Source organism: Dipteris shenzhenensis, chromosome 12 (genome assembly GCF_047967505.1).
Source record: "Dipteris shenzhenensis isolate YYH24624 ecotype China chromosome 12, Dip_SZ_1.0, whole genome shotgun sequence".
Lineage (NCBI taxonomy): Eukaryota > Viridiplantae > Streptophyta > Polypodiopsida > Gleicheniales > Dipteridaceae > Dipteris > Dipteris shenzhenensis.
The window spans coordinates 5,301,488-5,373,576 of record NC_141607.1 but is presented as its reverse complement, the minus strand read 5'-3'; the positions used below and the strand labels follow the sequence as shown (position 1 = coordinate 5,373,576).

General features: G+C 42.2%; 1 protein-coding gene across 1 annotated transcript; it reads left to right on the top strand.

Moving 5' to 3' along the window:
* The first annotated feature begins 32,314 nt into the window (after nucleotides 1–32,314).
* Nucleotides 32,315–67,970, top strand: AGD5 (ARF-GAP domain 5). The gene is made up of 11 exons (XM_087383108.1): nucleotides 32,315–32,454; nucleotides 32,827–32,885; nucleotides 48,520–48,610; nucleotides 49,693–49,747; nucleotides 49,942–50,050; nucleotides 50,993–51,308; nucleotides 51,433–51,643; nucleotides 52,348–52,589; nucleotides 52,744–53,025; nucleotides 57,073–57,131; nucleotides 66,758–67,970. The coding sequence occupies exons 1-11, from the start codon at nucleotides 32,398–32,400 to the stop codon at nucleotides 66,948–66,950; spliced, it is 1,674 nt and encodes a 557-aa protein (XP_087239234.1). The 5' UTR covers nucleotides 32,315–32,397; the 3' UTR covers nucleotides 66,951–67,970.
* Nucleotides 67,971–72,089: the final 4,119 nt, after the last annotated feature.

Sequence of the window (72,089 nt, the reverse complement as noted above, 5' to 3'; positions counted from 1 at the left end):
GGCCACAAGTACCTGGGTTTATTTGATAGAATACCGAAGCTACACTGTCTGGAGTCTCCCAACTTCCAATGTATCCTGCACCCGCACCCTCAAGGCTCAGGCCCTTGTTTGGTACCTTCAAACCATAGTGCGCACTAGGCATCGCCGCTTTTGGGTTCCTTTGGATTCGACTAGAGTTATGTGCACCCCAGCTCCCACATAAGGACCTGTTTCCATGAAGTGTGAAATGGTCCATTTCAAAGCTAGAAGGAGCAAATGGTGAGTTCTCACATGAGAAAGGGAGTGGGCAGGAAATGGCTTATGGGATCAGACAGTGGCAAAATGGATCCATAGTTTTTTTATGGATCCTTTGGGTCTCGGGTGCTGCTTGCATCGTAAGCTGGACCTCTAGCCTCGGGCAAAGCATCCATCCAATCTTCTCTCTCTTGCAGGTTCCACAGGCTTCAAGGGCAGCAAAAACAGGGTCAGGCGTAGGAGAAATAGGACAATGGCCTTTTGCATGTGAACTGGAAAGGGGGTGTCGATTTGGCAACCTCATAGCCTTTGATGGTGCTGAGGGGCACCTAGGTGTGGCTTTCACCCCTGCATGAAAACAAGTCGTAAGTTTCGAAAGACAACGACGTTCAGCACCATCGAGATTGGTCTATCGACGTGTTGACTCTCAACTGACTCCCATAGCCAAGCTAGGCTGTCCACACATGTGCATCCTGTAAAACTTCCCCTGCCAACCAAAATCTAGTGTGAGCTCCCACCGTCCCCAAAGTCCAAATCAAAATTTGGACGCTCCCTCGCAGCATCTTCTCGCGCTTCCAACCGCCCATGGAGGCACCTGCCACCTTGCTTCTCCACTGGAACAGATAGTCACCACCCGAGATGTTATCATGTGATGTACGAGTGGAGATTTAAGTTCAAACTGTGGGCATCCATAGTTAACCTACACTGAACACTCTCAAACACCGTCGGCCTGATTGGTCCATACATGAAAGCTTAATGGGTTTCTCTTTCGACATCTTTGATTGGATCCATGCAAAAGCCTAATGGGGGCATAACTTTAGAAGTTGATGAGAGGTGGGCATTATTATTGTCAATCGCCATTGCTTCCTTGTGAAGAAGCAGGCAAGTTGCTACTAGTAGCCTGTGGGAAGCATAAAAAGAAGGTACAGCCACGCATGTGTGGCTATGCAGAATGGGAGAGATATTCCATCCTTTGAAGATTTTCGAGCTCTAGAGTCCATAGTTGCTCATTCCCATTTCTAGTTAGATCTCCAAAGGAGTATTATAAGAGCACCTCCTCGTGCCAGCAAGTGGGACTGGGAGAGCCCCACTAGCAAAATGCTTTCACAGCCCCATGGCTAGAAAATGCCAAGTCTTACATTTTTCCTAGCAGTGGATTGCTTGTATGGCTGCCTAGAATTTCCAAATTCTAGCCCAGCATTCCACTGCCGAACTGGCTAAACTTGCTAGACCAGCATTTATCTCTGCAACTATTTAAGCTACAGCCTCCATGGCAGCTGAAAATGACTGGTTGAGCAGGTTGCAGATGGTGGAATAGGTTGCAGACGGTGGAAAACTTAGCAGGACTACACGAGGGGACACGATTCATTCCAACCAGCAGCCTCCCCAGTGCCTAATTCCAACCAGCAGCCTCCCCAACGCCAGCCTTGACCCGAGGAGCTGCTCTAATTCATATACCACAATCAAAGCTAGATGCTATTCTTGTCACTACTCACGAGGCAAATGTGAAAACACCAAACCCGTAGGGCCATAGCAGTCATAATGAAAACTCAATGTTCTTCACTATTCTATCTCAACGGGGTCGGGGCTCTAGGCCTTGGTCCCGTTTGCATATGGTCGCCCTGACTTTTTTCAACCTAGCTTCATCTCAGTTGTATGTAGCTGACATCCCGTTTCCACGCAAGGGCAAATGGCCCATTTGAAAGCTGGAAGGCCTGTTTGGATAGTTCCCATGGGAGAGGAGGAGTGGGGCATCTCTTTTTGTTGGATTGTTTGGGTCTCCTATGTGCAGCTTGCATCAAAAGTTGTACCTCCAGCCTCAGGCAGAGAATCCATCCAATCTGCTGCCTCTTGCAGGTTCCACAGGCTCCACCCTCTCATTGAGCCACGTGGCACACTATAAAAAGCAACCCCAAACCCACATGAGCGAATCCTATATTTGATGTTGCTAGATACTCCCTCCTCGGCTCTACCTCCTTTCTTGTTAGGCAAGCAGCAGAGTGGCTTGGAGCAAGATTCTACTTGCCCAGCCTGACACCGTGTTGAGATATGGTGCCATGAACACATAGATTAAAGGTTAAGGTATGTGCTAAGGAAAGAATTAAAGTAGCCACCCTAGGATGTGGACTACATGATGTGGAGATGTGGATTGAGGATATCCACAAGAAGAGAAGTGGACCAGAGGATCCCACAAGTGTTGACTATTCAAAGGGCACTCTCTATAAGAGGCCTATCATGTATTGTTGATATAGCACATTTGGAATAGATTGAGTGTTTCATACTTCCTATCTCTCTCCCCATGGCTTTTCATATTTGGTTTGATCCTCCGTGATCTTTATGCTCATTAAGTGATAGATTAGGCTAGTACGATCCACACTTTGTCATGGTATCAGAGCATAGGTTTAGCTCTCCTAGTTTAGCTCATTAGTAGTTCACTAGGATTGCTGCCACTAGAATAGTTTTAGAATGTAAGATTAGTTTTAGATTTCGAGAGTTCTTCATTTAGAGAGTTCAGTTCATTGTGAGCTTGAGTGTTCTTGTTGAGAGAGAGAGAGAGAGAGAGAGAGAGATAGAGATTTTCCATCCGCATTGTTCTTGTGAGAAAAAGATAGGGAGAGAGGATCAGAAATCTGATTTTGAGAGAAAGGTAGGCTTTAGACCTTATTTGTGTGATTGTAGATTACTTCTTGGATTACTTCTTGGGCCTTCATAGCTCTACTCCTAAATCCGCGCCTTAAAGCTCAAGGACAACGACCTCCAAAGTGCATGTAGCTTAAGCCACATCCAAGGCTTCGCTGCAGCACCCAAGGACTCTGCAGCTCACACTGCGTTCTGGCATCTTGTTTCATGAAGGCTTTAGAGGATTCTATCGAGGGGAGCAGCGCCTCTGACAAAACAGTCTTCTAAGCTAACTCTACAACCAAGGCTCCAAGACTCCAGCTATGCCTACAACCATATACAACACCATGGATGCCTCAACTGGGATGCATCTACCTGCAATAGGCTGGACCGACCATCCTTGACTGAATGACAGTCTTCACCGCAAGACAACTCTCAAACTCTCGGCGAAAGTTGAAGGCGAAAGTTGATTTACAGCAACTCTCAAACTCTGAGAGAACAGACAATAGATGAAAATTCGTCACAAAACTAAGCAAATGGGGTTGGACCATTTGTGGTATGTCTATCTGAGATCCAACCAGGTCCTATGATGGAGCAAATGGAGAAGGATATGGATGGGCTGATCCGATGTATCTGAGTGAGCTTCAGCGATGCGCCCTGCTCCACATCTCAATCATCATCGCCCTCCTTTGAAAGCCTCTGCATAATTGATTGACATGTGGCAGGGTAAGACATAACCATGCTTTAGTTTCTAAACCTTGGTTGAGTAAGTGTGGTTAAGATAACTCACTGGTCAAAGTTTTGCCATATGGAAGATAAGGCTTAACTCTGGTCAAGTTAACCACAGTAGCCATGGTTACTTAACTATGCCACCTCAGCCAACTAAGCACATAGCCCCTTCACAAGCACACTTTGCATGCAGCATATGAACAGCCTCTTCCACATCATCAAAGGCCCTCTTCTTCACAAAATCTTCGACAAGCCGTAACTTCCAATCCAGGAAGAATTTGGACACGCTCTAAAAAGGAAAAGTGATCCTCTTTTCAATCTCTACGCGCTTGTCAAGTCAAAATCATTGTACGCAATTAGACATTGCCAATATTGAAAGAAATCAATTGGTAAGACCTTTGCAACAAATGAAAAAGCGACGCATGAATGCAAAACGCATGCCAAAAGCACAAGTGCATGAGATGACCATAGCACATAACATGGCATCCACACATAAAGCATTAAGGCACATGGAAGAACAAAGCATCATGCATCAAGCTATGTCAAGCGAAGAAGCAAACGCCATTAACATGAAGCATTGAGAAGCCTATCCTAACCACCTTCAGCCCATATGTTTCTAAATCAAACCTGACCACCTGAGAGTAGCTATGAAAGCACCCAGGGGAGGTATTGACATGTAAAAGCCACACTTTACCACCTTAACTAGCAATGTATACACTAAGGGGAGGTGATGGATTTGTAACTCACATCTGACCACCTTGTAGTAGCCAATGGATCATGGCACCAAGGGGAGGTGTTGAGATATGGTGCCATGAGCACATAGATTAAAGGCTAAGGTATGTGCTAAGGAAAGAATTAAAGTAGCCACCTTAGGATGTGGACTACATGATGTGGAGATGTGGATTGAGGATATTCACAAGGAGAGAAGTGGACCAGAGGATCCCACAAGTGTTGACTATTCAAAGGGCACTCTCTATAAGAGGCCTATCATGTATTGTTGATATAGCACATTTGGAATAGATTGAGTATTTCATACTTCCTATCTCTCTCCCCATGGCTTTTCGTATTTGGTTTGATCCTCCATGATCTTTATGCTCATTAAGTGATAGATTAGGCTAGTACAATCCACACTTTGTCACACCGTTCACTGCTTCCTACTCGGTTCTAGTTGCGCGTGAGCTAGAAAGAGGGTGGTGGTTTGGCAACCTCACAACCATCGATGGCCCTAAGGAGCACCTTGGTGTGACTTTCACCCATACATGGAAATAGCTCCTGAGTTGCCTCGTCGTCAGTTGTTGTTAGCTGAGGGAGCTGTGCTAGTTTATGGTGCAACTTTGCACCGCTTGTTGGACAAAGGAGCAGTTTCCATGAGAAGCAGTGTGGTGGCCTTTCGAGCGCCTAGTGTGGCAATGAGACCATCCAAAATTGGTGGACTCATTCCGCCACCCAAGAGAAACCTGCATAAATGCCTATACCCGCACCCAGATGCGTCTATCTGGGGTGCAGGGAAACATGCACAAAATGGTGTGTGTAATGAGAGGACTTGGCAGTAGAAGGCCCACAACAAGAAGAATGTGAGGCATCGCGAGCTGCCAATAGGTCCATATGTCCACACAATCAGATTTAATGGGGCATTAGTATTTTTAATGAAGACTCGGTCGAAGAGGAATAGAAATATTAAGCTAAGCATAACACGGCCTAAGTGGAATAAATGAGCGCGAAACGATTATAAGAGGGCAGTGGCGAATCTTTTGGATGGCACTTGATCAAGAATGTTTGAGAGATATCCATGCACAGTTATAAAGAGAGGAAGCAAGAGAGGAGAGTGAGTGGGATGGAGAGGGGCAGAGTAGTGAGGGGAGAGGCAGCGGCAGTGAGTGGAGGGCAGAGAGGGGAGAGGCTAGATTACACTAAGGTAGAAATCTTAGTGTAATTTTGAGTAGGGAAAAGCAGTGAGAGAAAATAATAGATAAAGCAGTTGCCCAAAACATTGGCAAAAGGGAGCAATGGGCCCCAATAGGGCCCCCCAATGAGAAAATGACACCTATTAATTAATTAGTCTCGCATGGGTGGCGTGAGGTCCAAAAATTTAACATAGGCTTGAGATGAAAATTTATGTGTAGATTAGCAAAAGCCACGCGGAGAAGATTCTAGAATGGGGAGCTTCTTAGAGAAGCTTCTACTCTCCAAAAGGTTCTTCAGCCTAGTATAAAGACCAGGGTACGATGAAGGGAGGAGGATAGTAGAGAAGGGGGCCTATGAAAGGCTCTCGAGATTGCGATGAGCACCCTCTCTATGCTGATATGGTGAAAGGGGAGGGAGAGGGTGGAGGGAGAGGGGAAGGCTGAGTGAAGGAAGAGGGGAGGACACAAGGGAGGATCCGTGGAAGAGGGGAGCGGAGGGAGAGAATTAACGTAGGAGAAGGGAGCGGCGGGATTGAATTAACAGAGCAAATTAAGAGCCGATGATAGGTGGTTAATTGACAGTGGAAAGGGCGGGAGGTGAGTAATTAATTAATTGCTTTAGGAGAGGAAGCAAAGAGGTAGAAATGGAGAACAAATTAATCGAGCGAGCCATTAACCTAAGCGACGTCGGCCAAAATTTACACAAAAATCAAGAAGCTTCGCAAGAGAGAAGTCTAGAATACGCGAATTCCAAAAATTTCTGCAGCTACAACCTCGCCCTAAGCGTTTATATGAAGAGAGGGGAAGGGAGAGCTGAGGCAAAGGTATCCCCCTCAGAGATGATGAAACTCAAGCCACACCTCGCTTGACCTTCGAAGTTCCACTCGCCACCACAATTGCATTCCAATTTTCGCAGCTTGCAACCCACCTGAATCACCGTCTATCTGGAATTTTGCAAATGTCCAAAGGCTAAAGCTATGTTGCTTAGGTTAATCACTCTAATTTTCCTCCCCTTGTATCCTTTGTTGCGGCCCACCCATCTCTCTCCCTCCCCATCTATCCCTCCTCATCTCTCAACTCACTAGGAATTTTCTACATAAAATTTGAAATCCTTTGGAGTTGATTGGGAATCGCTAGCACATCGCTAGCTATGAATTTTCAAAGATGGACGATCCATTAGGGCACTTATAGTACTGGAAGGCAATACCCATTGTTAATTTAGGAACTCATTTTTTGGCACCTATGTTGCATGTATGAACAAGGTGAAAATTTTACTAGGCCTACAAAAGTCCATGAGATGTGATAACTCCTAGACCCTTAGATTATGACAACCCTTAAAGCACCTCTCAAGGTACCCTTTTTTATACAGGTGAGATTATGACAACCCATTAATGGTTGGGGTCAATGAGAAGCCGATTTTGGCTATTGGATCAAGAAACATTCAGAATGAGAATGGTGACCTCTATTCAAAACTGGCGGAATCCACATAGTGGGTCACTTTTGAATGGGTAATTAATACTCCTGACTCCACTGGAAGTGATTTGCGGTGGTGAGAAACCCGATCAAAATCTTACCTATCAGATGTGCACCATGTACTGGACATTATGCAGAGTTTGAGATATCACAAACTACATTGCTAGACTCTAGTGGAGCGTGATGGCACACACCTTCCACAGACACAAACATTGTGCAGATAGGCTTTATGCTTCGAAACTTCTCAAAGCATGGCCAAGTCATCTGCAAAGCCTTTTATTTGTTTGCACCTTCAAAGGGGCAATAACTAAGGAGAGTAGGAGAGACAATGAGAGAGATCATGACAGGAGAGTTCGAGAAAAAGAGAACATGATAGGAGAGCTCAAGAATGAGAACACAACAAGAGAGCATGCGCGTGCATGCATGAGAGAGATAGAGAGACAGAGAGAGCACAATTGGGACTTGGTAAGAGGGAGAGAGAAGAGAATGGATGTGAGAGAAAAACCTATGGAAATAGGAGTGAAATTCAAAAAAACTAACAACCTGCTATAAGTTTAACTACCATTAACTAAGTGCCCACCCAACACAACTGCTTACTTGTTGGCAATAACCAAGTGTCCAATTAGCATGACTGCCTACTCCAACGAGTAATGTTTGGGCTACTTTTCTGGAGCTTAGCACCTCATGTCCCAAACACTACTATTTGGTCCACCTAACATTGCATCAACCCCAAGATGCCTAACTATATAGAGCCTACACGATCATTACCAACTCTTTTGAGAAAATCATGGGCTATTGAATCTGATAGCAAAATGATACTCATTGTGATCTCCCCTCATTGATTAACTAGGATATTTCCCCCTCTCTACCTATAGTCAACCCCCTCACAATCTCCCTCCCTCCCCCTCTCTCACTCCGCTTAGCTCAAAGAAATGCTGCCATAGATTGGTTCAAATCTATTTAAAATCTACCGCTTGTGCAGGGTGATGCAAAGGTTCATTGTCAACACAAATAGATCGTTGTTTCTCTCTTGTCTCCCTTAATCCTGATAACTTTGTACTCATCCAAAATGTTCTAAATAGAGAAGCTATTGCCTTAATCTCACCAATTTTTGAAGACCACACCACATGCTGTGCAGAGCCATGATCTCAAAGCTGGAGGCCACAAATTAATGCAATTTTCCCCCAAAAGTTCTCTAGGGAGATATTCAGTCAAATTAAAATTTGTTGCAAGGACCGTGCCAAAGTCAAGTTTGTTTTGGGTTCTCCTATTACGGGAATTGTGCAAGGGCCTTAAAAGAATGCTATGATAGAAGGGTAATGTGAGAGGGGCTTTATGAGTAGGGAATCGCTGGGGGGGAGATGTTTATTGGGAGGAAATTAGTGCCCCTTGCAATCGGTCGAGAGGCCAGGAGTCAGCGGCACCGGTTTCGAGCGATAAACGGTGACCATTGGTGAATTTTGGCCATCAAAGGCTTGGGGAGGCAGGCTCAACTTTGGTTCTTTCAATGCAACAGCCATAATAAGACATTACGAGTCTTCTAGGCAGAAAGAGCAACACAGAAAGAAGAAGGAGAGGCAGCTTAATATAGTTTTGGTTGCAATGACATAAATGCTGTTGCCAAATATATTGACACCTTGGCTATTGTTTTGGATAACACTACCAAGAGGTATATGTTTTAGCTTGTTCTAAGTCATTGGCTAATGAAGGACTTTCACAACAATCCCAAGAAGGATTCCTAAACCGAGAAGGGTACTAAAACCCAGTCAGCACTCATTTTTTGTCTATAATTCACTGCAAGTGGTTAAGGTTCCAAAATCTTCAGAGAACTTGGATTTAAAAAGGAGTAGCCTAATGATGTTGATGAATGCATGAAGTATAGGTGAAATTAATGTTCCTACAGCTTCATGGTTACTGAATTTCCATAAGAGAAGTTTATATGCAGCTAGAATCATTTGCAAAATGAGGAGAAAATTAATTTTCCTTTGCAATCGTGTAGAAGGCTAACAAAACGACATGGTTAGCAAGGAGTTGCAAGATATTGTTGTTGCATTTTGGATTGAGCAAACTTGGGTTTCACCTAACAAAAAGGATGTATGTAGGTTTCAAATAGGTAGGAAGCAGTGCATTCAACATCCCACTCATCTTTTGGGTGAGTCACATGTATTATTATCCTCTGGACCTACTTATCTAGATTCTACATGGTAACATCTAAAATATGCTTGATGATAAAACTTTGTGACAATGGTATAAATTTTTAAACTTCTTTAATGGCTAGTTGGCACAGGAGGAATGTTGTATCTTCAACTATTGTAATTTAAGATTTTGATGATTCTTATCCTTACTCGCATGGGGAATGATGTTCAATAAGGTGAGTATTTGCACCGAGAGGAAGATGACGAGATAGACAATCTAGTTGAAAATGGAAATAAAATGGTATAATATTGGACGATGCCAAGGGAAGATGAAATGGAAATAGAGCACATAACAATTACCATATAGCAGTGCTATACTTTCACATACCACTTCTATGTATAGCACACAGTTGTCAAAAGTGCTAGACACTATCACTTGGCATAGCTATGGATAGTGCACAATAGATAATATAGTAGTGCTATAGTATCACTTAGAAAATAGCACTTATAGAAGTTACCATATGGCACATAGCACTTATACCAAGTTAACTTAGCAAAACTGGCACTACTAGAAAGTCAGAGCTTAGCACTTAGCACTTAGCACTTAGCACTTAGCAATGCTAGCACTAGGCAAGCACTTAGTGCTTAGCATGTAGCACTAGGTAATGCTGGCACTTAGCACTTAGCGCTTAGCAATGCTAGGACTTAGCACTTAGCACTAGGAAATGCTAGCGCTTAGGAATTAGCACTTGGCACATAGCAATTAGCATTGCTAGCAACTTAGTGCTTAGCACTTAGCACTTAAGAATGAACACTTAACAATGCTGGCACTTAGCACTACTAGCAACTTTGTGCTTAGCACTTAGCACTTAGCACTTAGCACTTAGCAATGCTAGCACTTATCACATGGCAATTAGCAACGCTAGCACTTAGCACATCATTTAGCACTTAGAAATTATCACACTTAGCCTTTAGCACTTTGCACCTAGTACTTAGCACTTAATTCTTAACACTTAGCACCTAACACTTAGTGCTTAGTGCTTAGCACTTAGCACTTAGCAATGCTAACACTTAGTACTGCTATGTGTTAACATCGCTATCTGCTAACACATAGCACTTACTCACTTGGACAATATTGCTAAGTGCTAACACATAGCACTTAGCACTTAGCTTGTAAGAATCCCAAAACAAGATTGAAGATTTTTTCAACCATCATGCTACCAAATAGCTGTTCCCATACAGTATGTAATAGTTATAGCAATGCTATATCATCTCTAAGAACTACTATGTATTCCACATATTAGTTACAACATTGCTATATATGAAATAGAATTACAAAACTAGCACAAGTATGGCTATATAGTAGTTAGCATAGGTAGCACTTAGCCTAGTCCTTCAATAGTATTAAATGAAATTGCCAATCTATCAATTTGATCTACAATACTAACAATTATCACAATTGGTGATTTTCATTATATTACTTATTGCTTAATTATATTATTGCTTGCTTAACACTTGCCAACTATTGAAGGGATACAATGCCCAATCATGGATTTTGAAGTTGTAGGTGGAGCTATATTTAAGCTTTAAGTTGGTACTTTTCATTATATTACTGCTTCACAACAACACAATGCATCCATAATCATGCACACAAATGTGTTTCCTTAATTTTTAAAAAAAGTTACGGGTGCATCTATTTGCATGTCTATAGACCCGCATCTATATAACAAACAGACATGCCTATAGACGTGCTATTAGACACTTTGTAGAAATTTAAAAAGAAACAAAAAAGACACGCTTATAGACGCTCTGTAGAATTTCCCAAAAAAAAAAAGCAGAATGTTTTCAAAGGGCATAAAGACCGACAAAGTCGGGATGTGAGTAATAAAGTTTGATTTTTGCATTATTTACTTCAATTATGTTTATGACTTTATAAAAGAAGTGATAGTAGTATTTTTGACATGGTAATGGGAGAATGGCACTAGTGCCATTCTACTCTCTTATTACATGATTTGGATTAGAATAATGTATAAGATGTTTTTTGTTTTTTTCAAAATTTTGTAGGAGTCACAAGCATGTCAATGGGCTCTAACATTGCTACCAAGGACACTCACATGGTCACATATGATGATGACATCTATGAAAAGTGGATTAGGACTTTGACCTTGGTTAAGCAGCATGATCTTGAGGGTCAAAATCCTACAATAACATACATGAGGTGTCTATTGGGATTGGAAGATGACCATGTACGTGCACTTCAAGCAAAGATTGAGTCTGAACAAATTGTCTTGGTCAAGTCAAGCAAAGACAAAGACTCCATTGAAATGTCTCAATGGGTGATGGAGATTAAGCATGAAAAACACTAAGAGAAGCGTTCATCAAGGAGTTCAACTTACACCACCCTTCGCCCCGACATCAAACATGGGATGCCCTTGTTGCAAGCTACTTCAAAATTGATTCAATTGTTTATCAAAGCAGCTTGAAGGCTTCATGTGAGTCATGGATCAGAGAGAAGTTACAAGTTGTCAAGGCCACACTTGATTTCCCGAAAGCCACATCATTCTATATTGATTGGGTGATTAGTTCAAGAGAAGGTAAATACTCTACATCGCAGTCTTTTTTTCCTTAAATAGTTATTCAAGTGAACATGGAGATGGAGAGGGAGCACTTTATAACACATCACGCCAAGGGATGGCTTCCAATCAGCTTGTGTGTGCTTGACACTTCAGAAAGATTTGTCAAAGGCATGTGTTGGGATAAGGTTGCCTTCAAGAAGTTGCTCTATGGTTTGATGGAGACCTATGCCACTCCATCACATTTTGTATCGCTATCATTTTTTACAGTGACAGAGATGGTAAATCTCAAGGAAGAAATGGTAGAGGCTCGATTTTGGCATAGAAGGTTTGTGGGTGTTATCCATGAATCAGAGAGCACATAACAAGGTTTTTGTTTTTGTCATTTGTAAGCTCGCATGATGAGTTTATGGATTTGTGCACCTGTTAGAAAATACAAGGCCATACACAATAATTGAGGATAATATTCTTTATTCTGATGAAGATGATGAGTATGAAAAGGATGCAATTGTGAAGCATGGCATCATCAAGGAGTGCATCAAGTTCTATTGTAGTAGGGTACATGAAGTTGTTGGTGACCTTTCTACTAATGGAGATGTGGCATTACAGGAATTGTCAAGCAAAAGAAAGTGATTGCATTGGTGAAGACATCCTAACAACCGACATAGGTAGAGGCTATGTGTGTGGCAAATGCATCAGATAATTCCCATATTAAGATTTGGTCTAGCATTGAGAGGCCTCTCGAGACACAAAGAGTTGATTCACCTATAGATGAAGGAATTGGAGAAGGTGAGCACCGCATTAACCCTTATGAATTTCTCTATATTCTATCCCAAACTATCTTGTACCTCTGATGTATCTCAAGACTCTTTTGGCTGCATTCCAGTGAGACTGTTTTGGATTTGCCATAAACTGTGCAAGTGAACTTACTGCATAACAAATATCTAGCCATGTGATAGTCAGATATATAAGAGATCCGATGAGCTGCTTGTAGTACCTGTCATTGATTGTAAGCTTTTCTGAATCTTTAGTAAGTTTCAAACTCGGTTCCATGGGAGTGGTTGCAATCTTGCAATCTGCCATATGAAACTTCTTCAAGAGACTGTCAACATACTTGAGCTGACTCATGAATGTGCTATCTAAATCTCTCCAAAACTCAATTCCAAGATAATAGTGCATAAGTCCAAGATCTTTCATGTCGAATGAACATGTGATATGATGAAAATATGATATAATAACATGGGGAATGACACTAGTATCGTTCCCCCAATTGGGGTATAAATAAGAGGTACTATTGGCATTCAACATGGCATCATATGGAGAATGGCACTAGTTCCATTCTCTCTCTAAGGTTATGTAGAAATGGTAATAATGTATGCTCCTTTCTTGATTCTATGTGATTTGAAAACATTATAGTTTGAAATTTGTATTGTAATAACTGTCTTGTGAAAATTTGGATTGAAGTGCTTTTTACAAATCTATTGGAACATGGGTAATGGCACTAGTTTTATTCTCCCAATGAGGTTATAGGCATTCTCCATGTCATCATTTGTAGAATGGCACTTGTGGCATTCACTCTATGGGGTTATGAATATTTTATGTTCCTTTGTTCCCTTGTGTGATTTGACTGTAAGCAAAGAGAATTAAAATCTAATATAATATCTATGCTTTCAAAGCATGCATTGTACATTTCTTTTGGGACATGGGGAGAGGCACTATTCTCTCCTCCCAATGAGGATATAGAGAAATGCACTAGTGGCATTCTCCATGACCTTATTGGGAAAATGGCACTAGCACCATTCCCCAAGGGAAGAATGACACTAGCGCTATTCTCTCTTTGAGTTGAGAGAAAAAGGTTACACTATTGGCATTCTCTATGGCCCTTTAGAGAGATTGGCACTAGTCCATTCCCTAATAGGATAATGGAATCACTAACATTCTTTCTAGAGGTGATGGATAATGGTCGTATTTTATGGTCATTTATTGGTTCTCTATGCTTTTGTGTTTTGATTGTATTGAATACATTCCAAAGAATGTAACTATTTGGATTATCCTTAACTTCCACAAGGACCAATGGTGCATGGAATAATATGGAGACATCAAATGTAGAGGAGAACATACCACTCAAAATGGGGACAATCAACGATGCGATGGATACAAGAGGTATAGAAAAAAAAATAGCACCAAAAATGAAGACAATTGCAAGGAATATCATTAGTCCTATACTTTTAGAAGAGAACATGGATGAACATAGTGACTTAGCATTGGGAACAAGACTAGATAATCTTATTGTTGTTGCAAACATGTATGAAAATGTAGCACGTGGTTCATTGGAGGAGTCAGAAGCCAGCAACTTCAAGGAGAATTTGGATCTACGTCCACATACGATTTCTTTGGATATGCCATGAATGACAATCATATTAGATCTGAATGGCTTGCTATTGAGTCGATGCTTGTTCAAGTTGCCAATACATCTGTCTATTGTGCATGGCAAAAATAGTTATATGGTTATTCATCTTGGGTGCATAGAATTCCTAAAAATCTTGCTACAAAGATTTAATGTAGGTATCTAGTCAACTATGATGGAGCATAGTGTACTTGATATGGTAGGAAAGCTGCAAAATTTTGCAAGTTAGAGCCTCCCTTTCTTTGTTATATGGTCTCAGCAAGGATGCTTCACTTATAGCAAGATGAGGATAAATAGGCCCGGCAAGGTTGGTGTTGAGGCAATGTTCAAACCCTTAGCAAAAATCTCAAAGGCATTTGGATGTGATGCTAGAAGGAGAGTCCTTGTTGATGACAGCTTGCATTAGTCCTCCATCAAATTCCATATTTCCTTCTACGTTTGATGTACAAAACAAGGACGATAACATTCTATTGGGAGATTTTCCTTTTTAGAGTGCTTATCTCGTGCAGTGGATCTGCCATCATCACTACTAGTGTCAGAGTCGGTCATGCCATCCTCGATGTCAATGGCTACCACATGAGCAGCATTGAATGTTTTGTAATTGCTAATCTTTTTATCCATCATATTTCAGCCTATCTATAGTATACCTAGCTCTGGTAGACCTGTGCAAAATAAGCTCACTACCAGGTACTCTCAAAACATCCCTTGTCTTCCTTACTCTAGGTGTAACAATAGAAGGAATACCCAACTCATCATCAAGGCTCTGTTTTGAGCCATTGGATTCACCATCCACATAAGAGTGACCTGCATTCACATCAACCATGGGCTAATCTACTTTCTCTTTTCCTTTTCATGATACTTGCATACCACTATCGGCATTGCTTTGAGGAGATCCTCTTGATCTCAATCTGCCTGTCCATGGCGAAGTATGTGTTCGAACCACTGCTAGAGGACACTACAGGTCCACTAATATTTTGTGATTACTACTGTGAATTCTGTGCAGCATTACCATTTTGTGCATCTACATCATCAATCACATTTACTGGTTTATACTAGTTGCTCATCTCATCAAAAACAACATCTTTCTCACTGTAGACTTACAAGGAGAAGGGTTATAGCATCTGTACCCTTTCTGCTGCAGAGAATAACCAATAAAGATGCAGTTCTTAGCTTTTGCATCCAACTTGGATCTCAACTCATCTGGCACATGTTCACATAGGCAATGCAACCAAAAACTTTCAAATGAGAAATATCTGGTTTCCTACCAGCATACCTCTCCTCTGGCTCATGCCATGTATTGCGGCAGTGGGAGTCATGTTCATTATGTAGACTACTGTAGCAACTGCTTCAGCCCAATATAATCTCGCAGGTCTTTTTCGTTGAGCATGGAATGAGATACCTCTCCAATATGCCTGTTTTTCCTTTCTACAAATCCATTTTGCTGTGGGGTATGACTGCATGAATATTGTTGCTTTATGCCATGCTCCTACAGGAAACTTGCAAACTCATTTGAGAGGTACTTTCCCCCTCCATCTGACCTTAGGCATTTTATTTGTAGGCGTGTTTCTTTTTCAACCATAGCTTTAAAAGCTTTGAAATGTCCAAACACTTCACTTTTCTTTTTCATAAAATACACCCAAACTTTTCTGCTGTAGTCATCAATAAAAGTGAAAAAATAATGACAGCCTCTAATAGATGCAGCTTTAGTAGTCCACACATAAGAGTGGATTAATTCCAATGGCCTCTTACTCTCTTGAACATGTCTAGGAAATGGTTTCCTTGCCTGTTTTCCAAATTGATAGGCTTCACATACCTTATGCATTTCTGCAACCTTGAACTTAGTCAATCCTGCAACAATATTTTGGGCCTGCATTAATTTAAGTCGCTGTACATTAACATGACCAATGCGTTTATGCTAGATATCAATATCTGCAACTACACCAGTCCCATGTGCAAACATTGCTGCACTCAATTCAGGCATGTCTGCATCCAACATAAACATCCTACCCTTCTTCTTCCCTTTTGCTATCAAGCGACCTTTATTTTTCATATCCTCAACAAAGCATCCATGAGGATTAAATCTAACCTGCAAGCCCTGCTCAACCATTTGACCAACAGAAACCAGGTTCTTGGTGATATTCGGGACATAAAATACATTAGACAGGAATTTCTTTTTTCCATCCTGTATAGACAAAGGAATTTTACCAATTTGCACAATAGGATGTGTAGTATCATCACCAGTCTCCGCAAATCTTGGTCTTTCCATTTTCCTTGCATCCTGCATCCATTCTGCATGATCTGTCATGTGGTTTGATGCACCTGAGTCAACATATCACACATCATTGCTTTCTTCTGCACTTGTCATAGAATTGATCATGTGTTGCACCATAAACAGGTGCTCATTTCTGTCATCACCCTATCTACTAGAGGATGCATAATTGCCTTACTGCAATTTTCTAGTCATGATGTCATTCTGCTTTTTATAGCAGTCTTTAACCATATGACCCATTTTACCACAGTAGTAGCATTCAACATTGTTGTTTGCATTTTGGCCTCTTTGCCATCCACCATGACCTCTTTGGCTCCCCCTGCCTCTAAAGTTACCACATCCTCCTCCATAGGACTGGTTTTCTTAAATTTGCTGCATATTCTAATTTCTGCCATGGCCTCCAAATTGGCCTGCTCTACCTCTGCCTCTAACTCTTTTAGCATTTGAGTAGAAGATAACTTCTTTTGAGGTTCCTCCTGAAGAAGATGCGCCACCATTTCTCTGCTCTTCAGAAATTAGAAGAGCAATCAACTCCTCAAAATCAAGAAAATTCTCACGGACGGCAATGGATGTCTAGAATTGTGCATAATTCTTTCCTAGACCATTCAAGGTCACAGAAACTAAATCATCATCTTTCATTGGTGACCCAATAGAAGCAAGTGCATTTGCAATCTTCTTCACCTTCATGTGGTAGTCATTGATGCTCATATTTTTTCTCTGCACATTATGCAACTCCTGCTTGAGCTGTATTTTCTTGGCTTGCGTATTTGTGCTATACATTTTTGTCAAAGTATCCCATGCCTCCTTCGGCGTGCTTGCATCCTGAATATGCACAATCATAGAATCTAAAATACTGATAGACAACCATTACATAACTTTTCTGGCTCTCTCATGCTAGCCTTTAAATGCGTGCAACTCCTGTTGATTGGGAACATTAGGAATAACTAGTTCTTGTTCAGCTCCAGTAATGAACTCCTAATAGCCTTTTCCCTTAAGAAAATTCATCATTCTAAATTTCCATGATTGGAAGTTGTTCTTGTCAAGCTTTTCAATGACAATATGTGAAAGAGCATCAGACGCCATTACAAAACACTGCAAAATATTCTGTCACTGCAAAAAAAACACAACTTCTACCTCACAAGGGCAAATTTGCAAAACTGACGAAAGTGATATTTGACCACACAGTCACTTCCTAGTAACAATTATGCATCAATAGGCAATAAGAATGATTTTGTCACTCCCAATACCTCTGCACATAGGCATATGATGTAATTTCTACGATAACTTTTCATCGACCTGCAGAACAGTGGTCGCACAACAAAAACAGGGCACTTTCTTGAGTGCCTGCAAAAAACTTCTGCCACCAAAACGGGCCCCCAAACGCCCTTTGCCCTTTGCCCTCAAAAACTTTCGCCACAAAAACAGGCCCCAAAATGAACCAAGAGTGCACTGTGGTGTGGCGAAGGGTATCCCCAATGCACTCTTGCACTTTCTGGCTATGCTACCTATAGAGATTGGCTCCCAAAATCGAAAAAAAAGGAACGCAACACTAATCCTCTTACTAGGACACTGCGAACTTGGTTTGCTTTCTTGAGCTCCTTACCATGAACCGAGCTCTCATACCATGTGAAGAGAGTGGGAGAGAAGGAAGGAGTCTCACTTGCAGCTTTCTCACGTACACAATGGGGGAATATACACAAAGGTGGAGGCTGAAAATAGTTTTCCTCTTCTTAGTTGTGAAAGCCAAAAGAACTCTAAGTACAAAAGAATAGGTGAACCCTATATGTGGGTCTCAAACCAAACTCAGCTAACTAAGGGGGCATACTAACTGAGCCACCAACTAGAGTACATAAAGATAGCTGTCATCCAGCTATTATTCATGGGCGGTGTACCAATTGCATCTGTAGCTAACAAGTCGGTGACATAAATGCACAACGGTCACCTTGGCATATCATGAGTGGAGCTCGATATCTCAACATGGGGCACCTAGCCCGAGATGTCCCAGAGGACAGACATAGTGCCTAACCCTCCCATAAGGTAGACAGAGTCAACAGAGGGAGACTCAAGAGGAGAGGGCATAGAGATCTATTAGACAATAGCAATCGGAGTCATAGACTTCATGGGTGACACCCTCGGAGGGCAAGTGGATCCAGCTTAAAAAGAAAAAGAAAGTGAGCAAACAGACTCACAAGAATCGGAAACAAAGAGCCAAAGGTAGGGCAAAAGAGCGAGCAGAGCATGAGTCAGACCCCTTCCCTTGGGAGAGCTATCCGCAGATTCACCTTCATGTTAGACCCCCCAGCAAGAAGAGGGGTCCCCTACTTTTGTAGTAGATTTCTCGAGCACAGTGCACCTGGATAGCATGATGTAGCAGGCACTAGAGGAGGTGATAGTAGAGGCTTCTTCAGAGAGATGCCCTCAAGGGATGGGGGAGGATCTTTAGCAACCCTCGGCCCCGCCTTTCCCTTAGCCCTCCACCCCCTCATCAACCTTCTACTTGTCCCCCTCCTCCCCCCCTCTGGATCCCCCCTCCATTCCCCCTACCTCCCCCCCCCCCCTCCACCCCCCGTTGCTCTGGATGTTGTCACCCTCATCACCCGCTGCCCCCCACCCCCCCTTCCCCCTCCACTCCACTTCCTCCTCTAGTGCCTCCCACCCCCTCCTGCTCCAGTGCCTCCCCTTCCCCTCAGCCTATGGGCAAGGGAAAGGCAGTGGCCTCTAGCTCATCCCCTCCCCTAGAGAGGTAGGGGGGAGCCTCCTCATAGGGGACCACTACCTCATGACAGGGAGTGGGGAGCCTCCTCATAGGGGACCATGGCCTCATGACAGGGAGTGGGGAGCATCGGATTCCTGTCGTAGGTTTTAGACTCATTGCTTCACCTTGGACTTTCCTTGCCAAGGGAGTTCTGGCATTTAAGGCCATGGAACTACCTTGTAATTCTAGATTCCTACCTCATGTCTCTTGAGCTAACAGTATTGATTCTGTAGCCTCAAAAAGGGGGTTCACTCAATGTGGTCGAATCCCACACCCATCCCTTTTGGGGCATAGAGTTTTCCTCCATAGGAGAGGAGAAGTAGACAGATAGAGGAGAAGCTGTCTCGCATGATGGACAAGTGGATGGGGCCATATGGGCTAGACCTGTGGTACACGCATGGCTCGTTGGCCTTCTTCCAACTGGTGGGATTCACCCCAGATAGATTAGGCACAAGTTTAGTAGGAGGAGTGATTTGGCTGCTGCCCAAGGCAAGGATTCAATCGTTGACATAGTAGTACTAGGACAATACAGTAGTGTGCAGAGGCGTTTGGGGCTGACTTTTCTTTCATGATGTAGTGGGCATGGAAGATGGGAGTTGAACCAATAGTTACTCTAGTCTAAAGACACACAGACACAGATTACACTCCCTCCAAGCCCCCATCAAAATCATGGAGGTCTCATTTTCTAGAATAAGATTCCAAGAATAGGCAAGATTTGTTCTCTTCAACATCCTCCTCATGATTTGGATAGTGGTGAGTTGGAATGTGCAAAAACTTCACGATCGTGTCTGTAGTCACAGCCACAATACCTGATTCTTTGGTAGGAGCTATAGAGAGTAGTGGTAGATAGGGCAGTTGACATTGTCTTGATCCAGGAGCATATGTTCATCATGGTTGATATCGGTTGTAGCCATCACCTCCTTCTGGGGTAGGGGGCTTGAGATTTGGTCCTCTACAATTGGCAAGACTAGAGGGGTTTGTATTCAGCTTTGCTAAGGGTCTTAAATGTATATGCACCAGCTTGCTACTGATAGCACCGGCCATCCTTCTAGAGATGTTTGGTAGAGAGCCTCCTTGATGTGGACTCATGGATTGTTGGAGGTGACTTCAACAATCTAGAGTTCAAGGAGGATAATAAGCAAGAAGGGGCTTTGTTTGCAGAGATGCCAGTAGCAGAGCGAGGAATTTGGGAGCAGTTTGTTTTTGCAATTAGCGGCAGCGGCAGGGCCCCTAGAGGGAGGAAGAGTTTACTAGGATTCCAAGAAGCCTCCACTTCTCCTTTGAGGAGACGAGACTTGGTTCTACATTGGGGACTGAGCTATGCATAGAGGGGAGCCATAGGCATCTTAGCAGGTACCATGATGTCAGATCATGCTCTGATTATACTCCATCTTGAGTAGATTTGCCCGGATCTTCCCTAGAAGGGCATCCACATTCTAGACAGCTTGCTTTAGGAGGCAGAGGTTCAACACTCCATAGTGGAGATCTAGTAGTAGCTAGAGTGTGTACCTTCAAAGAGTTGGGAAAATTGGGTTGCAAAGGCCATCCAGAAGAGTAGTGTTGAGCTCCAATCCCAGGCATTCAGGAGGAGACATGCATTGCAAGAGAGGGAGATAGCCTTGAGGAGAGATCTATCTTCCATAGAGTGACTTAGGAAATAAGAGCCAGGCTCCCAATGGTTCAGTGAGAGGTACGAGGCTGCGAGGCTAATCCTACAGGACCTAGAGGTGTAGAGGACAAATTTCTCTTATTACTTGTATTGTACCCAGAGATGTAGAGTCGGGCCCTCCTAAGCAAGCTAGTGGTTTGAAGCAGGGGGACTCATTTGGACCAGGCCTTCCTTGTAGTGAGGAGTTCAAGAGGCAGCCAATTCTTTGACACCCTTAGGTCAAAGACATAAAGGGATGATACACCATGAGCCACTACCTTTCCATTTGCCTTGGATGTGACAGTGAGTTCTTCATTGTCGACCGAATAGGACCGACATGTTGTGTTTGTCCATTTGGCTAAACAAAATATTCTTGCACAAAGTCGATACATAGAGTACACAGGAAATTAGCTCCTAGTCTCCTATAGGCGTGATGAATGGGATACTACCAACACCCTCAATAGGTCATGTCCAATTATCCCCCATAGTTACATAAGAGTCAGGATGCATACCTTCTATGGTCTTAAACAAATCTTTCTTGTTTAACATGTGCTTCAAGACTCCTCTTTCCATGTACCAACATTCCTTGCCTTCCTTCTTGCTGGAGGAACTCCCTTTTAGAGCTTGAAACCTTACTCTGATACCATGGAAATAGGAGGATAGAATCTCTCACACCTCTCTTTGACCTTTAGCTCAAAATACACTTAGAAATACTGCACAAAATTTTCTTGCATTTTGTTAAAGCCCACAGAGTTCTTGAATTGGGATGATCATGCATTGATTCTGCTTGGTCAAATAGTTGGAGCCACATTAGTACTTCTGATTTGACAACATCTTTGACATTGTGTGCCCAAGCCATTCCTTGTTTATTTCAGAGGATACTAACATAGCTAATGTTGCCCTCTTTATATCTAGTTGATCTAAGTTGTACACTGCTTTCACTTTCTATAATAAGTAATTTCTTAGGTTAGAGAGCATTGTCTCTTGGCATGCATCTCTTGAGGTGTTGGTAGGGTTGGCAGTCTATGAATCTTAGGGTGCAGGCTAAAGCTTGCAAAGACTAGACTAGTATTCAGCTGAATGGCTTGATGCTGCTGCCTCAAATGCTCCCACCAATTGTGAGACCACATCTCGTGTTCTTTGCTCTGATGGCAATGATCGAATGCATGCATCTACAACTTCTTCTTGCTTCTACTCTATAGAGAGCCTTCTTTCTTCTCATTGTTTCTCCCTCCTCAAACATTGCAAAAGTGTCTTCCAATGTTGTTTCAACATCGTGCCATTTCTTTCCTTGCCCCATAATTTGTTCCTTGTGCCTTGACCAAGATTTTCATCTTTCCTATCTCGTCACCTCTATCTACTTCTCCTACAAGCCATGATGAGCTCCATCTTGCCATTGATGATGATCAATAAACCACCAAAATAGACCCACTAGGACAAAGAATAGTTAGCTTGTGAGGCAAACAAAGAATAGAGGACAACTTACCCAAGTGAAGAAGCTAATGCCAAACCAAAGAACGAGGTCATGTCGAGTTGACACTGCATGGTGTAGCTTATAGAGTGACAAGAGGAGGATGTACTTTAATATTCAGCTATTTGCAAGGTGGGAGATGAAAAAATTTCCAAAAATGCACGGGATAGATAAATTTTCAATTGCCATGATTTCTGCCCTCCCACGATACACATCACTAAAGTTGGATATATCGGTTGCCCTCAAGCAAGAGCAATGTGGCCCATTGCTTCAAAATATAAATAGTTCCAAAGGGTCTTCTATCGGATTTGATACCATACACTAAAAAATGCAATGACCTTTGACATGCTTATGTGCCACATAGCAAGAGATTTCAATGAAAAAGGACAAATACAAAATTGTAAATAGTGTTGAGTTTATTAAAAGATATTTGCACATGCACAATATGCACATTTTCAAATTCTTCCACTCTACGGTGGACCTAGATACAAATATCACCAAAAATCAATGTTTTAATACCAACATGTAGTGGTCCCACTAGTTTGGCTTTCATTTTTTCAATTGGTTTTGGCTTTCGACAAATCAAGGAAAAGTTATAGAGCGTGCCCTTGAATGAGTGTGCATAATTTTAGGACAACATTGGAGGCACCTTAAACCACATCTAATGTTTCAATTAGGTGTGTCATTTTTTAAAGGAGAAGCTCACATAATTTAATTTTGAATGATTACTTAGTTGCATGTATGTGTAGAATAAATTTTTGATGTTTTGAATAAATTGTTATATCCTATACTCTTCAGGATGCATGCTTCACATGCTCACATGCAACATAGCACTTGTAATTCTTTAAAAGTTTCATTCCAAATCTTTATTCCATATTCTTTTCATCTCATGTTTAATTTGGGAATGTGTACTACAACTTGAAGACCAACTTTATCAAATTCCTTTGAGTAATGCATAAGTTATGGGTCAGGCAAGATACCTATATACAAGAAATGCCTTGAACCTCACAAAAAATGGATAGACCCAAGCAAACATTGACCAAAATATTCAATAGTATGGAAGTCAATCTAATAGCCACAAAATTGCCCAAGATTGCTCACATCGTAGGGATCTACAATAGCTCCAAGTCTAGGAAAGACCAACTAGGGATGTTGATTTCCTGGTAACCATCTCGGTCATTGATACCCTAGTAGAGGAGGATGAAGTACCAGTCATCACAATGAAGATCAAAAAGTAGAATGTTTCAATCATGATCATTGATGGTGGTCTGGAGTTAGTATTCTAAAGCCATGGCTTAGTGGTGATGGCTTAAATTTAAACATTTGACTCAATGCATGATCAGGTGTAGCCAATTGTGGAACTATTTTAGGGGCAATTTTGGGGGAGATGCAGTTTGTCAAAACTTGTTGTTTTGAATACCATAGAGCTCTACAAATCTTACCACACAAGCAATTTGCCCTCCTTTGCGCAGTCTTTATGTTGCATCTTTGTGCATCAGATTGTTCTATTCGCAGCGTGCCACCTATCATCTATGCATAGGTTTTCCATGCTAATCAAGATTCGCAACCACCGCACTAATGTTGGCTTGGTGTGACCACCACCGCATGGTTCTTGGAGGCATTTTAGTGGTTGCTGTAACTACTCTTAATTAAAACAAAGAAAATGCATTTACAATAATAAGCTGGGTCATGTGAGACTGGCATTGGAGTCCCACAATTGCTGATATATTTTACAAGGAGGGGTCCCCTTTCTTAGCATACCATTGGGTAGGTTTAGAACCAGCCCAGTGGTTGGAATAGCATGTCATTATAGTGTATGAGAGTGTAATAAATAGTTTAAAACAAATGGTTAAAAGTTAATCCTAAGTGAAGGAAAATGTATTTCCTTGTGCAACCACCACCCTGGTTCTATTTTAGTACAGGCGATTAATGCTAAACCAAGGAAAATATATTTTCTTGCAACCACCACACTAGTTCTATTTTAGTGCGGTGGTTGTAGAACGTTAAACATTTTATTTCATTTAAAAGTTAATCCTTGACAAAGAAAATACATTTTCCTTCAATTTATAGTTAATCCTAATCGAAGGAAAATGTATTTCCTTTAGGGGGGCTACAGTTAATCCCAAACCAAGGAAAATGTATTTCCTTGTGACCACTATGCTAGTTCTTGGACCTATTTCAATGCTTCTTAAAGTCAATCCTAAAACCAAGGAAAATGTTTTTCTTTATGCAACCACCATGTTGGTTCTAATTTAGTGTAGGTTGCAATTAATCCTAAACCAAGGAAAATGTATTTCCTTGCAACCATCATGCTGGTTCTTGGAATTATTTTAGTGATGCTTGCAGTTAATCCTAAAACCAAGGAAAATGTATTTTCTTGTGCACCAATTGCTTTTGCAATGACTTAAAGTTGAAATTTAAAAGAGATTACATCTGGCAAGTATAACAACTCAACCCTTCAACCCCCAATGAAGACGAAAGCCTTCATTACCCCAATTATGATGATGCCAGCACATTTCCCTACTCATGTGGGACAATCCTAGGCACATTATCAACACGACAGTCCATATGACACTAATGCATCTCTAACCCACCTAACACACCTACATTAACACCCGCACTTGCACCAGGGGCACCGAATTTGCATGCAACTAAGCTCCGGCCAATTCCTCTAACAACCCTCTGACCCAAATTCCCCCCTGAAATTCAGCAAATCCCTTTGACTTCTCCACAACACGACATGGCCGAGCACTATCACAATGATAGGGACCTTGAAGTCGAAGCGGAAGGGAACAATTTCTTCAACCCTCCTCGCAACAATTTTGGCAACAATAATAACAATCAAGGTAGATGCCCCTTGGGCAAACTTGAACTTCCCAAATACAATGGTAGGGGCGATCCAGCCCAATTCCTCTAGCATTTTGATGCCACATGCCAAGCGGGTGAAGATCAATCCAAAGAAACCAAGGTTGCCTGGTTCCGCATGGCCTTAACCGATGAAGCCTCAGAATTGTACCTAGACCTCCTAGTGGAAGAAAGAGCCACATGGGACCTACTGTAAACATAATTCAAGAGGCGATTTCAAAGACTATAAGATGATCTTGCTCTCCAACTAAGCAAGCTCAAACAAGGTCGGGGAGAAGATGTACGCACGTACCTGGGCAAGATGAAACGCTTAATTGCCAAATGCAATTTGGTTATGCAACATGCGATTGCATGCATATTATAAGCTTCTGTGGTGAACATGTTGAGAGTTCACGCTCAACATCATGTGATCATGTGTGCATAGCACCATCACGTGATCATATGTGCATAGCACTAACCTTATAGAGTGCTATAAAGGAAACGGTTAGATCCCCTAACCCTAACCCTAAATGGGTTTGTATATATTCTATTTTTTCAACTAAATCTAGAGTACAGTTAGTCATTTGTGGTGTGCTCTCTAGCTGTGCCCTCTCTCCTCATCTCCACTCTTCTCCTCTCCCCTCTTCATTTTTTGTCATGGTATCAAAGCTCCCTTGCCTTTCGATGAGGCATTGTGATCCTTGAGAGTGCGAGAGAGATCGAAAGATTGAGAGAGATCGAGTGTTCTCTTCCATCGAGAGAACTTCTTATTTGATAGAGAAATTCCGTCCATTTGAGAGGAATTTCCGTCCATTCATTTTGTGAGAGTTTCATTGAGAGATTCATTCTTTCTATTCCGTTCATTCTTCCATGAGGGTGAGTAGTTCTTCTTGTGAGAGAGAAAGAGTTTCATTTCATAGTGTTTGAGAGAGGGAGAGAGTTATTCTTTATGAGAAATCAAAAGAGAGAGATGCTTTGAGGATGCCTCCACTATAATTCTTGGTTCTTGGTTCTTCATCTCCGAGATACTTCTACAACTACGACAGACTCCTGCACAGCCAGCTCCATAACCAGCTCGCTATCAGTGGCTCAATGCTCAAACATAGCCTTCCCTCATTGAAGGAGTAGTGCAGTAGATGCTTGTGCTGCCTCAGCCCGTGAAGATGATCCTTGGCTGCTCGATGCCAGCGGACTACTAGGTGATCCCATCGGCGAAAAGCTCTATTGAGTTTCAAGCACCACTGGAGCTCTGATTAGTTTCTTCAACAAAAGCCACCAAACACCCAGCATCTATAATTGCCTCTCCATCGACTCCAAAGCAACAAGGGCGGCCGACTAGCTACAACGACTCCATCATCAAAGCATCTTCATTGTGCCTCGGTTGGACAACTGGACCAGGGCTCTACAACTAAGGCAACTCCTACCATCGACCAAAAGCTCACACTATACACAACTCAGCCAGCCGACTCTATCAACGGGCTGTAGCTCCTTCTAGCACCTCCTAGCTCTTATAAGGCTCCTAGCTTTGACTAAGCCAGGCTCCAGTGCATACACCGAGAGTAGCTCAAACGGTCTACTAGGGAAAGCAGACCTCCAACCAGATTGACATATGCTCAGAAAGGCAAACCAATTTAGGTTGAAACCACCAATTACGCTCTTATGACTACCATCATGGCTACAGAAGAGCCAGTACTTTGAAGATGCAGTAGACAAGCCAGAATGGCAAACTGCTATGAATGAAGAAATGGATGCTTTGTATAAAAATAACACTTGGGAATTATGCGACCTTCCACCACGAAAGAAGGCCATAGCAAACAAATGGGTATACAAAGTGAAGTAGAATCCAGATGGCAGTATTCAAAGATACAAAGCCAGACTAGTTGCAAAAGGATTTGCACAACAATATGGTCATGACTATGATGAGACTTATGCTCCAGTAGCAAAGATGGATTCCATACGGTTCTTGATATCACTAGCGACACTCAGCAGATGGAATGTGTATCAGCTCGATGTCAAGAATGCATTTCTCAATGGTTATCTAGACGAAGAAGTCTACATGCAACAACCAGCATGTTATGTTGAACCAGGAAAGGAGAATAAGGTTTGCCATCCCAAGAAAAGTCTCTACGGCTTAAAACAAGCACCTAGAAGTTGGTACAGTAGAATCGACAAGTATTTTGCTGATTTGGGATACATGAAGTCCAATGCAGATCATACTCTCTGCTACAAAGTTCAAGGGGAAGACATTACTATTGCACTTTTGTACGTGGATGATCTGATTGTGATAGGAAGCAAGGATAGGTTCATCAGAAAACTGAAACAAGACTTATCTGCAGAGTTCGACATGAAAGATCTTGGACTTATGCACTATTGTCTTGGAATTGAGTTCTGGAGAGATTCAGATAGCACATTCATGAGTCAGCTCAAGTATGTTGACAGTCTCCTAAAGAAGTTTCATATGGCAGATTGCAAGATTCCAACCACTCCCATGGAACAAAGTTTGAAACTTACTAAAGATTCAAAAAAGCCTACAGTCAATGACGGATACTACATGCAACTCATCGGATCTCTTATATATCTGACAATCACACGGCCATATATTTGTTATGCAGTAAGCTCACTAGCATAGTTTATGGCAAATCCAAAACAGTCTCATTGGAATGCAGCCAAAAGAGTCTTGAGATACATAAGAGGTACAAGACAGTTTGGGATAGAATACAGAGGAAGTCATCCACAGTTGCATGGATACTGTGACAGTGACTATGCCGAAGATCATGAGACCAGGAGATCGACACAGGGATATGCATTTTTCGTTGGTCAAGGTGCTATATCATGGTTGTCAAACAAACAGCCAACTGTTTCTTTGTCTTCGACTGAATCAAAATATAGAGCACTCACTACAGGTGCATGTGAGGCTATATGGCTCATAAACAGATTACTTTGATGAGTCTAAGCCAACAACAATATAGTGTGATAATCAATCGGCTCAAGCATTGGCCAAAAATCCAGTATATCACTCTAGGACAAAACACATTGATGTAAGAGAGCACTTCATCAGAGAAAGAGTGTTACTTGGTGACATCACACTGCAGCATTGTGATAGCAAAGAGAATCTTGCAGACATCTTTACCAAACCACTCGGTAAAGAACCTTTCGAGAAACACCGATTAGCTCTTGGTTTGACACAGAGGAAGGACATTCCCATTAAAGGGGTGTGATGGAATGTAATGCTCAGTCCTTCTTCAATTCCCCAGAGTCATCATCTTGAGGGAAGGCCTACTTCATGATGTTGATCTTGAGGGAAGGTGTTGAGAGTTCACGCTCAACATCATGTGATCATGTGTGCATAGCACCATCACGTGATCATATGTGCATAGCACTAACCTTATAGAGTGCTATAAAGGAAAGGGTTAGATCCCTTAACCCTAACCCTAAATGGGATTGTATATATTCTATTTTTTCAACTAAATCTAGAGTACACTTAGTCATTTGTGGTGTGCTCTCTAGTTGTGCCCTCTCTCCTCATCTCCACTCTTCTCCTCTCCCCTCTTCATATTTTGTCAGAACATGTGCGATGAACATGGAAGTAGAAGAGCAATTTGACCATGATGAAAGAGTTCAGCCCCGCGGGTTCACTCAAAGGGATATTTTTTGGTGAAATTTGCACAGGGAGAGCAGCAACAATGCTTGTGGTTTTTGCAGAGGGTTTTACTTTTGACAAAGTATGGTTATTTCCCCCTGAACAATTATGCACTAATGCATTATGCCGAAATGGACCATCGGGAAAATCGGGCACAAATCTTCATGGACATAATTTTGGGAGAGATTACCAACAAGAGGAGAAGTGTTTAGCATAGCAAACTCCGTTCAATTTTGTTTGCATTATTTGTTCAAATCCTTGATGTTCCAAGACCTCGACAATGCATCCCGAAATCTTTTGAAGAGGAGACAGAGGTCAAGGTGGAAACCTTGCGGGAGTCAGAAAACAAAGAATAGATGGAAGTATTATTGAAGGCAGGGTACACAAAAGAAGAAATTCGAGAGTATTTGGCTAGTAAAGACAAAGGGCTACAAGAGCCATTGGATGTCCTCAAGATTCAAGAAAATCAGGGTGAAAAGCCAAAGATTAATAGAAAAATGGTCAGGATAAAAACTACACTAAAGAGGCCCAGTGACCCAAAGGAAAGAAAGAAAAGTTTATTTCCAACATCCAAAAAACAGAAAGATTCAAAGCTGATATTGGAGAAGGAAGGACAGAGCTACAAATGCTAGGGAATGATGCAATACAAGAAATGCTAGTATAATCGACTGAGTAGATGGATGAAATTTTGCCAGAATAACCAGAAAAACCTGCATCGCCACAGGAAGGGAACCATGCCCTTGAAACGGATTTAGAAGATGAACCTCTAGAGTAGACGTATATTTCATATGATGGGGCAAGAAAGGCATTGGAATATTTGGAGAAGTTTCACATTTAGGAGGAACACATAAGTGTTCAGATGCAGTATATATATGAAGAAACTGAGATTGTGGGTACTTTCATGCCAAATTTGGAGGTTGAAAACCTAAAAGCACAAGTCACAGATTAGATGACCAGTTTATGGGCTCAAATTCAGAACAGACTAGCGCATCTGGAAAAACAACCCCTGCAGAATCTAATATCCCAGTGTTGGAAAGTTTGGGCTTGACAAATTCATTGATGGAAGAAGACCCACCTTTGGAAATTAAGGGGGTGGAATTTTATTCAGCACGGTTAACCTTGCCTTTTAAAACTTTACTGTCACAAGAATTTAGTAGTAAAACAATTGTTTTGCCTAATCTGTTGCCAAATTTTGTAGATCAAGAGAATCTCGAAAATCAAGATAATTTGTAGATAGAAAGGCTACATAATTCTGACTACATGATTTAACGGTGCTAGGTCAGTTGAGTCTCACATTGAATATCACATTGAGGGTTTTGAGAAAACCACTTTACCATTTGAAACAATTCATCCTCTGGACACTCTCATTAACACAATAACTGAATAAATTAATGAACCTGTGACTATTGATGACGGACACACGGAGATAGTACATAGGCCTATCATTCATCTGGTGTCATATTCTGAAAGTCAGGAAGAGGAGCATAATATTGCAGACAACGCGAGCTTGCAAGATGCGCTCCAACTAAACCAATCCTCTGAACTTTGCTTTAATTGTGACTTGTTTTAAAGACATAATGTAATTTAATATAGCACAGTTTTGTATCGAACTTAAACTCGAAACTATGGTAGACAGCTATGTTTGGAGGTACTAGGAATCTTGGTACTGCTCCAAGCTCTTCTCTTTATTTTTTGGCATAGTCTTGTACTGGTGAGATGTGGCACCAAAAAGGGGGTTTACTATCAGTTAGAGGATAAGGATTGATAGTATATGATCAAGCTCTTGTGAGATTAGATAAGAAAATTTGTTTCTAAAATTTATAGCCACCGGGATGTGCCCTATGTTAACATAGTTAAAATGTCTATTCGGATACGGATAAAATATATATTATCCGAAAAGGTATAGGAAAGGGGTAGTAACTGTTGGGATCAATTGTAACTGAAAAACGGGTAATCCACATGGAGATGTATTGGAATGGAGATGTAGAAAAAAGTGAATGAAATCTGAATGACACTCTTCTCGTATTTACCTATTTGTTGGATTGCCTCCAATTACGTGTTTTTTGAACTTTCAAATTACGATGAGGGAGAGAGAGACTTTATCCTGTTATGTTTGAATTCATAATGCTTCTGATTAAGATGGTAAATCCACGTAGACACGTTAATCCTTCATCTTGCAATGCATTCAGTCGAAACTAAATGTGGAGTACTCAACCTTGTTAACACAATGAGCACATGTTTTCTTTCGTCCAAATTTTAAATGCTCTACGCACCATGTTGATTGATAGGACTAGGGGATTTCATTGTTTCTTAATCAAACAGGCCTTTTGGAGTCCAAATCTATCATGTCTTCTAAAAGCTCTTCTGTCTTTCCTTTGTTTTCTTTTTGCCTCTTCATATATTTTATTCTGATTCTCCATTCCCTCACAAGTATGGAGATAAAATGTGTTCACCTTTTTTGCAAGTTTATACACCTTTTTGGTTTAAGGTGGTCTATGTACAAAGATATGACTTTTGAATCTAATATGAAGTGATACTTGCTCAAAATAAATAAATAAAGGTGTTCACCTTTAACACTTGTCGTTCTTCACATACTCTTCCTTTGTGCAAAGTTCCCTTGACTTTTGGATCATCCCTAAACTTGGTTGTATATGCTTTATCAAGGCATGAACTACCCATTCCTTAAGATGTATGCAAACTCTGAGCACTTTTGTTTTCTTGATTTCATATTCTATCGTTTGCATTCCTTGAAAAACTCTTATGCATCAACTTCCACAAGGCCCTTGCTCCAAAGGGCTACCTCTCTTAACTTTTGCCATCTAGGACCATAATTTGTCTTATCTATCATCATGTATTGCATCTTCTTCACAAGCTCCACGATCTGTAAATTATGATCGTCTTCGTTAATTAATCCTCCTAAGATCCTTTCACGATTCTAGCAAGTGCAGGTTTTTCGCTCAACTCCCTTGAAATCTAGTTTCAACTATTTTGTAGTCTGACACATTCGATTTGGACATTGCGTAAGACAGATTGCTTTTGGGACTGAGGATTTCGGAAATAAACATCCTTGAAAAGATAGTAGGAGTTAGCCTGAAGTCAATAGGCCCCCCTAGTGAGAAAGCACTCGCAATTAATTAATTAGTCAAGTGGGGGGCATCGATTGTCGATTCAGGTAAGTGTTAATTGGTCGATTAAGGCAAGAGTTAATTGATCGCAGGAGGCTTCGTGGCTTCTTCGAGAAGCCTTGGACTCCAGAAGCTACTTGAGTTGGGTAGAAAATGAGGAGGCCTCTCCAACACAAGGGGGAAGAGCTGGGGAAAAGGAGAAGGGGGAGAGAGGGAGACGGGAGGGAGGGAGAAGGAGAAGCAAGGGAGCAGGAGGGAGGGAGGAGGGAGGAGGGAGGGAAGCAGGGATTACATTAGGTAGGTTAATTTGCGATTAGATTAGAGGATACAATTTGACTGGTTTGTGGTTAGTGAGGTAATGGTGGGAAGGCAGCCAAAAGGTTGGGGACACGTGCAAGCAGAGCATACGTGCGACGGAGACACTATAACTCGCGCGAGAGAGAGAGAGGGGAGAGGTGTTATTGTGATTTTCGACGCTCCCGCATCTTTAAGATCTGCTCTCTACCTAAGCGATCCATCCCTTGCTTGATCCATCCTTTCATGAGAATTTGCGATTTCCCCTACAAGCGCTATGGTTTCCAATGAGAAGGCCTCTGTCACCAAGGAACAAAATGAGAGACATCGCAAGGTAATCCTAAATTCCTGAAGCTCTTCTTTCTCTTGGGCCTGTTTCCATCTTCGCTGTTTTTCCGTGATCATTGCTTTCCAACCACCGACTCTTCTCTTGCATTCATTTTGCATCTATCGGTTCGTAGAGAATGCCGCTAAAGAAAGTTGGAGCTTTTCGTTAGAGGAAAAATAACTCGACGACATTTGCTTGGAACATGCTCATAGTTATCTTTGACAGTGAAATTGTCGCAATTCAAGATTGTCAATTTGTCATCAGATCTTCAGTTCAGCTTTTGGGGGCTTATGATTTGTTAAGAAGGTTGTCTACGTTTGATTATTCTTATGCTTGTCTTCCCGTTGACGTCGTGGAAGATGTGTTTCATGCATCCAGATATTGGAAGGTCTCATGAAGCTGCCAGAAAATAGGGAGTGTGCTGACTGCAAAAGCAAGTAAGCTGTCTATTTTCTCACTTCTCCATTCTTCGTTATCTTTGAGGCATCTTTCGAAACCCAGAGGCCTGCCAATCCTCGAGTATTGATGAGATCGTAAGTGTTCCATTGCGCAAAACCCCCCCGTTCTTTCCCCCTCCTCTCCCCGCTGGACACTTTCTTCTTCCTGTTACCCTCTAGACCTTCGTCTCTCTTTATCTTTCTTTTTTTAGCTCCAACATACGGAGGTTTACATTGAGTGCTTCGACAGTATTGAGATGTTTCCAGGACCCAGACAGCAGCTTAAGCTTTGTATTTCTGTGCTTGCAATACGTCTTCTCTTCATTTAATACGCCTGGTGTGGTTTTGTCTTTGAACTTGAATTTGGATGTCTAGAAACCCTTGGATTATCACAATTGCTAACTAGACAGCAGGGCTTCTTTTAGTTAGATTGGGGTGGTTCACCGAATACACACAGGAAAGAAAATGGTGGGAGGGGTTTAACACATGTGAAAGTGAGCAAGGAACCGTGAGGGCCTTGGTCAACGAATGCAAACATTGAACTCTAGTGTGGAGGCCGGTACGTTCCGCGGAGGACACTCGAGGGGTCAAGTAGTCGACTTTGTGTCAAGGTCCGCTAACCTTTTTGAAGGTGGGTTTTAGATGAGATGAGATGTATGGTGGACGTGCCCCGATGTCTCCAAACAGTACCTTAGGAGCAAAGGTAACTCGAGGCCGCCTCGCCTCCGCGTGGGAGTGTGTGCTTGAAGCCTAAGGGCTTACCTGCAATGGGCATGTGGTGCCGTGGGGACTTGGGTTATAAAGGGACCGTGGAAAGCAAACCTTGCATGTAAGGGAAGTGGTACTAGGTGAGAGAGTTTAAGGGAAGATACGTTGTCTTGATGAGGGACCGAAGTAGGGTGCTAGCTCAAGAGACTAAGTCCGAAACCTAGCACTTTACATAGGGACAGAGCTTGGAGGATAAGGCTGTTCTTGTTTCATGCAAAGGCAAGGCAAACAACAAGGGCAAACTTGGACAAGGTAAGCCCAAGGAACAAAGGCTAGACACATAGCAAAGGATTCTAGATTGAAGAAGGGGGACCAAATGAAGGAGGAGGAGGCTCAGCCCCAAAGGGAAGACTCAAGTGCTCATTTGGTGACAAAACACACACTTTTTTTTGGGGGTGAAACCACCGATTCAATTAATTAATGCAAATTACAATCGCCACTACCAAATATGGCAGCTATAAGCAGTGGGAAAACACTTCTAAAAAATGTAGGGAAATGTCACCTGTATGAATAAGCTCTTCCAGCAGTTAGTTTCATCATTGGAAGGTTCTGACAACCAGTCTTTAGTCTTTCAAGTTTCCAATCCTCCAGTCGATCTTGCACTTGAAAACGAGGAATTGGGAGGAAAGGCTGAATTAAATCCCGCAGCTTGTACCATACAGGCCTGGAGTGCATGCCCAAAGCAGAACGCCTATTCGTTGTAGGAAAGGACATGAAAGTACCATCATCTTGCACATGTTTGACACCTTTGCATGCAAGAAAATATGCTTTTCAGGTTCTAACACAGCAAGAGGTGTAGGAAAGAGTCTGCTCCAATGTAGGCTCTCCAATGCCATACTATTTCCCATATCTGGTGGATGTCCAGACCAGTAGAAGTATTGCAGGATTACTTGCCAATCAGCAATCAGTCGGCTAGAAAAAGACTGCGAAGAATGTTTTCTTGAAAAGAGAATCCCAGAAAGTGGTCTCCCAGTTACTGTGCATGAACCTTAGTGCACATTCCAGCAAGCATTTGTGTCCATGGCTCCTTCTGAGCTGCAAAAGCAAGTAGTATGGTAGCTTCTCGAGCTATGAAATGATAGTGTATGTTTAAAATGTTGAGCCCTCCATGCAATTTTGGAGAACAAACTAGCTCAACTTTCAGGAGACGGAGAGCTTTCTTGTCTTTTCTTGTTCTCCAAAGGTATTCCATTGCTTGTGACATGAAAGCATCCAAGGTTTTCTTATCCCATGCCATAAGCGGCAAGTGTAACTGGATATAAGCCATGATGATTGCTTGTACGATACACACTTGTAGCTGCAAGTGTAACTGGCCATATGTGTGTCTACGCATCGTACAAGCAATCATCATTGCCTATATCGGCCAAGTAGAGAGCTTCCATTAATCTAGCTTTTGTTGGAAGTTTCCTCCTTTAAAGATATACACCAGCCAATCGGATATCCCAAATGCCATACTGTAGCTCATGCTAATCTTTTGTAGTCAAAGGCAAAAACTTAGACCTTTGAAAATTAATATGTAACTGTAACATGCAACGGTAATCTGATCGTGTAATTCACAACAGGACCTTCTTTAAACCTTTAGCGAGGAATTAGCGTTATACATCATAGAGAGAGAGAGGGGATAAGGGTAAAGAGAGAGTAGAGTCGACAACCAATTGGGTCCCTGTACCCACTCCCTCAATTAGGAGAGAATTTGCTTTATACTTGGAGAACCGAGAAATACAAAGAACACTCTTCAAGAGAGCACGGAAACATTCTTTTGAAGAGCTCACTGTGCACACGTATAGCAAACCCAAAGACCCAAGAAGCAACGCCGACCAATACCGAGACCTTGATGCTGTCCACATTGACGATGTAGGACACTTCTGCAAGGCAAGGGAGAGGCTTGTGCTGTCCACTGGAATGCATGAGAGTGAAAGCTAGGAGTGATAGATCCTATAAGAGAGATGAGAGAGAACTGAAATATAGAGCTGAGAATGAGCTGTGTAAAACTGTAAAATATAACTGAAAAGAGCTGCTGAAACAGACCCCAAACCTTACTCCGTTTGCTGTCCGGACTCCCCGTCTGATCCGCTGCGAGAACACCTTCCCAGAGGGCTGAACTAATGCCAAAGGCTGAGGCTGGTCAGAGGGCCACTGTGGGTGAGTGTCAGGCTGTTCAGAGGGGGCTGGAGAGGAGCGGTAGGAGGCTGAAGGAGTGGGGGAACTGAATGAGAAATGGGGGCCTGAAGGCCCCATATTTATAGGATTGGAAGGGCTGAGCTTTCAGTCGGTTTTCCTGGCCCCATTAATGGCAGCCTAGGGAGGGGTGCAAGGTTTTCTTGGCCCCATAAAAGGCAGCCCTAGGCCCCATAAATGGCAGCCTAGGGAGGGGTGCAAGGAAGCCAATAAAGGCAGCCCTTCCCCTACCATTCCTTCACTTGTTCCAGCCCTGAGGGGGCCCCAAAAGGGCTCCTATCCTAGGCTGGACCTAAACCTAACTCTAAACCTAGACGGAAACACTACCCTACTATTCCCCAGTGGGTACCAGTGAACCTGACCTAAGGCCGAGAGACTGACTTACGTAGCTTGTGATTCACTGTCCTTGGACAAGGGCTCACGAAGGGGTCATAGCATACGACAAAATCTCGTATTAGGAAACTATAACGCCCCTGTCGATGTAGCCAGTGTGTCACTTTGCACCCAAGTGTAGGGGTGCATGTGACATTCCTTCCTTCTTAACTTGGCGGTAGGTTCATTGCTTCCAAGTTGTCCACCAATATCTGAGGAAACTCCTAGAAAAAGTCTTCGTTCAACCACACCGCTTCATGGGTACCTCGATCACTTAATTTAGTGTAAAACTCTTGGATCCTACGTCCTGACCCATGCTTAAATTTATGAAGAAGGATCTGTTCTGGTTGCAAAACTTCGGCTTCATCAAGAACTTCAGGTTGCTGCTCATAAAAAATCTTTGAAAGAGGAGGTCGAAAATATGGCTTCAACCATGCTATATGAAACACATTGTGCATAGTGCAACTGTCTGGAAGGCGTAACTTCATTGAGACATCGTTGATCTTTTGAATGATAGGGAATGGTCTGAAGCTCTTGAAGGACAGCTTAGGGCATTGCTTGCCCACCTTCTTCAATCTTGCTTGATAATGTGTAAATACACCCATTGACCGTCTTTATACTGGACATCTCGTTAGGATTTGTTAGCCTGGCGTGTGTACGATGCTTGAGCTTTGGCAATGCGGCTTTTCATGGACTCCGTAATCTTTGCCATTGATTCGGTGGTTTTGTTGGCTTTAAGAGATGGAGACACCATCCGCCATATACTTGAAGAATAGGTATCGTTCAAAATGGCCTGCACAAGAGGAAGAAACTGCTCCCACTTTTCCTGAGCATCATGACAATATGATTTCAAATATCAAGCGCCATACCATTATACTTTTCCGTCTCGCCGTTCGATTGTGGATGGAAAGCAGTGGACATCTACAGCTTACTACCAAAATTATCAAACAAGGCTCGCCAAATGTTAGACGTAAACTTGGAGTTCTTATCGGATATGATGGTCTTTGGCAATCCTCCAATGTGGTACCAGTACTTGATAAGCAAACGAACTACATCTTCAACGTTGGCTGTTTGTTTGCAGGGAATAAGCATACAATATTTACTAAAGCGACAAACAATAATAAGACATGAGTGTTACGTGTACCTGCGGATTCTGGAAGTGGCTCCACGAAAGCCTGAAAAGGACCGTCCGGGATTGGCAATGGCATAAGTAAGCTTGCCGCTTTCTTGTGGGAAGCCTTGACCTTCTGGCATATCCGACAATTCTGAACATAGCCTTATACGTCATTCCACATCTTTGGCCAATAGAAATAGTGCTCTAACTTCTCCAAAGTCTTGTTGATACCTTTGTGACCACCGGTAAGGGCGTCATGGCAATCATGAAGAAGCAACTGTCATTTGTCTTTGAGTACATATAATCTTTTCTTATAGAAAAGTCAACCGTCCTCTAGTGAGTAATGGCCTGAAGCAAGCGTTGTGGCTAATTGGAACTGCGTGCCAAACTCTACTGACTCCGCGTATTGTGTCTTCATGCTATCAAGATCCTTGCCTTTGATTTCGAGCACAGTGGCCTGCTCAATGGTTTGGATGGAACCTTTCCGACTGAGAACGTTGGCAACGGGTTTGTTTTTGCCAGGAACATACTTGATCATTCCCCCAAACTGCTGGAATATCTGGCTCCACCGTTGCTGCCGATCGCTCCATTGTGAACTAGGCATTGTCTAAAGCCACTTAAGGGCTTGGTGATCTGTCTTGACCGTGAAAGTTCGTCCGTATAGGAAAGGTTTCCAATGTTTTAATGCCTGGATGACATTGAGGAGCTCTCGATCATAAATTGAATAGTTCTTTTCAGCATCGTTAAGCTTTCTGCTGGAATATGCCACGGGCCTATCTTCTTGCTGTAAAACTGCCCTGATGGCGATATTGCTAGCATCTGTGATTACTAGAAATGGATCATCCCAAGAGGCGATCTTCATAATTGGTGCTGTTGTGGCCAACCGTTGTAAGTCATGGAAGGCCTGCAAAGCTTTGCATGTGACTTGAACTTTTTGTCTGTGGGTCTGACTGTGTCGAGAAACCATCCATGTGCGAGCTGTATGCTTGACACAAACCCACAAAGGAATGGATCTCCTGCGCTGTCGTGGGGACAACCCGACTTGTGATAGCTTGAATCTTCTCTCGATCCAATCGAATCCCTTGAGCACTAATGATGTAATCTAAATACCGAATTTCCAGCAAGCCGAACTCACTTTTCTTTGCGTTGAGGTATAGCTGGTTATTGCGCAATAACTGTAAGGCACATCGCACATCCTTAATATGCTACTCGGCTGTAGCGGAAAAGATAAGGATATCATCGAGAAAGATGAATAGGCACTTCCCAATATACTCTGCAAATACCTGCGACATCATCTTCTTAAATGTTGGTGGTGCATTCTTCGGACCAAAGAGCATGACAACGAACTCGTAATGAGCTTGCTCTGTTTGGAAAGCTGTCTTTGGGATGTCAGCTTAAAAAATCCAGACTTGGTGGTAGCTACTCTTGAGGTCAATTTTTGAGAAGCATTTTGCACCATTGAGTCTTTCCAAGATGTACTTGATGCGGGGCATAGGAAACTTGTTGCTTACTGTAAGCTTGTTGAGTGCTCTGTAGTCGACACATAGTTGTGCATACTTATTCTTCTTTGCCACAAAAAGAATGTGTGCAGCGAAGGCAAAGAAGGTCTAATAAACCCTGTGCGCAGTAATTGAGTCTTTCCAAGATGTACTCGATGCGGGGCATGGTTAAGCATATATTGGGGTGGGAGAAAATGAGCTTTGAGGTTGGTCACAAACGTTGCCCAAATGAAATTCGTCTTAAACGTTGTTGGGTCAGTATGCTTACTAGCTGAACGAGTGGACTTTGTCTTGCTCATCTTGAATCCGCGCTAACCGAAAATGAGCTACGAACTAATGAATAAATTGCAAAATGACTGAATGGTCACACTTACCTAACGAAATTTGGAGTGGATCGAGTGAGTGGTGTTACCTTTGTTGATGACGAAGCTGTGGTAGTGACTGCTGCTGCGCTCAAACTTGCCTGCATAGCGGCTAACATCTGTTTGTGTTGGAGAAGCATTGCCTCTCGGTCTAGCTTTGTTGCTTCTCTGCTTGGGCGAGCTCTGCGTGTCGCAATGCCGCCTCATTTTTTGCGTTTCTCACGCATCAATAAGAGCAATTTTTGGAAATTTGTGGTTCCTCTTTCTTCTAGCGGCTTTTCTGCTTCATTTTCCTCCAGACGTTGTTTTGTCTGGTCCAGCTGTCTTCTACTTTCTTCTAGCTGGGATGAGTGTTCTCTGAGTTGTTGTAGGAGGACCCGATTCTGCTCTAGAAGGTTTGCCATCAATTCTTGAGCACTTGGCGGAAGCGGATCTTGTTGGTAGTCTTTCTCCTCTTCATAGTCTTCAATGATGATTCCTTTTCCTGACCCTTCCATGGCGCTTGATGTGTGTCCTTTCCGGATCTCAACACAACCATACACTCGTGGTAGTCAAGCTGGATACAAATCGAAGCTCTGATACCAATGTAACATGCAACGGTAATCTGATCGTGTAATTCACATCAAGACCTTCTTTAAACCTTTAGCAAGGAATTAGCATTATACATCATGGAGAGAGAGAGGGGATGAGGGTAAAGAGAGAGTAGAGTTGACAACCGATTGGTTCCCTGTACCCATTGAAAGCCCCCTCCCCCAATGAGGGGAGAATTTGCTTTATACTTGGAGAATTGAGAAATTCAAAGAACACTTTTCAAGAGAGCATGGAAACGCGCTTCTGAAGAGCTCACTGTGCAAACCCAAAGACCTGAGAGGCAACACCAACCAATACCGGGACCTTGATGCTGTCCACACTGATGATGTAAGACACTTTTGCAAGGCAAGGGAGATGCTTATGCTGTCCACCGGAATGCAGGGTTACTGTGTGAGTGAGAGAGTGAAAGCTAGGAGTGATAGATCCTACAAGAGAGTTGAGAGATCGGTTTTCCTGGCTGATTGGCTGGTCCCTTGGCCCCATAAAAGGCAGCCCTAGGCCCCATAAATGGCAGCCTAGGGAGGGGTGCAGGGTAGCCTATAAAGGCAGCCCTTCCCCTGTCATTCTTTAACTTGTTCCAGCCCTGAGGGGGCCCCAAAAGGGCTCCTATCCTAGGCTGGACCTAAACCTGACTCTAAACCTAAGACGGAAACACTACCCTACTGTTCTCTAGTAGGTACCTGTGAACAAGGACAGATTTGTTCTAACCTGACCTAAGGCTGAGAGACCGACTTATGTAGCTTGTGCTTGACTGTCCCTGGACAAGGGCTCACAAAGGGGTCAGAGCATCCGACAAAATCTCGTATTAGGGAACTATCACGCCCTTGTCGATGTAGCCAGTGTGTCACTTTGCACCCAAGTGCAGGGGTGCATGTGATAGTAACCCAGCAACCAATCCATATAATTCCAAAGTATCCATGATAGAGCGTCTGTCTGACTGAGTGTTGTGCGGAAAGAAAAAAGAGTGATCTGCATATGCTTGAGCCACAAAATATTTGCTATTTGGAAGTTACAGCCCATGCAAACTGACCTCAGTTGTAAGTTTGTCCATGTATAATAGTAATGGATGGGTAGCAATGACATAAAGTAAGCACCGAGAGGGCATCCTTGCCTCACTGATCTAGCTCACTCTAGAGAAAAGGTATATCCAAAGTGAGCATCTTGGGGAAGCACAATAGGCATTACAGTATCCAGAAAAGATTTATAGCTTTAATCTGTGATGGAGTAAGTGGCAATGGTGCTGCAAGCAGTTGGCTGAAATGAGTTATTCATTTTCAAGCTCAAAAGTATCCAATGTCCAAGTCCCATTCAATCTTTTAACGCGAGCAGTGGATTGTTTTTGCCTAGAACTGTGCAAACTTTTAAAGAAGCTTTGATGAGCAACCCTTATCCTCGAAAGCTTTTGTCGTGCATGTATTTGCCATGAAGCATGTGCTGGTCATTTTGTCTTATGCAGGTCCTAGCTGTAAGAAAATCAAGCATCTTGGCATTTTGCAATGGTCGTAGCTGACACAATCTAAGATGTCCTACATTTTCTATTTTGCAATTATGACATGGAGTCTTTGATCCCCTAAATATTGGCAGCCATACTGCATCCTTGTGGCGAAAGAGTGCCAAGCTACATCCATATCCTCACGGGCTTGCATGAGTAAAGGCCGAAGTGCGTGCTTCACCATTTCTATAAACTGGCGATGTTCCAGATAACTTTCATTGACAATAAGAAACCTTTGCATGGGCAGCCTATGAGCATGAGTATGCATACCAAAATAGAGACTCATCCAAAGTGGTGAATGGTTAGAAAGAAGAATTGAGTGGTCCACCCACACGCCACATGTGAAATCATTATTCAAGTCAGCATGGATCAAGTACCACCTATCTAGTGCGCATTGTGATGAAATGTAAACCCTTAATCAGAGCGTTTTGACAAAACCCAAAGATCAAAAGCATGTATATCAGAAAGCATAGCAGCTCAAGAGGTGCGTTCCATAGTTAGCGACTGGATCGATATGTTGTGTTGTCATCAGAATTTGGAGCAGTATTGAAATTTCTACAAAGGAGAGTGTTTCCACGCCATGGATAAGCTGTAATCTCTGACCATAGACTTGCTTTGAAGACATAATAATGTAGGGCATAAAGAGATGCAAATTCATATACTTCTCCATGGATCATGCATTGTATTACTAACCATTTCCCACGGGGATGATGAAAGCAAGATAGGGATTGAGATCTCGTTTGCATATCAGCAATGTGCCATAATATCCATCACAACCAGAATAAAATATATCCTAACCTGCAAAGTGTAAGAGGATATATTCTAGTCTTATGAAGGTATATCATAAGGTGCAAAATGTCCATGTTCTCCAACAAGCATGTGTTGATTATGCTCTTGCAAGCAAACTATATGCGGCTGTGTTTTATAAACATAATGCCAAAAAAGCCTCCATTATTGGGATCATGGAGGCTTTGTACATTATGAGAGAAGCACTTTAGAGGTATATACATGAAAGAAAAATGATTTGTGTGAAAATAAAAAAGCAAATCAGCGAGCATCATGTGCCATGACATCAATGCTATCAGCCATATCATTTCCAAGGTGCGTAGAAGCAGCTATACTATGTTTCCCTTTAACAATGTTAGTCCATAGGGCACAAACCATAGTAACATCACAGGATGTAGCCCTGAAAACAGATGCAACCTCACACTCATCCCATGCTCTTGATATTGGAGACCTCATAGGAGCTGATGCTGGTCTTTTAGGGTTGTGTCCTCCATCTGGCTGTACCTTTTCTTTGCCTTTGCTTGACTATTTTCTTTGACATTGTGCATGTGTTGAGGTTGAGGCCCAATGGGAGATAGAATACCCATTTTACCTCTGTCTTTCCCATTCCACACCGCAGTAGTCACTTTATTGGGCGGGGGTAAGTCAGGCTGCAATACTGCCCCTTGGGGGAGGCTGATGCAATAAAACAGGGCACTTTGCAGACACATGGCCAAATTTGTGACATCTGCAGCATGCATTTGCAAAATACTCCCCATTTGAGTTCACAATACTTAGCTCCCATATTCACTATTTCAACCTTGATAGCAATAGAGGCTATAGTTGCAATCTGTTTTCGCCTCCTTGTCTCAGCCATTTACATAGCCACCTACATCAGAGCCATTTTTGAGCTGTTTTGAGGCTTCCAGCACACATATACTGGCCAATTTTCACCTTGGTGACCTGCCTTTGCACTTAGGAGCTGTCCTGCTGAGCCATCTTGCACATTTCGGACCTGTTGCAGCACTTCGGAGTGCCTTGGAGAGCCACCTTCCATATTTCGGACCTATCTCTGCATTTTAGAACACCACAAGCCATCGACTAGTTGCTGGAAACGCCTACAGCAGCACTTCATCCACCTCCTTGCACACGTGGAGGTTGCTGTTTCTTTTCAGGGCCCTGGACCAGCCGCCATACTTTCTGGTTCTTCATCTGGTGCTGCGAATTTGTTACCTCAGTTTGCACACATGGAGCCTCGCCCTCGTGGTGAAGGGCAATCAGCACAAGTCATAGCTTGGGATGAGAAGAATGACAAGGCACTGGCGCTTATTGGTTTGAGGCTGGCTAACAATCTACTTCATCATCTTTGACCTCAATAGTTCAGCCAAGGAGACATTGGAAAGCTCGAGAATCTTTTCACCAGATTTGCTGGACCTGAGGAGCAAGCTTTATCTGCTATATTGGATGATCTATCCCTCTCTGAGGTGGTAGATGATGTTTAGTGCTATTAGTCTTTTTGTGTTGAGTCAATAAGGGTTCTCAGCCTTGAGTAATCTTGCACCAGACACCGGAGTGACCCTTAACTTAGCGCCCCTTTCGGTATTTCTTATATTTTATTCAGAAGGCATGCAAATACAAGAATAGCACCACAGCGCATCAGCCCACAGTCAGCAAACTGAATGATCCGTTCACAGGCGCTTGCGTTCTGTGCAATCACAGAAAAGGCATCCCAGTCCAGTGCAACATTCCATGGCAGCCCTTCTTCCGATTAAGGCTGAGGGGTTCTAACCTGGGAGCTTTGATACCCACTAGGGAGTCCTGGCAGGAGAGAAATCAGGTCAATCCGTCTTGGTAGTTCCGATACCCGTCAAGGGAGTCCTAGCAAGACAGAGGCCAGCAAAACAGCCACACCTGGCTATTCCTGGCAAACAGAAAGGCCAGCTGCGCAAAGCAAAAGGATCTGAAGGAAGGCTCCCGGAAAGCAATCAACCAATAGGAAAGCTCGGGAAACCTTGGGAAAGCAGCAAACATGAAATCGAATCTCCCTGGGCAATATCTCTGGCACCCTGGCCGGTGAAAATAAGCAAAAGTGACCCTCGAAACCTACTGGAGGAGGATCGCCAAGCCTAGAGGCCTTCTAGAGAAATTTGCCAACTTTGGAAGCTTGGCCTGGCAGATGAGAAAACCTGTAAGCAGAGTGTTGGAAGTCACCAGAGCAGTCCAAAGCAGTGCAAAACTGAAAACGATTGGCCGGAAGAGGCTCTGGTAAATTGCTAATTTCCAAGACAGGCTGGCAGGCTCCTGGAGATTGCGAATTTGGCTGGAGCAGCCCTGTGAGCACTCAAAGCAGTGAATCGCCCTGTCTGGAAGCGGAAGGAAGCACTGAATCAGTGCGCAAACTGAAAACTCATGCTTTGGCGGCACCCTGATGAATTGCGATTTCTGAAATCAGCTCCCAGGACGGCCCTGATGAAGTGCGAATTCCTGTAGCAGCTCCTAGGAAGTGCGATTTTGCTGTCTGGGACCTGGCAGGGCTCTTGGGTGATGGCAGATCTATAAACTGGCTCGTGGAAGGTGTGTGGATAGCTGGGAAGCAAGAAAAACTAGATTCTGATCTGAGAGAAAGCTGAACCAGCCCTAGCTTAGCCCCCAATCCACTTGAGCTAAGAATAGCTGCCCTTGCTTGCCCTGCAAGGCACTTGATTTTTACCCCTCTGTAGCCCTCAGATCCTTTGCCTTGGCCCATGGAATTAATTGCGCTGAAGTGTCCTTTACAGATTTAATCACTTTGAGGCCAGCTCCCACCAACTGATTCTAGCATCATCACTTTGGGGTTTTGGCTTCTTGCCATTGGTGATATTCCATATGCCTTCTCGCATAAGAAGAAGCCGGAGTTTCATCTGCCAAGTTGGAAAATTGCTCCCTGAGAATTTCTCGATGAACGAGGAGTTTTTTATGCTATCCATTGGTGGGAAGGTCTTAGCTGTTATTACAGCCAGTGTCTAAATCCCTTACAATGTTTACTCAAATTTTGCAAAAAAAGCCCCAAATTTTACATAGTAGAAGCTTCAATTATGCCTAAGGAAGACACAGGACAGAAAAGCCCTAAATTTTAGGGTTAGGTTGCTGCAAAATTAGGGTTTGCAGAAAATTGGGGCTTTTCAAAATTTCCTAGAGCATAGTGTTCTAGCAATACTAAGGAAGCTTCAGATCATAAAAGCCCCAACAAATTCACCCAAAATGAGGCAAAATTCTTGAAAATCGCAATTTAGGGTTTTGGGCTCAAAAATGGGCTGGAACAAGCCGCTCTTCAGGTCGTCATGGATCAGAAATGCTGGGCTTCAAGGTCGGTCTGAATCCCCTCCAAATGTGGCGGCGATTTTGGAGCTGAAATCCCAAGAATGGTGGCTCATTTCAGATGCAGGTCGTCTGTCGCCGGTATATGCGAGACGTCGCCAACATCATTGCAACGACACCTTCGTAGGATTTGTCGTAGTAGGTCAGGGGCGGAAGGAGGAGAGCGAGGAGCGGCAGCAGCAATGGGCAAAATTCTTGGCCGAGATGCGTGAGCAGACTACGAGAGAGGCGTGAGTAGATTGCGAGGGATGCGTGAGCAGATTGCGAGGGAGGCGTGAGCAGATTGCGAGGGAGGAGAGAGGTAGCAAGCAGAGGAGTTCGCGGAGGAGATAGCGGGCAAGAGGTAGCATCAGCGCGGACAAGAGAGGTAGCAGACAGTGGAGATAGCAATTCGAAGGAGAAGGATTACTGCAACATCGGCATTCTTGAGGCTGATGGTGCAACAAAAATCAGCAATTCGATGAATGACGTAGATGACGAGCCGTGAGCTCTGACAACAAGTGGTGCAAATTCGCTTCAACAATGGCCGATGAGCTTCAGCAACTCGTGAAACATCTTAACAGCTCCCAATAGCCAGTCACAGTAGCAAAAACAGAAAGTCTTTGTTGGCAAAGGTAGAGCTACTCAATCGGAGAGGAATGCCATCAGGTAGGAGCTTCAAGGTGGCTCTGATACCAACTGTTGAAAATGGGGAGAGGGTGAGAGACACTCAATCACAGGTTAGAGACAAGAGCTGAGGCACGAACTGATGTTGATAGATTGTGTAATCATAGCAAGTACGTAGCCTTATTTATAGGCTAGGCAAGCCTTATCTTCCCACACAGACACCTCATAGATGAGGTCACGCACAAGAGAATCTAGATCCTATAATCTAGGGGAGGAATCACACCTACCACATGAGGTGGCACAAGTGGCCTCAAGACTCTTCACACTCACACAACTGCAGGACACTCCTAGGACTCTAGGACCACACACACTAGGACTCCGATAGTTCCAACAAAATGTTCCATATGTTTCTAACACTTCTAAGTTTCTAACGTTAAGGTACACATTTTGATCCAACCTTGAAGTGAGGAGCTTCAAAGCGCATTTCTTTGCAATTCTTTAGTTACTTGAATTGGTATGTGATGAGAACATAGTGTAGCTTTGCTTACTAAGATTTTTTTATTTTGATTTTTCTCTTTTACTCTTAATTTTGTTCGATTTCTCTTACAAGCTCTCTTCTTCACTTGTCTCTTTTTCTCTCTCCTTTGTTCTTTCGCTTGTTGAAAATTATTATTATTATTTTGGGTAAGATCGGATAATTTCTAGGCTTATGAAGGGGTGTGTATATATATAGGCCCACTTTAGATATTTTTTTGCTTCTCTCTTGTTTAGACCTATGTTGCTTCGCCCTTGCGAAGGAGTTTTCTTATCCACACAAGGCAACTCTAGATATTCTTTCTTGCTTTAGATCTAGTCATTGGATTGATGATGTTGCTTGTAGTGGGCCATGTGGATCATTGAATCGCGTAACTAAATCAGGCAAGAACACACCATGAAAGCTCTTTGGGCACCAAAGTGACATGCCTTAAAGATGCAATCCTTTGGTAGATGGTGGTGAATTTAGTTGTATCGATCACACCCACATCCATCCGCATGTAGACTCCTCATCTTAAAGGGATCTCGGACGATGTTTTTCTCTATGATTGACATGCTTTCCCACTCAATTTATTAAATACAACAGGTGAAAATAGTGTTTTTTAAAAAAATAAAGAGAGAAAATAAATCATATAGTCTAGGTTTTCAGAGTAAATAAGAAAATTATACGTTTTAGCCTTATTATCTAGCTTCTTTCTCTTTTACTTTGTGGCGTGTGCATGAGAAACGCCATTATATTTTTTGAGTGATTGACCTGTGGCGTCACGCCTTTGAAAGTCCCCTTTGTGTCTTGAGAGTGATTCAAGTAGACTTCTATCTTTGAACATAGCCGTGGATGTCTTCACCTCCTCCTTCTTACACTTAAGTCGCGAGATCTACGGATCAAGCTTCTTCAACAATCTTACAAGTTGAAAGGGAGCAAGATATGGATAGCTGAGGAATTTACACGAGCTTAATTGAAGAACAAGGCAACCGAATTAGTTAAAGTCAGGGCTGCTAGGAAGGATGGAAAATGGGCAGTTTATCGTGAAGGCATAGCACTAATCAAAGAGTTTAAATCAAAACCAAAAGACTCTCAGTCTTAAACTGATGTATGGCTGATTATTTTTTCAGACTATGATGTAGGTATTCTAAATAATTGGGGTTGCTTTTGCACTCCCTGGGAGCTGCCATGTGCCCTCCCTAAAGCAGATGTACTAGACGGTTTCTGTTGGTCTCCCGTGGACATTAATAGACTTTCTTTCTTTCTTCCTATTATTATGTTCTATCAAGTGCTAAACTAATCTGTGAGTGAGTGCTTTGGATTTGAACCCACAACATTATGTTGGGGGCCTTGTGGTTGTGACCATTACATATAATGTCAACACTATGCTATTCTAGCTACTAGAATAGTGTGCTAATTAAATACCATATGATAATAAAACAGTGCCAACTAAAAGTATTGTAGCTTTAGTTGCTAGTATTCCAATGCTAACTTAAATATAGTGTCTTACCTTATGCTTTGTTGAGAGAGTAGCAATGCTAACTTATGTTTTTATACAATGAGTGGTTAAGAGTCTGTAATTCATTATCTAGAGTCTGTTTTTAGTCAAGGGTGGAGTGGGAAAATATATGCTGATGAAGTTTTGTGGAAGGAAAATAGAAAACTAGAGATTGATTTCAAGTGCTGGGTATATTGATGAATTGGTCTGTGCAAATGAAACAAACTTGAAAATTCTGTCACCAATCTACTTTGGCAGCTCTCTAAAGAGCATAATAAGCCACATAGTAATCGCATGTTATGTGGATGTGTGTTCTATCATCGTCTTTGCATGCTTGGACTTCGAAATATTTAGAATTGCAAAAATAGAAGATGGTCAATCTGAGGGGTTTGCAGAGTAGTGAGAGAGAATTTGTTTATGGTAAAGTGGATGTTTTGAATAATGTTGTAATTTGTTGCAAGAAAGAGAAATGAATATACATTGGTAAGCTCAGTCTCTGGTTTCTTTTAATGTAGGGCACCAAGGTGGGCGAGTGTAAACCTAGGAATCTTTGTGTGTATCCAATGCTCCGGGATTCATCGCAGTCTTGGTGTTCATATATCAAAGGTGTGTATGAAACTCAATTTAGCCAACTTTTTTTTCATCCTTTTCTCTTTTCTTTCTTTCTTCTTTTATATTATATATTTTAGTCTTACGAATCTATATATCATTCTAGTCATCCAATCATTAGAATTGTACATCATGATATGCTTGTTATAACTAGGAATAATATGCACCACTATAAATTATGTGCACACTTAAATTTCCATGTTCACAGTACAGTGTTATTGTTCATATTAAGGTTGAACTCAAATAGTTCAAATAGTGCAAAGCTGAAGCGTGAAGTGATAAACCAATGTCGCAGTTGTTGTGCCAAAAAAAGTTTTCGAGTTCAAGGTGTGCATACAATAGTTGATGACAAATTAATTATAGCGAAAGACATCACCATCAACTCACTATTGATTGCTAACCTTCTTTCTGAAATGACTCATGGGCTTTGTAGCGAAGCATCATCCGTCTGGAATGGCATGTTGATAAATGGAGGGTGATCCGGTAGAAAATAGTCAAACGATTTGTAACTTCCCTAATGTGAAGTCCACCTCATGCACTACCTTCCAACATCCTGTCAATGGCTATCGTGGATATTGAAGATCCATTACCATACTATAGACGGCTACCGAAGATGGTGAAGTCATACTGAAGGTGACCAATCACACTGAAGGTGATAGATCACTGTGAAGGTGATAGTCACACTAAAGGTGACATGGCCACATTGAAGGCAATCATCACACTAAAGGTGCCATGGACACATCAAAGGTGTCATATGCTAGCACTATAAATAATGTGGTCACGCTGAAGGTGACATTTAGTGAAGGTAGCATACATGGTGATCAGCCATGGTAAGAGCAGGCTCCGAACTGTAAATAACATGTGCATAGGATTTGAAGAAGATAATCGGCTCTTTTGTGAAGTCCTATGACAAGAACTTACACAAAGAAAACTTATACGTGTGGTCAGTAAACATATGATTATAAAAAAAGTAAATGAAAATAGGATATCCAACAATGATCCATAAATATAGTGGAGAAAAGTGTAGGTATGTTACATTCATTTGTTTATATCGTTGCCTCGTTTCTGTTTTTGTGCAGGTTCGGTCAGCAACTTTGGACACTTGGCTCCCAGAGCAAGTGGCATTTATGCAAGGTATTTTGATAACTCACAGAGTTTGCACTTGTTTTGTAGTTGAGAGGAGAGCATACTGGCATTTGCTAAAAGTATTTCTTCTGTTCTATTTATGTTGTACATGTCCATTTTGTTCGCATGGTATTGCTTAATGTTTTGTCTCAATTGCATGATTTTATCATGGATTGTCATTTTGAAACTGTGTTTTACAACAGGTATGGGAAATGTCAAGGCTAATACATTCTGGGAAGCAGAACTGCCTAATTCTTTCAAGCGTCCCACTGAGAATGATCGTGGGGGACTTGAATCATTCATCCGTTCCAAGTATAGTTACTTCACCATACTTCTTCCTCATTATCTTCGGTTCTGATAAATTTTTTAGATAGTTGTTCCTCGTCATTCTATCAGCGATATAAATATGTGTGCAGCTTTAGACATACCCTGGGCTGAGTTATGTGATCTTCAAAAGTATAGCTGCAGCATGTTCAAATGCATACTCATCTTCTCTCTCTCTCTCCCCAAAAGGTTCTATAGATTTTCTTGTGACTGTTTACATCACTGACGATTGAAATCATGTGGGAGTGGTACACAAATTTTTAGTGCAGCTTTTATGGATTTTTATATTCCTGAGCTAATGGGAAATTACTGACGAAATAACTATGATGCAAGAGCTCTTGAATGCACATGAGTTTGTCTACTTTGAGTTTGGGTATATTCAGTTGTTCGATGGTATATATGAAAATTGTTCCCTGCATAGTTGTCATGATGTGCTATTTAGAATGCATGTGGGACTCTGTATGTGCGTAGTTTTTGAAGTGTCAGACAGGCATACCAAGCTTGTTCGTGTCTATTGAAGTCAAGGCTACATGCATAAAACCAGCTGAATGTGAAAGGAGGGTATGGAGCTTATTTTAATTGGATGTGATGAAACTACATGCAGAAGATTTTAGTAGTTATAGAGAGTTTTTTTCTAGCATTTGGCTAAGTGATTCTTCATGTATGGATACGTAAGTTTTATAGCCATATTTTGCATCCTTTTGCTAGACACTTTTTAATGCATTGCAAAGTCTTGTAGCTCTGCATTTGTCATTGGGGCATACAGGCCAAGCAATTGAGACTATGTCGAGCGAGCAAACGTCATGAGATGAATCCCTGGCAGATAAAATTGTATTGAACTAGCAAACAGTTGTTTTATATGAAATGATGACGTTGACTTTAACTTCTTTTATGGGGGGGCGTTCTAATGCATCATCAGCTCATTTTTAGGTACGAAACAAGGAGGTGGGTTCCAAGGAGCAACCGTTCTCCATCTAGAGCACGTGAGGATAGGCGTTTCTCAACAGAAAGGCGCAGCAGGAGTGCAGATAATGGAAAGGAGCGCAGGAGCTCTGACCATGGCTATGAACATGAAAGAAAGGACACCATGGGTCAGGAAGCTTCAGAAGTGCAGGAATTACCAAAGGGTGACCATGATCCTGAGGATGATCATACGGAAGCTTTTCCATCGTCTAGTTCACCGATTCGGCACATGGCTAGACCGTCTACCTCCCATTCTCCTGAAAGATCTGCCAGCAAAACACAAGTATTTTTTGTTTTCTCTTCAGTATGCAAATCCAATCCAGTTGAGACTTTTTCTATGAAGGCTTCAATTGTTGCAAGGTCAGTAAAACTCAGACTTTAGTGCTCTAATTTATGTAACTTGACAGGAAGGTGGAAGACATGCTGGTTACTTGCCTGCTCCCAGGCCGCCACAAAATCCTTTGCACCCTGTGCAAGTCACACCTGTGCTTTCTGCATCCAAAGTGGAAGCTCCCACTGATCTTTTTGATCTTCTAAACATTGAAGATCCTCCTCAGACTGGAAGTGTTGCTGCACCACCTCCTCCACTGGATGACCAGTCATGGGCTGCTTTCCAATGTAAGAACTGAAGTTCCTATGATGTTTGTCGTGGTTGATGACATAGCTGTTGGTGCGTGTTCTTCTCAAGTGGGTTTATTCGGATCATGCATTTATATGCTTCATCGTGCATTTTATATGCTTCATACTACTTACGAGTGTAAGGATCATATAATGGCAGTCCGGTTTAGACATGCAAAAGTATTGTATCAAGTTGCTATCTGAAACCTTGTTTGAAATCCGAGCTCAAGAAATATTTCTCTTTGCTGTGCTGGGTTTGAAGTCATCATCCAGGTTTTTTGTTCCATGTTGTGACAGCTGGTTTATGCCATTTTCCCCATCTCAGTCAGTTACCCTCCTTTTCTTGTGTCTTTTGAATTCAGACGTGTGACATTGATGAAGTACGCTTGTGTAATTGAATGAGAGTTGTAGGGTTGATTCTATTATCTTTGCATTTAGCCTTGTTTGAATGCGACAAATTCTTCTATTCGTTGCTGGAAAGGTCTTAAAAACCCTGATTTTGTTATGCGTGTTAGTGCATCCTCTTTTAATGGAATCTCGGTGCGTGAGTAGCTCTGCTATAGCATGTAGTCTCAAATATGTAGGAGGGAAGCGTTGTCAATATACTCCTATGAGTCAAAATTGCATACATATGGAGACGGTAGGTTCTGAATGTTTATCTAGACCTTTGCCAAAACGGATTCCTCTCATTCTCAAAATTGCAGCTGCAGAACCTACACCAGTTACAGAGGGTACAACCAGTTCTGGTCAATCAGTCTGTGGACCATCTGAACAGAAAACTCCTGCAGGGCAGTCTGATCCGATTCCTGAATCATCAGCAAAGAGCGACATTATGGCAGGCCTAGAGGATCTGTTCAAGGGTTCACCAGCAGTAACATTGAAAACATCAGATGTTCCTCAGCCGCCAAAAGATGTGAAAAAGGATATATTGAGTCTCTTTGAACAGGTCAGGAATTCGGTATTTCAGTCACTTTTTGAAACATGACAGGTCTGAAGCGCACATGGTGCTGCAGTGTGTTGTTGCTTCATTGTAATTAGTGTGTTTCACAAATGTGGATGGTCTTATAAGTGTTGATTATTGACTGCCATATGTTATGCAGACATCTATTGCATCCCCATATGTGGCTCATCAGCGACAGATGGCTGCACTACTGGCAGCACAGAGACAGTCCATGTTGATGACAGCAACAGCGCTGCCAGGAGTACAGATTCCGAGTGTATTTCCAGTAGGTCAGCAACCTTTGACATCGCAAGAGGTGAACGGCGGTACCAGCAGCAGCAACAATATGGCGATAGGACAGAACTGGTCCATGGCTGGTGCTCAATTGTCAGGAATGATCAACAATGCGGGATTTCAAAATGGAGGATTGCCTTTTGCTCAGGTAGGATCCTAAAAACATTTGGCGCGATCTCACTTAAGAGGAGCTAGCATATGGATTCATGATAGTCATGCAGGCATTGCAGTTGAAGGACAAGAAAGAAAGAAATAAATTAAGAGTTTATTGAAGGCTTCGGAAGACCTAAGGGTATATGAGACTGAAAAAACCAGATACAATGAGCTGGTGGGTGGAGCTGCTAAGTAGGCATTCGCACCCAAGACAAATACACATATAAAATATCTGAACCCATCAGAAGAAAGATAGATCTACAATGCGGTATCATTGTGGCAGTCCTCTGTATGCTGTTTGAGGAACTAGGTCCACTGGGCAACTGAGAATGGATAAGAGGTTTGGTGGATAGAGGCTCTGGTGGGGATCGGCCCGTGGAGGGATAAAATCTGTGATAGAGTGCTGGTGTCGATCAACCTGCGTAGTCTGTTGTGGTCTCCTCGCAGTAGCTCTCTGTTGGACCAGTGCCTCATCCACTGTCTCCCTCATCCGACAAACATGGAGGTGAGATACCTGAGCCTCATTTATGTGTCAATGCGCTAGCCAGTTTGTTGTGTTTCTCACTCGAGGTCTCAGCTGCATCGTCTCCATGGCGACTGCTGATCCAGGCTATGTGACTGAAAAAAATCAGTAATACCCTCTAAGCGGACTTTGGCTTGGTTGCATGGTCTCGTCTCTATGTCCTGAGCAGCTGATCTTTGTGCTGTACAGCCTCGTGAAGGAAGATCACTGCTCATCTGTGGTCTAGATGAACCAAAAGGCTATAGAGGGGTCAGAAACCATCTTTGAAAAGATAATGTGGCGGCCTCAGATCTCATAGTACACAAGACAATTGAGAGCAAAATGCTCCTTTGACTAAACCTCCTCCCTAGGTATGGCTCTCAACCCGTCCAGTCTGAGTGCGTAATCGGTGAGAAGAAACATGGACTTGCCCGATTAAGATCCTCAAGAAGTGGGGAGGTGGATCTATGTGTAGCCTGAGAGGTTGATGAAGCCCTCCTTTGTCATCTATAGGGAGTGTTTTGTAGAAGCTAGGTGCTAACCAGGTCGTGTAGGTGTGTAGTGTTGGAGTATGGGCCCTTGGGGGTCCTCGTGTGTGGTCCTAACTCCCTTTGTGGTACCTAGCAAATGTAAGGCTTAAAAGGCAATTGATGTGCGCAATTAACAGATGGCACAGGTGATGGGAGATTTATCCCATGTCTGCATTCTTGGACCTTGAATATAATGAAGGGTGGAACCTCTCCTCTATATCCGAGCCGGCTCCTTTTGTTGGATATGGCGAAGGCATGCACGGCAATGGGACATGGATTGGGTAAAAAGCGAAGGGCTGAAGTTTTTAAGCAGAGATTTGACAAGGATAGATGCAAAGTGCTAAAAGTTGAGAAAATAGTTATGCTTTGATTTTTGTGGCTAAATAATAAACGCCACGACATTGATTCTTAAAAGAACAGATACATGAAGGTTTTAGTGTTGAAGGTGTTTGCTCTTGGATAGATATTCTTTTAGATAATCTTTACATCACAATAGGTGATTCTCTGTTTCAACAAATTATAGGAATCCCTATGGGCACTAATTGTGCTGTCTTTTTAGCAAATTTTTATCTCTTCACTTATGAATTTGAGTTCATGCAAAGTCTTACCCCTATCAATACTTGCCCTATCATTTTACATAAGCTTAGCCAAGCTAGGCGTTTTATAGCTGATATATTTGTACTAAATGTTCCTGACTTTCAAGACTTTATGTACAAAGAGATTGTGCTTTTGGAGAAGTATCTATCCTTGTGACTCTTGTGAACTTAACTGCACTTTGTGTTTTATTAGATGTTAGACCTCCCTCAATCTCCCATAGGATTAGAGGTTGATATATATGATAACGTCAACAACTTGAATATAGTGGTTTACACGTTACGAAAGTGCCTCACATTGGGTCAAACATTTCTGATTTGGCAAACTATGGAGTCATTTCTTCCCAATTCCATAGATTTTCACACCTTTGTACAACTAAGGAATCTTTTATCACTCAATGTACAATTTGATAACTTTGCTATGTCTTTCTACGCTGTATCGCCCTTAGGCATAGCTAAAAACAAAATGTGGGGAGCTGAACAGCCCGTTTTTCTTTTAGTTTCGAAAAAAGAGCTAAATTGAGTATGCATATGCTTTTTAAGTAAGGAATTTAATATTGCATCATTGTGGGAAGCAGTACATAAGTGTAAGTGATTCCTTTAGGTTTTATGTTTTAAATAATTTTTGTTTTTCTTTCTTTCATTCATACATGGGAGAGAGAGAGAGAGAGAGAGATTTTATTCCTGTTTTTTGGTCTCTTTGTTTCTTGATTTGTTTGTTTCTTTTTGCTTAGTCTCCTTCTTCCTTTCTTCTTTATTTCTTTGTCTTTCCTTTTTGACGTATTTTAGTAAGCACTGGGTTGGCTCAATAGACTTTGTGGGGTCTTTAGAAACCTAGTATAGCTGCTTATGCTTGGGCGCTAATGTCGACATAAGCATTGCTTTGCTTGCTAAATATGTCCACTTTTAGTTTTTTTTTAAAAAGTTGCTAGCTCATTCTTCTATGTTATTTTCTTTGTAGAAACTTTAGATCACCAAAAATCTGAATTTGTACGATTGGATATATTCTAGTCTTACAAAGGTATCTATCTATCTATCTTCTTTATGCGATCTTATTGTGATGTAGTGTTATGACTGGGTGGAACCTGTATAGGGTGTTAGTATGGCATTTGTGCATCTCAATTGGAGACGAAATGCTGAACAAGCATAAGGAGATGCCCTTACTTGTAGTGAAGGAGGCAGGGCAGATTTGAGAGAGGGGATAGAATCGGCGAAAGGTAGAGAGAGGAAGAGGGAGAAGGAGAGAAGTGAGGGAAGGGGAAGTGGGAGCGGAAGAGAGAGAGAAGGGTGAGGGGTAGAGAGAGATGGAGAGAGATTGGGCGAGAGTGTAGGCAGCACATAGGAGGAAGGAGAAGGGAGTAAATAGGATTAGATGTCACTCAAAAAGTGTACAATGGGGGTGGATGGGGACACTTATAGTCCCTCCACATTTCCCACCTAAAAGGCCTCTAAAGGACCTTAAAATTAGCCCTTTTCCCTCCTTCATTACATTACTTCTGCCCCAATGACATTATTGGATCTATGCATGTGACTTGAGATCTGTGGAAGGGATATAGGGTCGTTTGAGCAGCATACTCATGATTGTGAGTCCTTGTATGTGTGGCTGCATGCTTTTTTATTTTCACCCATCCAAATATCTGCAGATTACCTTTGTCTTTATCTCACGGCATAAGAAGAGGTTTAATGAAAGTAACTTTTTCTGAAATAAAGGGATTTTAGCAAGATGTCACAAAACTTTGGCGGATCATCGTGCATACGTTTTTGTGCAGAATTCCACTATCTTCTGGCTTATCTCTATGATGAAAAGATTATTCCTTTTCCTTGTGAATGCAGTGTTTCAATTTCCATACAGATCTTGTTCCTTGGATTATTGGTATAGTTATTTTGAGTTCTGCCTAATATAATCTCCAGTGCCCAAGGATAGCTCTTAAACATGCGACCATTGTAGCAAGAATATTATACTGTAGTAAAATTTTCATGCTTTTGTAAGTCAACTCAATTGGATGAATAGTATTTTTTCATATCGCTTGTATGCAAGCCTTGGATCTTATAAAGTACCTCTCGAAGTCATTAGTTTGCTTAGCTAGAACCTCAAAAGTCCAGCTTCTTTAGTGCTTTTGTACTTTGTCTTAGGCATATTCTATCTATCTAAAAAGTAAATGTGCCATTGGGAGAGATAATACTGACCAGCATTGGAAATATTTCATTTTAGAGAGGTGCACATTTCTCAAGTCCAGAGAGTGAAGGAGAAGCTAGGCAGGAAGTTCTGAAATAAATGTACGAGTTCGAAATTTAGCATCACAAAGGTCCTTTGATCACCCTAAAGTTTAAGTCTTTTGAGCTGATGATGTACTCTTGAGTGTATTCAGAATCACTTCAAAGTTCTGAACTTGCGTCTTTTCTCTATTGTATTGCAGCTAGCAGGATCTTCACACCCACAGAGGTCGAGTGTACACATTCCTTTGGCTACTTCAAGGTGTGCTTCCTTTTCACCATAAATTATCTCCCTGCTTGTCCATTTTAAGCGTGAACTGTAAAATACTGAAGGATTAGGCTACTACCCTTTATTTTTAGTTAGGTAAGTTGAAACCGCACTATGTTGTGTTTTTAGAGGATGAGTTTGGGCATGTTCCTGGACTCATCTAGGTATATGCTTCTGCCGTATTAGCGGACATGCAAATTTCACCTTGTGAAGTTTTCGTCCATGTGGTGGTGTGCTGGTTTTGTGATAATTCTTTCTATCTTAAGTGGGGCGTTGCTAAAATGAATCATTTAGTCTTCACAAGTTGTAGCTTGAACGAAGAGATTTTGGACTAGTTTGTGATTAGCCTTCTCCTTTAGTGCTAGCCTTCGTCATGGTTGAGTCTGCCCTTAAGTGCCGACAAAAACTCAATATGAAGACTTGTATAGATGGATGCTCAAGTACATGTGGGTGTGCGATTTGTCTATGTGAGAGCTTATGTTTATACTATGGTCTACACCCATTGTTGGGCATTGATGATGTTAGTGGGAATGTCATAGTAGCTAGTCTCTGCTATGCGTGATGGAGTTTATGGTTTTCAACCTTATGAGTGACTATCATGAGATTGAAACTGCACTGTGTTGTATTTTAAGAGGATGAGTTTGGGCATGCTCCTGGACTCATCTAGGTATATGCTTTCTCAATAGTGATGCCTAAGTATGCGCGTTGGACACACACAGAGCTGTGTGTGTGTGTAGATAGATAGAGACACGCGCGCGCACACACACACATCACACACACACATTGCATGTGCACGCACACGTTGTGTGTGTGTAGATAGATAGAGACACACGTGCACACACACACACACACACACATACACAGACACACACACCCCTCTCCCACACACACTGCGTGTGCGTGTGAGAGAGAGAGAGAGAGAGAGAGAGAGAGATGATATGATATGATATGATATGATTGTATTAAAGCCTGCGTGAGACCCTTTAGGTTCTATGGGACTGGTGATCAATATCAACTGGTAGTGATCCCTTACATCCAGTGAGAAAATATTACAAACTTGTTATGTAGTGAGTACTTGTTGGGCTAGCTTATGTGCTAGTCCAGTATCTTGTTGCGGTGCTCTAAAACCTCTTTCAAGCAGCTTCGTAGCTTTTTGGCTGGCTGATTTTTCAAATTATCTCTGTTGTCCCCATTACCCTTCTCTGAAGTGTGCATAGGGTCTACATCTTAGAGAGAGAAAAGAAAGAAAGTTGTATTAGCGTCTTGGGGAGGCCTGACGGGTCTATGAGAGAAAGTAACAATCAACAGAATAGCTCATACAAGCCGCCTGGGCTGAAGCAAAGGGCTCACTAAGGCCCTTGCTGAGTGCTAAACTACTAAGCTAATGATCTCAAAAGCTCAGAAGCACTGTCTCAGAGCCTCAACAGACTCCAATGGGTAGTGCGAAAGCTCTGAGGGCATATCTAGGAGTTGTGGTATCTCTCCGATAGGAAGCAAAGATGTCAAGTATCTGTGGCTGTCGAGCTGGACTCTTGTCATGGCGGGGGTCCTGGTCTCCAAGATCTCTATATTCGATGGACAGCATCAAGAGTGACACCTCGGGTTGTTCAGTCTCCTTTGAGTAAGGCAGCAATGGGCGATCCAGGCTGCTCTCATGTCGGCTATCTCCTCATCCTCTACTTCGATGTGTCCCGGTGTTGACTCAAAGGCATAAAAATCAGTGACGTGTCTCTATGCTCGGTCAATGTCCTGTGGTGCTGTCTCCTCCTACTCTCTGATCTAGCGTAGCAAAGTCTCCCTGAGTCGCCGCAGCTCCATGAGAAAGAGGCCAACACGCACTTGATCATGAAGTTGATCAATCGAGAGTGGCCCAAATCCGCTCCCCTCCTGGTAGAAGTAGTGGTAGCGTCCTCGGATCTCATAATAAGCGGGGAAAATACATAAGAAGTGCTCCTCTGTCTCCACAACTGCTAGTGTGCATAACCTGCAAATCCGTTGCTCTCTAGGTGTGCCTTCGGCCCTTACTGCCTCGATCCTCAACGGGTGAAAAGAGACTCGCATTTGTCCTATTGCAATCCTCAGCGCATGGGTAACTTGCATGTCCTCCAGATACTGGGGCTGATGATCAGTCCGTCATCTGATTCCCTCAGGAAGTAGTCTCGGTAAAACTGGATCTTGGTAGGAAATTCATGGTCCCCTCCCCAAGTCCGTGATGTATATAGCTGAAGTAGATCCAACTGTATGATGTGGTTGATCTTTTCTTGTGGGATGTGGAGGGATGGGGAGTCCAGACTATACTAAAAGGGGGGGAGTCGGTCCCCATTTGAATGCCCTGAGACCGAAACCATTTGGAGATACGTGCATACCAAGCTGTGTTGATCCCGTTCTCAGCTAGCCGTCTGGATGACTCTAGTGCTAGCCTCGGTAATTACCATCGGGGTAAGGCCCACACCCGGTGTAGATATGTCATTGTGTGGAAGATGCATCAATCTGCAATGGTGTCATAGTGAACTCAGCCTGCATGATTTGAAGAGGAACCGATGGCTTACTCCTTATCATCCTGGATCCCATGACAATTTGTAGCCTCTCGAATCTTTGCCGCTCAATTGCCGGTGAGTCACATCCCCAAAAGGGTGCTGCGTACATGGTTGTCGGTCTCACTAGTATTTCAAAAAGCCACCCCTTCGTCGGGGGATCATGGAAGTGTGCCTAGAAGCATTGTCTCTCTGGCTGAGCTAAGGCTCCTAGTGCTACGTGTGAGTCGTGCCCTAGCTGCATGTGTCATCGTGAAGATAGGTCTTGCGTAAACTGCTCCGAGATATGTATATGTCTAGACTATCTCCACTGGCTCCCCTCGATGGCATGAAGATGTGTTGCCGGAGTACTGTTCGTGAGGTGTTGAAAACCATAACCTTGGTCTTACCAAGGTTAACTGTTGGTCTCTCTCTCTGCAAAATATGGGATACCAGTGCTGAGCTGTGCGATGCCCGAATTGGCGTCATCCCTTGAGACTGCTGTGTGTGAGTATGACGCTTCTGCGACTGTTGCACTAGGTTGCTGACCAGTAGCAGACAACCACCTCCATGAACAAAACCTTAGGGTGGTTCTTCAGATAGGAACGACTAGGTGAGCTGCTTGACGGTTAAATAGACGTACCAGCTACGTGACAATCAAACAGACGTACTAGCTACCTTCCGACACTGACATGGCGAACAAAAGTGTCTCCAATCTGTGCTTCCTTCCAGCCAACCATAGCTGAGGCCCTTGGTGCTGAGCACATCTATCGAGATCAACTGTGCACCGTCGTGGGATTTTGCCCTAGTCGCCTATCCATGCCGTGCCGTCGCGGATTTTTGTCCCAATCCCGTCATTCCGCCACAGGTTTCCAAGCCTTTAGATTAATCTTCAAGTAATTGCTAAGTTAGGTTCATTAGGGTTAGTTTAGCAGGTTGGGTTAGGTTAGTTGGTTGACTTAATCAGGGTTAGACTAAGTCTTAGACTGGGTTGAGTTAGACTAACCAAAGGTGACTTAGTAGTCCTAACTGCCTAAGCTGTCCTAGGTTAGGAGTCTTAAGGATCCTAGGTGACTTAAAGAGCGCCCCCCCCTCCCAAAAAAAAAAGAGGGTGGGCTCATTTCGGCTCCGTTTCAAAGCCTCTTCACCGAGCTTCCTCTTGAGCTTCGACATTGACATTTCATGTGTGTTGCACACAACATCAGGTACTATTACAAAAGCATTCACTTCTGTCTATCTCATTGAGTTGCTTCCTTTCTTGTACTACAGTCGTACTTGCTTGTGGGGCAGCCTTCTCTGCTAGATTGGGACTTTTGTGCAGGAAGTCTTCCGTGACAATCACCATGGCACCCAAGCGGGCCACTTGTGTTGAGGGATCACTACATGCCCCTCTCTCCTGCATCTCAAGATGCATAGGCACAGTTCCTGGAAGTATTATCCTCCAAGCTCCATGATACATTTCTTTAGTTGGGGCAGCAGATTGGTGAGCAGATCTCTTAGTGGATCGGCCAGCAGCTCAGCGCACTATCTGACAAGCGCACTATATGACATGGGGATCAGTTGGACAACAAGGATTCATTCTCCACACCACATGGGGTTTATGGCAGATGCCCGATGCTCAGCAGGATTTGAGCCCTTTAGTCAGCCTTAGTTTTAGCAGCTTGCTTCCAAGTATGGGGATTATCGAAGCATTGCGGATGCATTCTCTGTAGTGCCGACCCTGTTATTGGACTTGAGGCCATCCTACAGTTTACAGCTCTCTGCACCTCTGTAGATGGAGTAATCTATTTTGGGCTGATCCACTGGTGTGCATTCGATGAGTGCTCCTACGAGCACAATTAGCCGTTTCACCACACCAGCCAGCATGCATGGATTTGTTTTTGGTTCACCTGGAAATCCACAATAGTGGGAGAGGGATCAATCCTCCTTTCAGCCTTTTGGTATGCAGTCCTTGCCACCAGATGCATTTGGCGGGTATCAAGATATGCATGATGGTTTTAATGCAGAAGCTGCATCGCAACACGTTTAGGAGTATGACATTGGACAACAGAAGGAAGATGGCTGTCATGACACTTAAGAAAATGGGCATGATGGCAAGCAGCCCTTCCATAACCACATTGGTCTGAATAGTAGTGTCCCCAACAGTACATTAGTGCACAGGAGCAAGATAATCCAGATATGCAACTTGATGGAAAAGATGCACATGAAAGTGTTGGGATATCTCAAGGTGTATGCCCCAGGCACACCTTGGTTTCTATGTGTGTGTGCTAGAGGCACAGTTAGGTGCCCATAAGCACTGTTAGGTGGTGGTAGAAGCCACATAGGATGATTGAGAGAATCTAGGAGCAGATTGAGGAGATGATTGTGGAGCTCAGAGGTCATCAGTGATGTCAGTGATCATGTAAGAGGTGCCTACTTAAGGACCTCACCTTTCTTCATTCCATAAGCAAGAATTCTGAGTTTGTGTTCACTCCATGCTTTCCTTTCAGTTTACCAACATGGTATCAGAGCCCTATGATCCTCCTTAAGCCCTAGTTAGGTGCCACATCATCATCTTCTTCCTCACCTCCATCTCCCACCTTCCCTTCCAAAGTCGATTTTGGAAGTGAGAGTTCTCTTCAAACCTGCATTCTTAGCATCTCATCTTTCAGGAGAGTCTTCCCAAGGGCAAGGCGAATTTGCAGAACAAGCCCTACGCTTTATCTCGCCATTTTCGGGGCGGCATTGTCTCAAGAAGCTGCGACGACATTCTTCCTGGTTCTCACTGTGGAGAGCTACATTGTCTAATTCCTTCCAGAGGGAGCTGGGCGACATCACGACCTTGCTGCTCATCAATTCTGAGCTCATTTGGAGCAGCATTCGGGTAGTTTTCGTCAAAAAACCAGTCCACGGTTCTTCTATAATGCTGGGTGACGTGGCTATCTTCTACGCGATTCCTTTTTGAGGGAGAAGCTCTACCTATTTACCTTCCTCTCCAGTACAAAAGCCCTCTGAATTTCGACCTCTGCATGACGAATTGAAGCAGATTTCTGAGTTGCCTCTTTGGCCATGAAAGCTTGACTATGCAAGTCTAAGTTTGACTGGTAGTTTGACCAAGATTTATTTTCAGTCTTCTATGCTCATTTTCTAGCATCTACTTGGTCATTTTTTGCTTAGACATCTTGCATAAATGTTGCTCTGACTAATTGCCTTATGCTTTGACATTTACTTCAGTCACATAGAGAAATCCAAGTCAAAGTATTCAAGTTGTTACTCTTTGAAGGATTACTTTTTATTGCTTATATTTCACCTGTAAGAGAGAAGACACTGCCCAATTCTTGGGTTAGAGCCTCTCATGGCTACCATATTGAATATGGACAAGTTCAATGGTAAGGGCTTCCACACATGGCAGATGAAGGTCAAGTTTACATTAATGAGGGAAAACCTCTGGGGGCTTGTCAACTTCTTCTTCAACAGCCTCCAATGCTGGAGAATCCTCAGCTCCGACACACCCAGCAAGAGATCGTGCTAGAGAGGAGAAAGCATATGGCATCATTGCGCTTGCTTTAGGAGATGACTATATTCATCACATCTCTGACTTAGAGTCTCCTTCAGAAGCTTGGCAGAAGCATGACATTATTTTTGGTGCTAGCTCTCACATCTCAAAATTATCACTTAAGATTGCTTTCTTTGAATTGAAGATGGTTAGTGGCACTCCTTTGGCTGCCCATGTCAATTACATGCGGAGTCTTATGACTCAATTTGCTTCTATCAACTCTCCTATCACTACAGATGATGCTATGGCAGTGTTGCTCAAGAGTATGCCTGAAGATTATGATCATGTTGTTACCACTTTGAAAAATCTTCCTAATCCTAATCTTGAAGGTCTTATCTCTGCTCTTCAAGAAGAAGAAAGGCACATGGAACTCTGGAAAGGTAATGGCACAGCCTATGCCATAAAAATCCAGAAGGGCAAGTTTTCGCCTTGCAATCATGATGGGAAGACTAATCACCTCTCAAAAGACTGCTTCAAGATCAATCCATGCAAACACTGTGGCAAAAACAATCATCATGAAAAGTTTTGTAGAGCCAAAAAGGAAGCAACTTCAAAGTCAAAAAATGCCAATCTACTTTCAGTTGATGTGCCTCCACAAGATGAGGCATCCTATGAAGATTATGCTTTTTGAATCATCTCCATGTATGCTCCAGATCTCTCTTTTTTGTTGAGTCAAGGTACTCAGCCTGGATAGTCCTCCAAAATGAATGAAATAAACTATTGTGTGTTTTGTAAACACCTCTGGTCACCATATGATGTAGGCCATGTGTATGTGTTTTTGCTCCATGGTACTTCCTGCAGACATTGTGTGCATGTACATGCAGGGGAGATAACCATTGGAAGGTCTTTTGTATCCCTTTTGTTTACCTTATACCCATGGGAACCCTTGCTAGCTTGAGATCCTAGCCATTGATAGATCCATGACCACCATGAGATGGCATGTGACACCTTGTGCTCGCTGTATCCTTGACATAGCCTGAGGCATTCCCTTGAGGGGGGGTATGTTGGGATATCTCAAGGTGTATGCCCCAGGCACACCTTGGTTTCTATGTGTGTGTGCTAGAGGCACAGTTAGGTGCCCATAAGCACTGTTAGGTGGTGGTAGAAGCCACATAGGATGATTGAGAGAATCTAGGAGCAGATTGAGGAGATGATTGTCATCAGTGATGTCAGTGATCATGTAAGAGGTGCCTACTTAAGGACCTCACCTTTCTTCATTCCATAAGCAAGAATTCTGAGTTTGTGTTCACTCCATGCTTTCCTTTTAGTTTACCAACAGAAAGTGCTATTGCAGGAGACCATGGTAAGTTCATATTTGGGGATGAGGCAAACTTGCCACAACAAATGTTGAGGATCATGAAGGACAAAGGCACTCAGCTTCTTTCCGACAGCGGTGATCTCATAGGGCATGATAATTCTACATCCTTGTCAATAGAGCACCAAGGTACACTAATGCATGTGGATTCTACTGCAACCCCACACAAGGTGCATTTTGGGCAACGGGCAGAGTATTCATTACACAACCAGCCAGATCCTTTCAAGCCTATTACTGAGCAGTCCATCATAATCTCTGGGGACTCTTCCACGGGGTGATATCCTTGAGTTACGTGCAGGGGATAGAGCCGGTCTTCACTACTGCCTTGTGTGTATGCTTTTGGGAGAGCCTGTCCTTGCGACACTTATTTCTCAGCTCTAAATCAGCACCATGCCTATGTGGGCCTACGATCCATGGTTAGGGATAACTTGTGTTTCTTACATTATGGCATAGGCCTGGTTGGCCAATTGTGTGGTAGACACTTAAAAGATATTTTGCCGGACCATAGATTGAAGGGAGAAACCAAAAATCCTAATAAGCAAAAAGAATGGCTCTTAGCTTTGGTGGAAGGATATTTCAGATTATACCCAATGGATGATGATTGCAAGATTCTTTATGATGGCATGCACCATGCCCACACCTAGTTGAAGATGAGGATTTCATCTTGGAAGCCCTACACATGGGCAGTTTCAAAGACTTAATGGGTGTCATGGTTAGATGGAAATTACAGCGGTATAGCTCAAGTTTGAAGGACTGAAGATCCCTGGAATGTTGAGGAAGCACAAGAATTTTTGGAACTGTTTGAGCTTGAATATAACATTTATAATGAAGATGATTTTCAGTTTATTGCATTTGGTCAAGACACCATAGCTAGAGATGCTGTGGATATACAGAAAAGCAATGAATGCTCCCAATGTAGAACAACAAGGAGAATCCATGGAGACAAGTATGGCTATGTAATTGTGGATGTCTTGATGATGAGCATGCTTGGTGGGATCAACACTTACATGACCTAGGAGGTGTGATAATGTCTAGGACAAAGAAGAATACATACAGTTGTCTTAAGCGTGTCTTAATGACACACGCATGTCTAAAGTGTCGAACGTTCTTACTTGTAAGACACGATAATCTTAACAACCATGATAATAATTAATAACTATGATTATAATGATAACAACGGCAACAATAATATTATTAATAATTAAACATAAACAAGAAGACATGACGGCTAATAACTTCATGATTTAACTAGAAATGAGAGCTAGCCTTCTCCTTTAGTGCTAGCCTTCGTCATGGCTGAGTTTGCCCTTCACCTCCGGAGTGCCGACAGAAACTCAGTACAAAGAATTTGTATAAAAGGATGCTCAAGTATGTGTGGGTGTGTGGATTTGTATGTGAGATCATATTTTTATACTATGGTCTACACCCACTGTTGGGCGCTGATGACGTCAGTGGGGATGTCATTGTAGCTAGTCCCTGCTATGCGTGATGGAGTTTATGGTTTTCAATCTTATGAGTGACTATCGTGAGATTGAAACTGCACTATGTTGTGTTTTTAGAGGATGAGTTTGGGAATGTTCCTGGATTCATCTAGGTATATAGAAATGAGAGCTAACATCTTTATTGACAAGCGTTTTCTGAATTATGAATGCTAGGAGTAAGCTTTCCGATTGTCAATGAATACTTATTTTGATGTGTATATTCAAAAGAAGGAATTGTTTTGGAAATTTCAATTGTGACTTTTTCACCTTCCAAACATTCAGAGCCTTTTCAAAGGTTTGAGAGCCACTGTAGAGGTCAAATTGGTGCCTGCCTTTTGAATGCTAGGTTAAAGACTTGGACCTCAAATGTGACATCAACTTTGCAACTTTGATCTTGTGCTACCTTGACATTGACTAGGCCTCAAAGTGAAGGGCACAATTCAAGAAAATTGTCTTTGACCTTGACTGAGACTTGGCAACCTTTTCGTCAACCTTGAAACTCTTAATTTTGACCTGTAACTCGATGGTGTGTGTCTTTCGGCTATGAGTTCTAAGTACATGATGATAATTTATAGGAAGGGCAGGGGTGACTAGGTGGGACACTTGACTGTCATATGAATTTGCAAGTCCTTTCCCAAGTTCACGAATTTTTTTAAATTTACATGATTTTGCCTTTCAATTTCCTTATCTATCTTTTCTCCATTTCTAGCTTCTTGTATTCTCACGCTGTTTCTTGTAGTTTTAACTAGTCTTATGTCTTTGTCATCTGGTTGCAGCTCAAGCACAGGAGCACAGGGCGTTTCGATGTCCTACCAGTCTACTCTTAGTGTAACCCCTCAGAATGACTTTGGGAAGGTAAACTCAGCGGGAAAAGCCGGTGCTTCAACTGCTTCTGAAGTATTGCCTGCAACAACAGGGGATAGTTATGACTTTTCGGCTCTGACTGCTGCTGCTTTTTCAAGGCACTGAACATTCTTGGAATATCAAGATGCATTTGGCATAAGCAATGCCGGTTGACCTACGGTGCTAGGGAAAATTGCTCATGCTTGTTCTATTTCCATTTCTATAGGATATTTGTGCCTTAAATTGTGAAGTTTTACTAATTGGGCCTGCAAGGCTAGCTTCTCGTTAATGCTTATCTGTCTAGGTGATCAGTGAGGTTACGTTGGCTTTTTAATGCTTTGTACAAGTTTATGGCATTGGCCCTATTTTTTACTGGCAATATTCTTTATACAGTCTGTGTTCAAAGGTTTTTTTTGGTGATAATATAGTTATTTCTGACTGGACATCTCACCCAAATCAAGCAAATGCTACTTGGAGTTTCCTTTTTAAATTCAATTTAAAATTTCATCAAGAGGTCAGTTTATTTATTTCATCAACATTTTAAAAACTGGTTGGAAATAGCGATTTACACCTACTTTTCAAGCTGACTACGGAAGGGGTGGCTTATGGAGTTGCTGCTGTTACTACTACATCCTGCTCTGTCATCTGTGTCCACCCCACCCACATTCTGGATTTTCAAGGGAGGTACATAAAGCAGGTGTCTATTAGCCTTCTAAATGTTTTCGTCCTTTTTTCCTGCAGCAGCTACTGGGATACTGAAACTGAGCTTCTTTGCAGAGCTGCCCTTCCAGGCAGTGTTACTCGCTTAATGCTTTTAGCTTCAAGGGAGGACGTAAGAGCTAGGGAAATCCTTCTGATCCCTCCAGAGGGAGCCAAGAGTGAAGATTTCTCTAAGAACCCTCAAGGGGAACTTAACAGGAGAGGATCCAAATTGTAGCCATCTTACATAAAGAAGAAGCAGTGGAGATTGGGATATGTAAGACTCTAAACTTTTCCTGTTTTCAAGAACCCAAAACAAAAACTGGCTGCAAGAACCTCCTTTGGGTTGGTGGGGGAGGGAAGCCTCTGAGGGTTGATTGAGGAGAATAAAAATTGGTCTAGACAGTTACAAAACAAGAGAAGGGATTTTGTTGGTGTCACTATTAGATGAATTCCAAGTACTGTTGGACTTGTTGATTCATGCATGCACACATGCACACACATGAAATGTGACATGGTGTTAAAACAAGGTTTTAGTGCATGCACACATGAAATGTAGTGTTAAAACATGGTTTTAGTGGATTCAAATGTGGCTTTATAATGTCAAAGCACTGCCAGAGGTTGGTAGTAGAAATACTAAGAAATAAATACACGAGCCATTCGTCTGCCCAATCCAACTCCAAAGGCAAACGATGCTACAAATATTGGTTTTTTCTTGTGCAATTGATATCATTTATTGCCTAGAGGTGTTCACTTCTATGGTATTTTTAAGCTCATCAAAATTAAATCATAATGATTGTATCTTTTCATTAGGTGCATGCACTCCATTATTGACAAGCACCCTCAATCCATGAGTCATGGTTGTCCAAATGGAAACGTTATGATCTTTTTATTGGATCTTTAGCCCTACCACCACTGAATCCACCCTAAGATTAAATTTGAACATCTACGGAGTCTCTTTTAAGTGGTTACGCTTTAGATTCTTTTAAGTGCTTACGCTTTAGATCCATTATTGACGAGCATCCTCAATCCATGTGTCCAAATGGAAACGTTATGATATTTTTTATTGGATCTTTAGCCCTACCACCACTGAATCCACCCTAAGATTAAATTTGAACATCTACGGAGTCTCTTTTAAGTGCTTACGCTTTAGATTCTTTTATGGATCCACTATTAGAATTTGGAATTCCTTCTCTTCAAAGTCCTATCCAATTTCACAATGTGATTTTTAAGGTGATAAATAAAACCCTGTTATGGACAAAACTGTTTGGAATGACTTTCACGGAAATAAAAATTCCTGAAGGAGACTAAAACCCATGCACATGTAGGAATTCCATGAAAAGCCATCTTGAAGCAAATATAACATTTTACCAACCTTTTTTCCATATTGTAGGTCACTAAGCTCAATTGCAAGAGTCGTAATCTTGATTGAAAATTTTCTCTCACTTGATAGATGGATGCGATGTTACCAAACAATTGATTCACTTGGTATATCCTTTACTTTCATTGCCAATTTAAAAGTACCTTTCTTAGTCTCAAGCTGCTTTGGTAAAGCATGAACAACTCTTTAGTATTTGGATCTATCCACTATAAAGCCATTAAATTCGTTGAAATTGCTCTATCCAAAAGCTTACTAGCTTGCATGGATAATTATCTTTTGCACCATGCACACCATGAAACTATTGAATTGCTCAAGTAGGTGCTAGGGGAGATATTCTTAATGAAGGAGGATGAACCCTCCGCTTTGGAGCACTCCTTCCAACCATTGGAAAGCATATCAAAGATAGCAATGCCATTGAATGTCTTCTTGGAAGCTAATGAGGTTGCTTGATTAATAAAAACATCTAAACAAAATAATAGAAAAATTATTCACAATCAAATAAAACACTAAGATTATAATACAAAAATGAGAACAATAGCTTACTAAGCAATCTTGGACTTAAATGAGACAAAATAAGCCAACAAAGGTTAATTCAGAAAAATGATTAAAATGTTCACACAAGTACATATGCATTTTGTTAAATAAGTCAAATACATGAAAAAAGTAATAAATAATTCTTGAAAAGTAGGAAAAATAATATGATAAAACTAATAATATAGAAAATTTTAGTGGAATTATATTACTTTTGGCCAAAATTGATAGAGAACATATTTTTTACACAAAGATAGAAATATTTACTTTAAAAAATGGAAAAACAATAAAAGAATGCTTTGAAATAACATAAACAATCAACAAAATGGGAAAACAAACAAAATAATGCCTTAAAATAACCTAAAGAATCAATAGTACATGTGATTTACAAAGTTGGATGCAATATATAGAATGCTTTGAAAAATATTGAGAAAAGCATACACTTTCTCAGGGAGCATTGCTTCTATAGTTGAGACAAAGACTAAAACCCTCTCGAGAGACCATTAAAAAACCCAAGCAAGTACGAAGTTTAGGAGGAGCACTCAATTTATGTAAGCATCAAGCAAGCAAAAGCTAGGTCGATGATCTTGTTGACCAAACAAGGTCTTGTTCAAGTTGTTGTTTGTCAGGTTGCAAGCCAAAATCAAAGAATAAAATTACATTTGAAGAAAATCATAAGTGTGCTCCATATGTAAAGAGCTAAAACCACTGCATGTTCAATGTCAAGGACACAAAATAGGTTTGGCAATATTAATTTACCTATTTTTCTTTCCATACTATTTGATTTGTACCCAAGCATTCACTCTTTCTCAACATTTGTTAATTAGAAGTTTTTAGGATCTAGAACAATGAGTTTAACAATGTGAAGGTACCAAAGCTATGTTGCTTTGGTCTATGCTCCACCTAGGTTAGAGCTAAATTCCATGCATGATTAATGCCAAGGACACAAAAGAGTTACACACACTATTAATTCGTCGATTTTTCTTCCATACTAGTCAATTTGTATGCAAGCATTCGATTTTATCTCCAAATATTATAAAGCAAGCAATCAAATATTGAAGAAGCATAACAAAATGCAAGTTGAAGAATATAAGAATAGCAAGTAATGCAGAAAGATTTACTAGCATGAAGACAAATACCTTACCATCATATTGATGAATGGATCAAAAAAGACAAATCTACTTGATTTCATTTGCACATCACAGTTGGTTTTGAGATTTAACCGAGGTTAGTTAATACCAACAATTTACTTGACATCATTGAATATAAGAATCCAAATATCATAAATTTTGTTTTGAAGGATGCATACATGAATGCACCTTTGAGATAGTTGAAGGTTCTCCACCAATTTCATGGGTTTGCCATGAATTGGCTAACCCTCACTACAACACACGGGCCGCTTTCCGACACCAATATCGATGCTAACTACAAAGACTTTTTTTTAAAACAAGTGGAAAGTGTCAGAATGTCCGTCGGTGTGGACGTCGCAAAGAAACTGTCGGTGCGGGAGTCAGTGTCACTGTCGGTATATATGGCCACCAATGTTGGTGTGGGCATCAGTATAGTCATTGGTATATAGCGACACTGCAATGTCGGTACACGCATCAGTATATACCGACAGTTTTATAGAAGCTATAAAAAAATTTTGTGGGACAGGATGGGACTTGTCCCATCCTGCCCCATATATATTTTTTCATTAGAATCATGATTAAATGTTACAAATGAGGAGGTGTACATGCTACAATTTTGCAAAGAAGGTCTACAAAGTAATGGCAAATCTATCAAAGCAATGCGCTACAAAATGGCGAAAATGCCAAACTCCAAAATGGCAAACCCGCCAAAGTAATGCGCTACAAAATGGCAAAAGTGCCGAATTTCAAAATGGCAAACCCAACGAAGTAATGCGCTACAAAAGGGCCAAAGTGCCGAAATATTGAATGACTAAATGTCCTATCCTACTATTTCTCTTCCTCATCCTCCTTGCCCTCCTCGTCCTCTTTGCCCTCGCTCTCTCTGCATGCGCATGATCCCTCGCCCTCCTCTTCTCCGAGCCTAACTGCTTCTTCTTCAGATCCAGTCTCTCCATCCGGATCACTCCTTCTTTCTCCTTCTCCTTAAACCATGCCTTGGCTCCAATCCTGAACGCCCTTCTGTACTCCTCGTTGTCTGGAGGCCATCCAATCACAGATTCCCGTGGATCCAAATTCAATTAATTAGATATGAATAACAAAACATTTGAATGATTGAACATATTAGAAATTCAGTAGAAGATAAATATATACTTACCACCCATGCCTCGTTCCTGAGTTTCCCACAGCTGCCGAGGTGCGAAGGACCTACGATCTCTAGGCGTATCCTGGTCACCCTTCACTGTGGCTCAAACGCATCTGGATTCTCCTTGTGCTCCTTCTTTGGTCTCTTCCAATCTTTCAGGTCTGCCCACCTTGGCTTGTGCTTACCATCCTTAATAGCCTCCTTAATTTGTATCTACGAGACTTAAGGAGCTCCCCCATGCGTGTAAGCATGGCATTTCGATCAATCTCATACTCTTTAGGATTTGGAAATTGTCTCTTAAGGGCATCTATGATGACCTCCTTGGCTCTATTTCCCATCATCGTGTTGTATAACCTCCCCACCAGTGCTATTCACTTTGT

Excerpts from the sequence above, each read along its gene's own strand:
- AGD5 (XM_087383108.1), top strand. The coding sequence starts at position 32,398 with ATGGTTTCCAATGAGAAGGCCTCTGTCACCAAGGAACAAAATGAGAGA. Across the intron at positions 49,748-49,941 it reads GCAAGTGGCATTTATGCAAG|GTATGGGAAATGTCAAGGCT; the intron begins GTATTTTGATAA and ends GTTTTACAACAG. Across the intron at positions 51,644-52,347 it reads GTCATGGGCTGCTTTCCAAT|CTGCAGAACCTACACCAGTT; the intron begins GTAAGAACTGAA and ends TCAAAATTGCAG.